Below are 68767 nucleotides of genomic sequence, written 5' to 3' on the forward strand. Positions count from 1 at the left end.
CAGAGCTTAAGAGTACCCAATCCCATTCCTTCCAGCCCAGGTGCCCAGGGCTGCCAAGCTCCTGCCCACCCAGGAGAGGACCTGCAGAGCCTGCACACTCACCTACCTGCTTGATGTCTTGCTCACAGCCAGCACCAGCTCCTGGCTCAGGTCAGCTCTTCTAGAAAGAAGACTCAATCACCAGTTTCCCAGAAACAAAATCTGACCAATGAGAAAGCATCCTGGAAACCTTGAAAGGGGATAGGAGCGTGGGTAGAAGGAAACCAAACCCTTAGAAAATGGTTGACTATGGCCAATCAATGTGTTTCTTTGTTATTACTGCTTTTCCTTTTTCTGCATTTTGCTTCTAACTTTTAGAAAGGAAGGGAACTAGCTCATAAACTACTCAGTTTCTCTATGATATCCAACTGGTAATTTTCTCTCCTCCCAACCTGCCAGGCTTTTTCTCTGCTCATCCTCCTGCCACCTCTCAGCATTCCAATTGCCCCAGTTTACTTCTTTGGATGACTGTGGGAGAGAGGAGGCTGGCTGTTTCCTGGGTTGCTAACGAAGGGCTTATTTTGTCTGTCAAAAACACACATGTTTCAAAATGTAATCATATAATAAAAAAAGACTTCTTCAGCAGAGCATGGTGGCGCACCCCTTTAATCCCAGCACTCAGGAGGCAGAGGCAGGTGGATATCTCTGTAAATTCAGGGCTAGCCAGGTCTATAGAGCAAGCTCCAGGACAGACAGAGCTACTTGCATAATAGAGAGACACTATTTCAAAATCCAAGCCAAAACAAAGCAAAAAAAAATCCTTAACAATTTACCCATTTTGCTCAGCTTTTGTTAAGCTCAACTAAAGAAAACTGAAACTATCACACAGTCCTTTTCTTGCCTCTGAGGGTAGAGACACTCACAGAGAAGATCTCAGAGCCCTGTACTGGTTCTAGCTGGGGTTTGGTAACATCAAATGGGGCTCCCAGAAATCTGTTGTTAAAAATTCAGCTTATTGCCCTTTGGGTAGTGATAAAAATCACTTCGTTGAATCTTTATAAGACTGAGGGGGAAAGGTAAACCTGGGCTGAGACAAGGAGTAGCCGTGGGATGCTGAAGGCTGGCTACTGTGGGAGCTTGGTTAGGACTTGGTAGTAGAGTAAGATCTGTAGACAACACAAGAAGCCTGAGATTTTGAGACAAAGGGTGAAGAAATCTTGGTTTGTCTGCTGTTTTTAATGGTTTCTGTTGAAGGATAGCTGGATCTTTGAGGAACCTACTGGGTTAGAATTGTGCTTACAACTTTCTAGTTTCTGGTAGAGCATTCCTGGCACAGAACATTCGTGCTGATGGAAGCAGTGGAGAAAAGTAGCCACCTACGTAAGCGTAGATGTTTCCTCGCCTCAAAAACACCGCACATGTATGAGAAAGCAATCAGTATTTATCACTTACTCTGTGACACTCGAGAAAACATTGTGGGACTGGAGAGATGTCTCAGTAGCTAAGCGGCCCACCAACTGCTCTTCCAGAGGGCAAGGATTCAATTTCCAGCACCTCCATGGTGGCTCACAGCTGTCTGTAACTCCAGTACATGGGGACCCCATGTCCTCCTCTGACCTCTCCAAGTACTGTGTGCATGCAGTGCACAAATGCACATTCAGGCAAATGTGTACATACGAAAGAAAATAATAAATCTCAAGAATTATATTTTTAAAAGCTTTGTAATATTTGCTGTACACAATTTTCTGATGGAGATCTCACTAGGAATTTTCATGAAGTAGCCAGAAGGGTTTACAGAAATCTCTTTCCAAAAATCTAGAATGGATCTCCCTTGAGCAGTGCTGCAGAAATCCATACAGTGGTTCACTTTGGCTCTCCTGTCCTCTCCTGTCCTCTCCTGTCCTCTCCCCTCCCCTCCCCTTCCCTCCCCTTCCCTCCCCTCCAGTCCTTTCCTCTCCTCTCCCCTCCCCTCCAGTCCTCTCCTCTCCTCTCCTCTCCTCTCCTCTCCTCTCCTCTCCTCTCCTCTCCTCTCCTCTCCTCTCCTCTCAAGTCCTCTTCTGTCCTCTCCCCTCTTCTTCCCTCCCCTCCTCTCCCCTCCCCCTCCCTTCTCCCTTCCTCTCCTCTTCTCTGTACCGCAGACAGCACTCTAGTGGGACTGTACTCCTCACTCAGGAACTACAGCCCAGGGCTGTACAAGTCAGCCCCACGTGGTCTCCACCACCCGAGGCTTTCCTTCATCCTTCTATTGCCAGTAATCTCTCTGCCCCAGAACCAAAGGCATAACACAGAAGAGTGTTACAGGTCCAGGCTCCAACGGCAACTACCTCGTGCTACCTCTAGTCCCTAAACAGCCGTTTCTTGCCCACCTCAGCGTCTGCCCTAACATCAAGGTACTAAAAGGTACAGCACTTGGGGATGGATTAATACAACCCTAGTTATTACCACGTGAAAGATCAGGAGCATCGGGCAGCATGTGGGGCCTATAGCTAAGGTTTTCCTGCTTCACTGCCATGCATCTACTCAATGTTTCCACCAATGTATTTGAAAAGTACCCAGATTTCTGACTTTCTCTGTGCTGTTACTATCAATACTTCATCAGTCTGTTACCACCTTAGAACATGGAATCTGAGGTACCCTAAAGCTGTGTCCCAGAACACAGCCACGCATATTTGGCTTCACAATAAATGATACTTTATCCCCTTTGAGGTAGGATTCGTGGTTTTGCATCCACACTAACTTCAGAGCACAACTGTGAGTAATTTTCTTGATTAACTGAGGTGGGACAGTCTGCCCTAAATGTGGGTGCACCATCCCCTGGACTGGGGTCCTGACCTAATGAAAAGAAGCAGTAACCAGCTGCTTTCTGGCTGCAGATGCATGAAGTGTGACAAGCTGCCTCACACTTACTCCTGAGGCCTGCGGTCTCCACCATGAGGGACTGTGGCCTCAAGCTGTGAGTCAAACGAACCCTTTCTTTCTGATGTTGTGTTAGCCAGGTATTTGTCGGAGCAATGAGGCAGGTAACTAATATGCAGACATATGTGAGAAAAATAGTACTTGATTTTTTACATTTTTCTTCAAACTAAATGAGATCTTCCGTGATCTGTCCTCTTACAGCTTGTGGTGACTTAGAGATGAAACAGATGTTTCAGCTGAAACACAAACTTCAAATTGGCTTAAGTTATGACAGTTTCTTCACAGGGGTCACAGATTGTACAGAGAAGATGAACTGGTATCCCGTCACCCCCTTCCCCTTTCAGCTCCAACCTTGCTTGTGATTGGATGTTCTGAGTAAGCAGACATTTTTTTTTGCTCCCAACGTACCCAACAATAAAAGCTGAGCATTGTGAGATAGACACCTATACATATAACTTACAGAAATTATCTTTAACCCCCAGGATACTGAGAAAAACAGATTGCAGCCAGGTTTTGCTTCTAGGGAAAGGACATCTTGGACAGACCTGGGACGTGATGTCCTCAAGCCCAGAGATGGAAGCAGAGAGAGAGAGAGTTCAAAGGCAGTTGTCAATATCTCACAAAAGAATTTGCATTTGGGGACTCAAAACTGTGTCCTTCTTACATTGATGTTAAATTTGTGTCTTCCTTTAAGGTGGAGATAGGAAGAGGTGGTAAAGTTACATGGAAAATTGTAGGAAAATCAGTGGGTAGTAGCTTGAAAAACAAAGGAATTTGTGAAGAGAGATCCAAAGGAAATATGGAAAGATTAGCCAACATGAGATATCTCTCCAGACATGTATGCTTCCTTTCAGACATCCCCCTCCCTGCCCCCAATCTTGCCTAATATGAGCTGATGTAGGCAAACTTTGATTGGCCAGTTCCCTGTGTCTCGAGGGGACTGCTGGTGCTTCCTTCTGTAATAACACTCCTGGTCCAGGGGAGCCTGTGGGCTGTGTAAATAGGTAGACAGGGTAGGTATTGGCTCAGAGGCACTGGATCCTCTGGGGCTGGAAGAGGATGAATTGGAGACTCTGCATATCTGAGCTAGATATTCCACAAGTCTGAAGGACCCACAGACCACAGATATGTTTTGAGTGGATTTTTGTTCCACTCTGTGCTGGAGGGTACCGGGTGGTGCTCTATTTCACAGTCAATGAATCCTACCCAGACTTCACATCCTCCCCAGAACTGAGGGAGGAAATTCATCTAAAAGGAGGAGTCTTTCAAATGGAGGCTGTTCTGTTTGCTCACCAGGCCGCAGTTCTTTATACTCTGCTCTGGGTGTAATATGAGCAAACGAAGCAAAATGAAACAACCCTGAAACAGGCTGTAGTATGAACCAGGGAGGGGGCAGGGACACCTTTGACTTCACGTCTCTTATGTAGAGCAGAACTTGGTGTCAAAACCTGCTTTGGAAAACAGACAGGAGTGTGACTTGTGCCACCCAAATCGGTTTAACAACCTTCAATTTGGTATTTCTGAGACCAACACCCCACACGTGGAATCTCCCTGGGTCGTGAGTGCTCCTTCTCTTGTCCACTGAAGCTACTCTGGTGACCCATAGCAGGACCCTGAATCACATGGAGGATTTCACCCCTGAGAAGATGCAGGACTAAACTGGCCAGATTTCCTCTTTTAGAAAGCTCTTGATTGCTCCACAGTAGAGCTTGAGGCCAGGGGCAGATTACACAGGGCAGGGCTTGAGAAGTCCCAAAGGAGGAGCCAGCACTCTGGAGGAGGACTCCTGTCACAGTTCTTGCAGGGAGCGCTGTACACTTGCTCAAAGGAAATCCTAAACTATTGGCTGGAGAAAACATGGGACACCAGGTTCTGCAGCTTGTGGAGGGGACGCAAGCAGACCCTGAGCATATGGAGGAAACCTGTGGGGCTCCTGGCTTCCTATGGACCAACCTCTGCATGTGCCAGATGTAAGTACATGAACGTCATGCCTTCTACAACTTGCGTGGACAAATGTAATTTTTTCATCATTTTTAAATTTATTTTACATACCAACAACAGTTTTCCCTGCCTCCTCTCCTCCAATTCCCTCCCCCATCTCCCTTCTTACCCCACCTCCCCCCAATTCCTCATTTTCCATCCAGATAGGGTGAGGTCCCCCTTGGGAATCAGCAAAGCCTGGCATATCAAGTTGAGGCAGGACCTAGCTTCTCCCTGCATCAAGGCTTAACAAGTAGTCAGGACTTGTTGCCCTGAGATTCAGTTATTGGTGTTTCAGACCTTCTTCATAGCTGCCTGAGGAGGGTTAGTGACCGCTGAGCCAGAGCAAAGTGCAGACACCCTGCCGAATATTTCATTCCATCTTGCATGCCACAGGTGGAAAGGAGAGAGATTCTGATTGCCAAAGATTTTGAAAACTTGTTAGCAATCATGCATCAATGCCAGTTATGAAGAGAGAGTATCCTACCGATTCAGAATAGAAAAGGTCAAAGTTTCTGTAAAAGTGTGTATGAGCCATTAAGTGAGACTAAAGACGGCTTCAACGTTTTAAAAAGCCAGCGAGAACAACAATTTTGGAAGTTGATTTGAATGCTATAATATTCATTTTTCACTGGGGACTAATCTCAGAACCTGATGCATGCTAGGCAAGTGCTCAACCAGCAACCAGCGAGCCACATTTCCAGCCATCTCTTCACGTTAAGATGAACACTTTAAAGGTCAGAAAAACACAGTATTGCCTTTAAAAACCCAATTCTCTTAAAGAGAGAAAACGGGAACAAATACTCCCCCACCTTCAAAACTCTTCACATTTCTACATCCTGTTCAAATACATTTGTATAGGCTTCACCGCACATGTTTACATCCTGCTGATTTATAAACTCTTCACTGTGCATTTCAACATCCTCTTGATCTATAGAGTCTTCACTGGACATATTTATATCCTGTTGCTTTACACAAACTTCATCATACCATATTTTATGTTTTTGCTTAATATCAGCAAGGATGGATTCCATCTTTATGCCAACTTCAATAACATTATAAACTCCTCTTTCGTGCTCACAAATGAAGCCAACAGTATGCATGGCTACGAGAGAACCTTTACAATCAAATAGTGGAGATCCAGAAGAGCCATTATAAAGAATATCATAGGTAAAGTCATTAGGGTTGACATTCATTTCTTGGAAACTTCTTTTTGTACACATATGGAGGAACTTAGAAGAATGGTTATGACCTGCTGCTTCTTTTCCATGAACAAATTGCTGATTCTTCTCTTTTAGTTTACCTTGAGTGATCACTGCACAACGATCAAACACCTTGTCTCCATTTTCATGGCCAATCATATATATCAACTCACTGGGAAGTACAACAGCTATTCCATTATTATACAGTCCGGCAGGCACTTGTTGAACATTTCCCTTCAGTTGCAGGACAGCATAGTCCAGGGTTTTATCAGATATGTCAAGCCAAGGTTCAATGTGAAAGCAACTGTTGAAGTTTGAGGTTGGCTCTTCACCGTATTCGTCATCAAATGTTACCCTACGCATTGGCTAATTAGGTCTAGACACTCACTTGGCTCTCTTCCTTCTCCCACAATATCATTTAATACATGTCGACAAGTGAAAATGTACAATCCTCTGAAAACAAAGCAAGTGGCTCTACCCCTGTTTCCATTATTGTTCCAAACTATGAGCCCAGTGGAATCCATGAAGCGTGAAAGAAGTTTGACCATTTTATCTGGAGTAGAGCTTCTTGCCACTTCACTGAACTTCCTCTTCTGGGCTTCAAAAAGCGACTCTTCTTTACTATTCTCACTTTTTTTCTTGATATATGCTCTCACTTTCTCACGTTCTCCTGTCAGTGTGGGGTACAAATTCACAATATATCCTTCCAACTCACTGATGTTTCTGTCCTCTAACTCAGATTTCTGAGTTCTCGCTGCTGCCCAAGGGCTCTCCTTTCTCTCAACATCAATCTGAAAGAGCTTGCCCTCTAACACATCAACTGACTGGCTGTTTGCTATGATGGTGTCATTATTAATGAGTTTCCAATGGTCACTCTCTACAAAGGAGAGAAACCTGCCATCCTTCCTCAGAGTGGTCTTGATGGTCTCTCCCTTGAAGCCATAGACACAGAGTTTGGTTCCTTCTTTGTGAAGTTCCCTACACCTCAGAATCCTTTGCTCCCTATTCCCGACTGCATGAATGTAAAATACAACACACTCAGCAGATGACTGGTCAAAGCGCCCACACAATTCATTATTTTCTTTCTCCTCAATTTCAGTTTTGGAAAATGTAATGATCACATGGCTGCCTTGTGGAAAACAACGGAGGGGCATACCGAGGTTTATGTGCCCTTCTATTCCTTCTTTGCCACACACCAGCATTTCTTTGCCTGGATGTTTTTCTATCTCTTTTTTGACAAAGTCAAGGATTTTCAGTGCCTCATATAAGCTACCTGTCTCTCTATGGATGGAAATCCAGAAATATTTTTTGGAGTTTTTCCCCAAGGTGATCTTGATTGTTTTATCTGGGAGAATATTCCGATCTTGTTGAGCTTTCTTAGGAGAATCGAGTCTTTGCTCTTGGCTGTTAGATATCTCATGTGATCTTTTTCCAGATCCCATTTGCATTTGCAAAATCTTGGGATCCTTCTGCTTTTCTTGAAGAACCTAGAAAGAAATGATACTTTAAAATTTGGATTCCAACTCTAATTCTTAGTTTACCTCATTAATAGACAATTCAAAGGTTCAATGAATATGTTTAAATCTGAATTTAACTCAAGATCCAAAATACAAGCCCAGCCACTCTAACTTATCTTTCAGATAATCTCTTCCTATTGCTCATGGCTTCTTTCCCAAACCATGGGCAGTAAGAAACACAATTGTTTCCCAGACGGTTAACTGCCTATCAGCTTCCATAAAACCTTTCCAAGTATTTTATTTCCTTTTATTTTCAGTAATGCAGTTTTTATCTTTGCCAAACCTAGCAAATGATGGTATCTAAATTTGAATTTGTTTATATTTGTTGTTGTTTTTATAAGACATTTTATTTGCATTTTTAATTATATGTCTTTACAAGGGCTTGTGCATGTTAATGCCATGCCTGCAGAGACCAGAAGAGGGCATCATATCCCATGGAGCTAGAGTTCCAACCAGTCCTAGCCTCACGATGTCAGGGTTGTGATGGAGGACTCTCACTGGTTAATAAAGAAACTGCCTTGGCTTTTTGATAGGGCAGGATTTAGATAGGTGGAGTAGACAGAACAGAATGCTGGGAAGTTACTCAGACACCATGCCTCTCCTCTCCAAGATGGATACAGGCTAAAATCCTTCCTGGTAAGCTACCCCTCGTGGTGCTACACAGATTACTAAATATGAGTTAAAGCAAGATGTGAGAATTGGCTAATAAGAGGCTGAAACTAAGGGGCCAGGCAGTGTTTAAATGAATACAGTTTGTGTGTTGTTATTTCCGGGGCTAAGCTAGCTATGCGGGAGCCAGGCGGGATAAAAACAGATTTAAACAATACGTAGCCACAAATCCAGCCTTGCAGAAAGTAATAGAAGGAAAATCACTAACCAAGGAGTCCAACAATGCCCATAATAACTCAGACATCTAGCGACCTTTCATCAGCACAACTCAAAGAAGGAACCCTCATCTGGCAATGGATGGAGCTAGAGACAGAGCCCCACATTGGAGCACCGGACTGAGTTCCCAAGATCCTGACGAGGAGCAGAAGGAGGGAGAACATGAGCAAAGAAGTCTGGACTGCGAGGAGTACTCCTACCCACTGAGATGGTGGGGCTGATCTATTTGGAGCTTACCAAGCCCAGCTGGACTGGGACTGAAAAAGCATGAGATAAAGCCAGTCTCCCTGAACATGGCAGACAATGAGGACTGCTGAGAAGCCAAGGACAATGACACGGGATTTGGACCCTACTACACATACTGGCTTTGTGGAGGGGGCTGGCCTGTTTGGATGCTCACCTTCCTAGACCTGGATGGAGGGGGGAGGAACTTGGACTTCCCATAGGGCAGGGAACCCTTACTGCTCTCTGGACAGGAGAGGGAGGAGAGTGGAGGAGGGAGGGGGTAAATGGGAGGCAGGGAGGAGGCAGAAAATTTTACTAAATAAAAAAAATAAAATAAATAAAAAATTATAGAAAAAAGAAGAAAACAGGCCTGCCCACAGCTCCTTCTACAAATGGCACCCAGACATGGATAACTGAATCTACAGAAAGCTTGAAAAAGCTTGGGAAAGAATAGAGTAAAGCATGTTTTCTTGGTAGCAGCAATTTCTCAGGTCTGCTCTGCTTGCTAGAAGCAAGCAAACACTCTCATCTAAGAGAGGCTTCCTGACTCAACTTTAGCTGCAAAATCCTGCAGCTCTTTTAAGAGGTCCTGCCATGAAACACTTACATATTGTTGATGAAAATCCGACCGCATGCTTTTTGGTTTTCAGCCATAGCAGGAAAAAAGCTGTGCCGTTTTAAAATGCTGGCTTTCTGGGCCATCCTGCCAGGACAAACTCTGACCTTTCAGGCAGGCTGTCTGACTGAGTGTGGTCTGTGAGCAGAATGCTGCAGCTTGCTTGCTGGCAGGGACCTTGAAATGCCATACAGTTGTGGCAATAAAAACGGCTACAGCAGGTACCTCTGCCATGAGGCTGGAAAGCTAAGGAATGGGCTGGATCTAGCAGGCAAAGCTGCGGCTTGAATCCTACCCATATTGCTTAGTAATTTAAAGGCTCATGTGGTCAGAAAAAGAGAGAGATACAGTAAAGAGAGATTCAAAAACAAAAAAAAATCTCTAAATGGTTTACAGTGTGTTAAAAATATATGCAGGCTAAAGGTTAAAGTTCTTTAAAGAAAAAAAAGAAAGAAAGAGAGTAGTTGGGTGTGGTATACACACCTTTAATCTCAATGCCTAGGAAGCAGAGACAGACGGATCTCTGAGAGTTCAAGGACAGCCTGGTCTACAGAGTTATTCCAGGACAAAGATATAAAGAAAACCTGTCTCAAAAAGCAAAAGTAAAAGAAATAAAGGTTAAAGTAAAGCCGCACAAAGATGGAAAATATACAGAGAATCTTGATACTGTATACTATTATGCTCTCTTTGAATTGTTTGAATGCTGAGGAAGGAGCAACAGCTGCTAAAAGATATTTGTTTATAAATGCTGCTGAACTAATCCAACATAGATATTTTGAAAATACCTTGACTTCAGAATTTGGATCTAAGGATATGATACTTTGGAAAAGAGATTCTTCTTTTGTTTTCACAGAGGATGAGACCCTGTGGATTGCATCTATCCCAATATTGTATGATAGACCATGCCCTCCTGAAAAGTTGCTGTGAACACCCTCAAAAAATTACTTTGCTCAACTGCCGACTGAGAGGAACCTAGCACACAGGTTACACCATGAAAGATCTGATTAACAGCGCCTCCATACAGCAGGAAGCAGTTTGGAGAGAAAAAACTGTGCCCATATTCCCAAATATTGCTTATGAATGTTCTTTTACATTTAAAAAAGGGATATGATATAGATATGAATAATTTACATTGATATAAATTTTGCTTCGTTGATATAAATTTAAGGTTTTGTTATATGTATATGTATTTATGATCTTGACTAAGGTATTGTGATTGTGTAGTTCATTTTAAAAATGTAATGTATAATTAGGAAATATAGGTTGTTAATGAATAATCATTGATAATAGTCAAGCTTATAGTCATGTTAGATTTTTCTAGATATATGGAGATATATTTCAGTTAGATAGGCATTTCTAATATCTTTCAAAGACTACAGAATATAGTATTTAAATGTTTTAATAACTTAGGGCTTTTCATGACAATGAGATACATCTGCACCTGGCAGCACCAATCTACTTCAAGAGGATGATGGGCATTGAAGAGGCTCCTTATGAAGTTTGACAGCCATTTGGGCAAGAAACTGCTCTTGCATGGACTGTTGCATAAACTGGACACAAAGAACCCACAGAGAGAGGACTGCTGTACTTGCCTAAAGGTGAGATGATCTTTCAGGGTTCCTGATTCATGAAAGAGTCTACAAGACATTCTGCAGGACACAGCAGATACTGACTGAACTGCCTTTGAAATTTTCTGCTTCATGGAAATGTCTGCTGGAAACTATGGGCCTGTAGGCCGAAGATGGATGCCCCAATAGTACAGAGAAACTTTGGGTGACTGTCCAGGCAGCGAGTTGTCTCTGTGATTTCTAGAGTTTTGTAAGTTGCTTACTTCTCATTTACTTAGGTAATATTATATCCTTCTGTAGTCTTTGATGGAGTTAAAGAATAAATAGATAGTTATGGTTTTCCTTAGATATGATAAAAGATAAAATAGATATAAATATTGTAACTGTAATTCTTGCTTGATAACTGTTTTGTTACATGAAATTTTACTATGTTAAAGTTAAAGCCTTTCTTTTTTGTTTAAACAGAAAAAGAGGAAATAATGGAGGACTTTCATTGGTTAATAAAGAAACTGCCTTGGCTTTTTGATAGGGCAGGATTTAGATAGGTGGAGTAGACAGAACAGAATGCTGGGAAGTTACTCAGACACCATGCCTCTCCTCTCCAAGGTGGACGCAGGCTAAAATCCTTCCTGGTAAGCCACCCCTCGTGGTGCTACACAGATTACTAAATATGGGTTAAAGCAAGATGTGAGAATTAGCTAATAAGAGGCTGAAACTAATGGGCCAGGCAGTGTTTAAATGAATACAGTTTGTGTGTTGTTATTTCCGGGGCTAAGCTAGCTATGCGAGAGCCGGGAGGGATGAAAAGCAGGCCTTCCTGCAGCTCCTTTTACAGGGTTGGTCAATGAGTTCTAGTTCTCCTTAAGAGTAGTCCATTCATTTAAAAAGCAAGCCATCTTTCGAGCCACCTGTTGCAGTTTCTCTGCAGTTGAGCCCACTCTGGAATATAATATCTAGCCCAGGCTGGCTTCAAACTCATTATTTTCATTCCTTCTTCTCTCTGTGCTCAGAATACAGGAATGCAGTACCATGCTCACCTTTAATGAATTCATTAAAGGAGTTTAGCGGGGATATGTTAGTGTTTTTCTATTTGTTATTTTCTATTTTATTTTATTCGTGTATGCATCTGCTTGTGGAGTTTGGGGGTGTGTGTTTGTAGGTAGTCCTATGTGTGTGGGCACATGTTTTCACAGTATGTGGAGATAAGAAGCTAAAGTCGCGTGTCTTCTTTGATCATTCTACTCTTTATATATTGAGTCTAAGTAATTTTCTGATTAAGCCAATCTAGCTAGCCAACATGCTCCAGGGCTCCCCTACGTTTCCTCTCATATGCTGGACTTACAGCTGGGCTATCATTCCCACACAATATTTATATGGATCCTGGGGATTCTAACTCTGCCCCCCACACTTCTGTTGCCAACGCTTTACATACTGAGCCATCTCTCCATGTGCTATTTAATGGATTATTTATTAAGCTAACTACTTACTCCTGAAAAATTAATACATTGATTCACCCACCACTACCACTCTGCAAAAAAAAAAAAAAAAAAAAAAAAAAAAAAAAAAAAAAAAAAAAAACCTCAATGTATTTCCTTTATTACATAAATTCACAAATACTATGCATGGCCTCTCTTTCTTTTTGATGAAGAAATTGAGGATCAGAAATTTATCTTCTAAGTGCATTTCCTAATGTCATATAATAACCGACCTAAATTGTAAATACTCTGTCTCTTTCTATTAGACTACTCATGATATTTGCAAACTTTGCACCCATATCTCCTATTCTTATAGACCACTATCTCAAGATTCAAGGAAGAAGAAGGAAGGGAGAACCAAGGTTAATAATCAAATTATTAATCAAATAATAGCAAAAGTGAACAAAAATAAAAGCCTTTTACCCCAATGGTCTTACATCACATTTATCTTGGCAAGGGTTCACTTGCCAGCAGTATACTCACTGGTAATAGAAGGAACACTAGTGGAGTATAGTAAAGATTAAGCCTGTCATCATCTGTCATAACTGTCATTCTGCTTTAAACATGTATAAGAATGGTCCTGTAGGCATGTATAGAAAACCTCGGAAACCAGTTCTTCAGTCTAAATGCTGTCAGAAATATCTGTGTACTACCTCGTGGAGATGCTGTAGCAGACTTCCTTCTACACAGGTTTCTTGGACACTTTGTCAAGTTTTTGGGTGTGTGTTGTACACTTGAGACACTGTAACCCAGGCTGACCTGGAACTCGCAATCCTCTGCCTCTGATTTCAGAGTGCTGGGATTACAGGTGTGAGGCATTTTGCCCGTTTGGCATTTTTGAAAGGAAAAGAAAGGTACTATGTGTGGTTACTATGTGTGGTTCCTGACTTGCTGTGCCATAGAGTACGATAGAGAAAAAACAGACCTAGAAACAAAAGCCTCATTTTCTGAATCATCAACCTTTCTAGAACTTGAACAAGAGGAAACAAGCTGAAGGACTGGCATTCTCAGCCTTTTATTATCGATTCAAGAAGTGTTCTCGACTCAGAAGAGACACAAAATCTGCCATGTCAGCAGAACCTGCAGAGCAGGAAGGGCTCTAACTTCAGAGAAGCAACCTTGTCCAAGTCTGCACTTGGCCTCAGGCAACCCCTTCTTTCCTTTCTTGACATACACAAATTGGAGGTGGAATCCCCTTCACCCACTTAATAAAGCTAGAGTAAGAACAGATGTATCGAAAAGCATGTTTATAAACTGCAAAGCACTATGTAAATGCAAGTTGCTAGGGTTCAGAAAATTAGCCACACTCAGGGTAAGATTTTCATGTTCTTAAGTACTATTAGTTTGGTTATTTCTACAGTTTAATCTAACATGTTGACTATGACCTTGCAAAAATTTTTGTTTCAACAATGTGAAGAGACAGCTCATGGTTAAGAGCTCACAGTGCTCTTTTAGAGGACCCAGGTTTGGTTGCCAGCACCCACATAGCAGCTCACAACTGTCTGTAACTCTAGCTTTAGGGGATTAGATGCCATCTTCCAGCTTCTGCAACCATACACAATTTAATGTATGCAATACTTCCAATACTAATGGTCCTTGTCTTAGCAGGATGATTATGTGGCCTAGGATCTAGGGTGCTACTCTGAAGTCATCCCACAAATCCACAAATGTTTACACACACACCTGAGGCGAATGGTACTTGATTGCCATGTTGTTCCTTAAATCGGGAAGGACCTTCTGCGACCCTTGCTTGCTATAGCTCATGGTGGCTTGGAAATGAAACAGATGCTTCAACTGAAACAGAAATTTCAAAAACATTCATATTACAGTAGTATCTTCACAGAATACCCAGGAAATAAAATGACCAAAGTCCCAAATCGTATCTTTCCTCTTCAGGTTTCATGCCCCAGGATGGTGTTAGCAAGCAGATAGTTTATCTACCAAGCATAATGAGCCAAGTAGTAAAAACAAATCACTATATATCAGGCATTATAAGAAAATATCAGAATCTTAACAGAAATTGTCTCTAATGGCTGACCAACAGAACTACCATGGAAAACAAGATCCATCTGGATATTTGTTGTTTGTTTGTTTGTTTCAGAGTATCTTGGGGAAAAATGTGAAGTGCCCAAGGCCACATCCTGAAACAGGGAACAGTAATGTTGGTAACAATACCCCACGAAGAAATTTCCATTTGGGAAAATAAATAGTGTGTTCTACTAACAGAGATGCTAAAGCTAACCTTTGAATGTATATGAGCGTATATTGTTAGTTGTGTGTATGTTTTCAGGGCTGACCATTTGCTTTCAAATAACCAGCTGCTATGCTCTTTCATGGGAAAGACCTTCTTCCATTCTCAGTATTCCAAGAATTTGAGAGCAACCTGAAGTGTGTGTGTGTGTGTGTGTGTGTGTGTGTGCGTGTGTGTGTGAGAGAGAGAGAGAGAGAGAGAAACAGAGACAGAGACAGAGACAGAGAGAAGAGGATTGAAAGGAAGAAAACGAAGGGAAATGATGTATTTATATTATAATCTAAAATGTAATAATTATTTTTTGGTATTTTTTCAAGACAGGGTTTCTCTGTAGCTTTGGTGCCTGTTCTGGAACTAGCTCTTGTAGACCAGGCTGGCCTCGAACTCAGAGATCCGCCTGCCTCTGCCTCCCGAGTGCTGGGATTAAAGGCGTGCGCCACCACCGCCCAGCTAAAATGTAATAATTATGTAAGGAAGTCTGAACTTCACTGAAGATAGAGATGGAAAGTGATAGCAGATTCTAGGGACATAGGAAAGGGAAAACTGGATAGTACCCTGAACATAAACGAAATTTAGCAAGAGTTATAAAAATTCTGAAAAGATGCAAGCAAAATGATATTTAGAAAGTGTACTGCTTTCTTTTTCTTTTTGTTTGTTTGTTAATTCAGAGACAGGGTTTCTCTATGTAGCCTTGGCTGTTCTGGAACTCACTCTATAGACAGGCTAATCTTGAATTTAGAAATCTACCTGCCTCTACCTCCCAAGTGCTGGAATTAAAGACATGTGCCATTTGCTTTAAATAGGTTTTATCCCCAAGTATTTTCCTTTGCTGTGGCCTCCCGAAATAAAGAACAATTTAAATAAAACTTTGGCTATTTTCTTTCCCTTGCCAACATGGAAGGCCTTTCTTAACACACCTACCCACCCCAGCGCACTCCCCAATTATTCATGAAGAATGATGTCCTAGGCTCTCTGGGAGAGATGCTCTCAGAAGGGTGCATCACTCTCTATGGTCAGCTTTACAGCACACACAGTCAGCCTGAGTATCCGATTCCCAAGACCCCAGGTATGTTCTCTATAGACTTGTCTGACACAAGGACAAAACCAAACAAACAAGAATAAAAAGGACAGACACAAACTACAATGTTTCTGCTTACATGTAGATTATATAATTGCAAAGGTTCCTTAAATGTTATCTTTACCAGTAGAAACAAAAATATCCACAAACCATAGCAGAAGCAAAATGACTAATATAACATCTGCTTTCTCACCTCTGGGACTGAGAGTGGCCACAAAGGTTGAAGTGAGGTCTCTACAGCACACACAGGTACTGTGGATGTTGACTTCTTTCCTAGGTCCTTGCGGATGGATAAAACAACCTGGTGATAAAACAAACCTCGGATTACTGCTCTTGGTGTAATGAGAGCAATCACTTCACACAACTGTAACAGTACTGAGAGAAAAGAACATGGTTAGGCTGAGACTTTGAGGTTTTGTTTAACTCAGGCTTTAATCGAGGGATTGATTAGAATTGGGCAACAGATCCGGATTGGTGGCTATATCAAACCTAGGATTAGGAGGTCAGGATTAAAAACTTGTGATGCAAATTGTTTTTTGATATCGTCTATGAAGAGTGACTGCTAGTAGAATTAATAACAATTACATTATCAACTTTGTAGTCCCCTAGCAGAACAGTCCTCAGCATTAATGATGATTTAAAGAGCAGGAGAATAAGTCAGGTGACTGGAGTAGACTGCTATGCAAGAACCGATAGCTTCACTCTACAAACTGAGCATGCTTAAGAACGAGATCGGCTTTTGTCACTTACGTCTTGTATCCTTATTCAAGAAAGAGGCCCACTCAAGAAAATATATTTGTGAATATTTACTACATACATATTTAGATCCTGAGAAATTTATTTTAGGTTTCTAAAAGTGAGCCACCAGGTTTGCAGAGGCCAGGTTTTACACCACAGTGTGCTCTCCCTTGAGCCCGGAGTTCTTTTACTCCCGCCAATAGCTGCAGACAGTGCACAAGTGGGGCCTAGCTCTCTGCTCTCTTCTGGAACCGAGGCACGAAGGTGCACTTCTCTGTCTCCCTGACGCCCATCTGAATGAGGCTTTTCTGCATTATTCCACCGCAAATAAATCCTCCAAGTCAGCCCCCAAACTAAGAGTAACTCACCTAAGAACGCTTTCTCTCCAAGCAGCACATTTACTGTGCTTCCGTCTAGAACAGCGAAGATGTCTGCCCCAGTGGATCAGGTCGGGCAAAGCGCGCGAAAATATAGCAGGCTGAGAGGGTGTTTACCCAGCTCTCATTGGCTGTGCGTGCGCCATCTGCTGATGGAGGGAAAGGGGTGACGCTATCGCTATTGGCGACACAGCACCCCTGGCCCCTGAGCGGGCTACTTCCTGTTGGAGGATTGAGAGTTGCAGCCAGGCTGCAGCTGAGGAGAACTGCCCTTTCCTCTGTAGGATTCTTCTTTATTCGTGAGTATTTGCACATCCCCCGCTGTGGGTAGAGGGCCTGATGCTGATCTGACAGGCGAGATAAGGGGAGAAGCCAGGGTGCCAGGGTTCCTGCCCCAGCTCAACCTAGGTAGGCAAGGTGCCCCGGGCAGGAACTTGGTCCGCGGTTGTCCTATGGAACTGGGTACAAGGACTTCTGCTGCGGAGAAGCTAATCACTGTTGCCAGGGATGTGAGTTCCAGAAAAGGGAGAGCCACAGCCCCTGCGGGTGGCAGGCGAAGGCTTTGAGAATCAGGAAGCAGAGCAAATTCACTTTTCATGAATCTGTTTCCCAAAGGAACCCGAGTGCCTGCTGATGTTGTCAGTCCTGATGAGGAGCATGGTGTCCACTTCAGAAGCACAGAACGCAAACATGCTTCTAAGTATTTGCCATGTGCTAGTATCAACTGAGAAATGATATAAATACAAAAAAACACCACTGTATAGAAAGGAACTTGGTATGAAAACATGGGATATCCAAACACATGTAGTTACTATGTGTTGAAATCATAACGTTTTGCAATTGAGTTAAATAAATGATAGCACAAAAAGACTAAGAAGAACAAAAGGACAGGGAGGAGGAAGCTTCTCCTCTGCTCCTACACTGCTGTGCTGACTTCCTTTCTTACTTTAATTCTTTTTAGTTTTCGAGAATTACGTAATTACACCATTTCTCTTTCTCTTCTGTCCTTCTAACATCTCCCATGCACCCCATTATGACCACTGTGTTTTCTTTCATACCACAGTGTGTGTGTGTGTGTGTGTGTGTGTGTGTGTGTGTGTGTGTGTGTACAATTTGTTCAGTTCAAATCATGGTATGTCTGTTTTTAAGGCTGATCATTTGGTATTGGTGTCTCTTTCATAAAGAACCATGCGCATACTGAGACAGTCCAACTAGCTATTAACTGTCAAGTCCAGGTCGATAAAACACAAAATGAAGAATCCGGTGCAGGAAGGATTTAGGATGCACAGAGCAGTGGGTTCAGGGGGCAGCAGTGGCATCATTAAGTTCAAGAACACACGCTCGGTGGTGACCTGGGAGTCATTAGGAAACAGGTTCTATCAAAGTAGCCTCCTTCAGCATCAAACAAATGCCAGATCCTCCAACCGCTGCTGCCAGAGCTCTGGTTGTAGATGAGGCTGGCTGCTACACATGGGCACTGAGGTAATTTATGCAGTGATTTCTGCACACTCACCTTACTCTGACTTAGCTTGCCTGGAAGTGGAGCAGAAGCGAGATGTCCCGCACTTTGTTTCTGCCTTTCAGAGTCGTGAGTACAGAAGAACCCGATTTCTATTACTTGCAAACTAATTGCTTGAGAGTCAGCCTTTGCTTTTCAAAGCTCTGATGTGATGGGAAGAATATGGAAGACAGTGGGTGACTTTCTTACCTGCCAATTATGGGCTAGTAGATGCTGAGCTGAAGGAAATGAGCAGAAAACCTGGAACATTCTCCTGGCAGTAGAAGCTGGTGCCATAGATGATATGAAAGGAAGAAAATTCAGATTACCAAAGGACTTTGAAACCTTGTCAGACAGTAAGAATCTTTCAGCCAGTTATGAAGATGCAGCATCCCAAGCATTTAGAATTGGAAATTCAAGGGGTTTTGTAAGGTACGCTGTTCATTAGCTGAGCATTTTAAGTAAGGATTAAGATGTTTCTCATTTTAAAAGCCCATGAGGAAAAATGTTAACTATTGACTTGAATTCTAATATGTACTTTTCACTGGGGATTAATCTCAAGACCTTGTGTATGCTAGGTAAATGGTTTACGGCTGAATCACATTCCCGCCCCACTTTTAATTTCTGATTTGGGGATAGAATTTCACGGTTGACCTTTGGCATACTCTGGAGTCCAGGCTGTCATGGCACTTGTGATTCTCGCTCATTAGCCTCTGCAGTAGCTGATCACCAACTTGTGGTAACAGGTCCACTTGTCAACATCCTTTCCTTTTTAACACTCCCTAGATCAGTTTGAAATATCTGAAATGAAGTCTACTTGTTAGTTTTCTAATTACGGTGCCTATCTTTTGTGTCTTCATTCAACAAGCTAACTAATCTCTCATTTTTTTCTATTTAATATTGGAAAGAATAGAATACATAGACTATCCAAAGTCAGTAAAGGTATGAAGTCTATATTGGCATTTATAAAAGTATCCAATCATATGTCAGAAGGAAGCTTTCCAGATTCCTTCATTGGAGGACATGAATACCCACTGTATTAAGAAGTTTTATATAGAAGTGTGCACACTGCAAACCAGCCATTTCAGAGGCAGCCTCAGGTTTATATACCCTTCAGTTGTTGTATCTATAAACAACATTGATCATATGAAAATGATTCTTTACATCTTCTGAAAGTGTTACTTCACCTAATTGGCTTTAACACATTCTGCAAGTACAGTGTTCTCTAATTAGATGGAGCTTTCACTTAAGGGAAACATGTATCGATGTTGTTCATTATTGTTCAGATTTGAATTCCAAACTTCAAGGGCCACTTCATGCTTGTTGACATCATTTCTGCTGGCTATCTGGAGAAAAAAAAAGGGAATTGTGAGAAAGTGTTGTTAGTTTGTTCTCTACTGTCAACTGTACAGAAATTTCCAGCATGTAACTCAGCTCTGGTGGAGTGAAGAATCGATGCAATTGCTGGTGAGTAGTGTCTGCTCTCAACCTTCCCACACCACCGCTTTCAGTCCTGACTTCTGTAGGTTCTCAGACACATCATAGCTGCCCTCAGCAAAGCATTCTCTCTGACCCATTGACATGGTTGTCAGATTGCTTCCTGATCACACATCCATCTTTTTTAAGATTTATTTATTTATTATATATACAACATCTGCCTTGATGTATGCCCACATACCAGAGGAGGGCGCCAGATGTCAGTACAGATGGTTGTGAGCCACCATCTGGTTGCTGGGAATTGAACTCAGGACATCTGGAAGAGCAGCCAGTGCCCTTAACCTCTGAGCCATCTCTCCAGCCCCACACATCCATCTTTTTTCAAAGAAAGGATTGGACTCTGAGTTTCACATATATGAGGACTAAATAATCCCATTTTAAGTATCTATGACAGTGCACATCCTATCACCAATATATTATATTCTTTTTTAAGTCATAATTAAGATTTTTTGAGTCATGCTATGTACAGATTGGTAATTTTCAAAATCTGAATTCAAAATTTCTGTTATTCTTTAACACTTAGAGAAGAACTTATGACAAACACCATGGGAAATAGAATGAATATTTTGGAAAGAATGATTGCAGAAATGAGAACTGAGCAAAAGCCCACATTGAAAGTATTTGGATGTGAGTTTGGGTGGAAGTGAACATGGTTCGAGGCAGGAACTAGAAAGGGGCCCTTGAGAAGAGGGACAGAGAAGATCTGCAAAAGCTTTGAGGAGATGGTCAAAGAGATCATCGGAAAGCATGGCATCAAAGAAGAAGGAGGAATTCTGGGAGTAGGACAGGGATGAAGTAAGATGGGTGGAGAGATGAATGGATGGTAGGCTGAATAAACCAAAACTTCATGACATGCAAATGTCATGAAGAAATTTGGTTTTCATAAAATAAATGAATAAATACAGCCTTTAGAGAGCTGAGTATAAAGTCCATTTGGTAGAATGCTTACCTAGCATGCTTTGAATTTGGTTCCTGGCCCCTTATTGACCTGATGGAATGGCATATTCCTGTAATCCCTGCACTTGCCAGAGGGAGGCAGATGGGTCAGAACTTCAAGAACTTGAGAGAGGAGCAGGAGTTCCATGATGGGAGAAATGTCTCAGTCCATAAAGTGTTCGCTGCATGAGCATTCACACCAGAATTGGATAATTAGTAAGCAGAAAAACCCAGTTGATCCCTATGTTGCCTGTAATTCTACTACAGAGGAGGCCAAAGAGGACAATCCTAGGGCTTGCTGGACAGTCAGCCTGGCCAAATCAGTAATCTGCAGGTCCTAGGAGAGAAACTGTCTCAAAAACTAAGGCAAAGAATGGATGTATGAGAGACCTGATGTTGGTTTATGGCTTTTGCACACTCACAACACATCTTGTTTACCCACAAAGACATATATGATCAATTATGTACCTAGGCACAAACCAAAGATATATACACATGCCACACAGACACAGGTACTCTTGCACAAATGCAAAGACAAAAGACAATTCAAAGTTAACCATGGCAATATATATATATATATATGTATATATATATATATATATTAGATAGATAGATAGATACAGATAGATAGATAGATTGATTGAAGTTAGCCTGAAATACCTGAAATCCAGTCTCAAAATATAGACTCATTAATAAAATGAATCAAGAGATTGTACAAATTTCTTCAGGTAACTTGGAATTTCTAGATAGAATACAAGCATCAGTGGAAACATGGGAGTTTATTGCAGAAAAAAATGAAAATTTCATACCTGTGCCCAATTTTAATATGAAACTCTTAGGCAGGCTTTTCTATGATGACATCATCATATTAAAGAGGGCACTTGAAAGTCACCCATTTCAGATTGACAGAAACACTGACAGTTGGATCTTTTTTAGAGCATTACTTGTGGGATAAAGAATTCACAAATGGTTTGGCATGAGTGGTTAGTGAAGTTGGAAGATACATTATAATCTCTATCACCAGCATGTTGAAATCAATAACTTGTGATTATGTATATGTGTGTATGTAACACATGGGGGCTCCTTATCTACAAGCAGTAGTATTGCTACTGCCTGACAGGGCCAAGAACTTTTCCCCCCACACTCCTATATTTTCTGGGCTAACATTTGCCAATGAAAACATGTATGGGCATCTTGGAAGGTGGAAACCTGATGGTGGACATTCTTATTCTGAAGGTCATGGACATTAGACAGGGCATTACAATATCTTACTTATAAGTAATGTAGTTGTGATCTCTCTGTAAGTGGCCAGTGTCATGGTAGGAAGCCACAGAAACTCCTTAGACTTCTCCACTTCTCTCAGGGACTTTTCTCCCTCTTCTGCAGGTTTAGGCTGATACTCTCTAGCTGAAGTTTACAAATATCTTCTATCACTCTCCTCCTCAAAGAGCCCCTAGTTCCTACACTATATATAGCAGCTCTATTACATTCCAAATCGCCCCAAACATCCTCGATTTCTTTAAAAACATAACCTGGTAATCAATGAAGAATTCTGGACATCCCAGTTAATATACCTCAAGTCCAAATCAATAACACAAACCACAACCTGGAAGTTAATATGAGATTTAGGGAGGGGTTTGGAATAGTATGTCTCTTGTTTAGAATAAGTAATGCAAAATTGTAGGTACTTTGAAAGGAATTTTGGAAGATTTTTGCAAATCTAAGTATTGTTTTAGAATTGAATCCATCGATCACTTCTGTTAATTGGTATTTACTCAATAGTATTGATATATTTCATCAAAACAACAAAACACAGACGTCTTTAGCGTTTTTATTAATCATCACCTGAAAAGATAGCATTGTCAACAAATACTGCTAGTCATACAGGATATCTCTATGTAGAAGAATGCAAAGAGATCCATATTTATCACTCTGAAAAAAAATTCAACTTCAAATGGATCAACCATTTCAACATAAAGTCAAAGACCCTGAGACTAATAGAAAAGGAAGTGGGGAATACCCTTGTTCATTAGCATAAGGAAAGATTTCCTGAACAGGACAGTGATAGCAAAGGCATTAAGAAAAATAATTAATAAATTGAAACTTATTAAATGTGAAAGCTTCTATATGGCAAAGAACACCATCATTTGGACAAAGTGGTTGTAAGAGAACTCTTGTTTGTTCCCAGCTGCTAAGCCCCGAAATAACCACACAGAAGCTCTATTAATTAAATCATTGCTTGGCCCATTAGCTCTAGCTTTCTATTGGCTAACTCTTACATCTTAATTTAACCTATTTCTATTAATCTGTGTATCGCCATGTGGCTGTAGCTTACAGGCAAGTTTCCTATGCATGTCAGTTCCCAGCAGCAAGTACATAGTATCTCATTGACTCCACCTTCTTTCTCCCAGCATTCATTTTAGTTTACCCTGCCTACCTCTATTCTGCCCTGCCAGGCCCAAGACAGATTCTTTATTAACCGATCATATTCACAGCATACAGAGGGGAATCCCACATCACAAAGTGGTGGACTACAGAATGGGAAATGATTTTACCAACCATATCCAATAGAGGGATAAATACACACACACACACACACACACACACACACACACACACACACACACATAAATTAAAAACTAAAAAAGCATGTTTATCAAGAAAGCAGATAACCCATTTAAATGGAGTACAGATCTAAATGGAGCATTCTCAAAAGATGACATACAATTGGCCAACAGTCATCAAGGAAATGCAAATCAAAATTCTTTGAGATATCATCTTACACCAGTCAGAATGGCTAAGATCAATAAAATAAGAACTAGCTCATACTGAAGGTGTGATGTAAGGGAAGCACTCATACATTGCTAGTGAGAGTGCAAACTTGTACAGGCACTAAGGAAAAACAGTGTGAAGGATCCCCAGGAAGCTGGGAATAGGTCTACCTCAGGATCTGGCTACACCACTCCTGGGAATATACCGAAAGGATTCTGCATCCGACTACAGAGACACTTGATCAACAGCATTCAGGTGGAAACAGCCTAGGTGTCCATCAGCAGTTAAGTGGAGGAAGAAAGTGGAATATTACTGAGCAGTGAAAAAGACCCTCAAATGGGAGAGAGATGACACTGTTCTGTGCGATCAGGAATCAGAGTATCATATCTACACTTTGTCCAATTTTCTGTAGCTGTGCTCTTTCAGAATAAAAAATTTTAAGCTATCTATCATAACATTAAAACAAGAATAAAACTGCTATCATGCTTGATGTTGACAAAAAGAAAAAAGAAAACGACCATCAAATGATAATATTTGCAGGGAAGTGAACAGAGCTAGAACAAAATCATCCTCAGTTAGTTAAATCTCACCCAGACTGACAAATATGGTATGTTATTTGCTTATAGGTTGGTGTTAGCAGTTGTATATTTTCTACATTATTTCTTTGTGTGTGAATATATGTGTTTCTGTGTCTCTGTGTGTTTCTTTTCCTTTTACTTTGGCTTTCTTTTCTGTCTCTTTGTTCCAATTCTGGGTTTTTTTGTTTTGTTTCATTTATCTTTTTAGATGCCTGCTTGTTTTCTTATAGGAGAAAGAAAAAATATATGGTGTGGATTTGGGTGGGTGGGAAGATGGGGATTATCCTGGAGGGGTTGAGGGAGGTGAAACCGTGATCAGAATACACTGAAAAATTGTTTACAATCAAAAATGCATGGTATATATAGGACATAGACTAAAACATCAATTGTTTATGAAAGGAAAATCACCATCTAAAAGCCCCCAAAAATATATTATCATTGCCTACAGAAAAACAATGCAGAGGTAACTGCTTTAACAATAGGTAAAGAAGGATGATTTAAAAAAAATCCCACACTAGCTCAGAATTCAGAAATAGATGGTTATCTATTTAGGGGTAGACTCACAAATCAGAATCCTCTGCTTGAAAGGAGAACAGAAACTGAATCCCACAGCCAGAAAAAGGGAGCAGAGGCATGCTCTACATTGGCTTATATAGTACAGGAGGCAATGCCCCAGTGGGCAGGTAACCACTGGCTGTAGGACTTCCTTCAGCAAATAGGAAACTGCGTGAATTCTCAGTCCTGAGTCTTCTGGACTACATCCTGTTGAATACACAAATTTCATTGTACCATTTTTCATGTTTTTGCTTAATATCATCAAGGATGTGTTTCATTGAAGATCCCAACTCGATGATACTGGAAACCCCACTTTCATACTCACAACTGAAGCCAGCAGTGTGCATGGCTATTAGTGACCCTTTAGAATCGAATACAGGAGATCCCGAAGACCCACAATAAAAAGTGTTATCCAAGGAAACCACACCAGGTTCATGGACTTTTTCCTGAAAACTTCTTTGGGTGTACATATAGATATACTGCATAGGATCCCTGCTACCCACTGCTTCTCTTCCACGATTATCCTCACATTTCCTTCTTCGCTTGCTTTCAGGCATCACAGTACAACCATCAACAACCTTATATTTTCCATCTGGATGACCGATCATAAATAGAAATCCACTAAGTGATTCAGAAGGTGTTCCATTACCGAGTCCTGTAGGGATGTGCTGTCCTCTTTCCTTCAGTTTCAGGACAGCATAGTCAAGAGTGACATCAGACACCTCAAACCAAGGTTCAACAAAATGATAGCTGTCTTCTTTGACAGGGAACACTTGAAAATCAAACGTCACTCTCATACACTGCCCAATTATATCTGCCCACTTGCTCGGCTCTATGCCTTCTCCTACTATGTCATCTATTACATGTCGACAAGTGAAAATGTACAGCCCTTTAAAAAGGAAGCAAGTAGCACTACCCCTGTTTCCATTGTTGTTCCAAACTATGAACCCAACTGAGTCACTGAGCTGGGATAGAAGTTTGAGGACTTTACCTGGGATGGAGCTTTGGGTCAGCTTCCTGAAGTTTTCTCTATGTGCTTTGAGTAAGGAAGTATTCTCTCTTTTCTCACTCACTTCCTTGATGTATGTTCTCAGTACTTCCCGTTCTCTTCTCAATGTGGGGTACAAATTCACAATGTATTCTTTTAATATAGTGAAGTTTCTGTCCTCTAACTCAGATTTCTGAGTTGCCACTGCCACCCAAGGGCTCTCCTTTCTCTCAACATCAATCTGAAAGAGTTTGCCTTCTAACACATCAACTGGCTGGCTGTTTGCTACGATGGTGTCATTGTTAATAAGTTTCCAATGGTCACTCTCTACAAAGGAGAGAAACCTGCCATCCTTCCTCAGAGTGGTCTTGATGGTCTCTCCCTTGAAGCCATAGACACAGAGTTTGGTGCCCTCCTCGTGAAGTTCCCTGCACCTCAGAATCCTTTGCTCCCCATTCCCGACTGCATGAATGTAAAATACAACACACTCAGCAGATGACTGGTCAAAGCGCCCACACAATTCATTGTCTTCTTTCTCCTCACTTTCAGTTTTGGAAAATGTAATGATCACATGGCTGCCTTGTGGAAAACAACGGAGGGGCATACCGAGGTTTATGTGCCCTTCTATTCCTTCTTTGCCACACACCAGCATTTCTTTGCCTGGCTGTTTTTCTATCTCTCTTTTGACAAGGTCAAGGATTTTCAGTGCCTCATATAAGTTACCTGTCCCCTTATCTGAGACCTCACAGATTGCATGGTTTATACCAAAGGTGATGGTAATTGTATTTTGGAAAGAGTTCTGAACTTGTGGGGGTTTTTGTTCCCAGTGTGATCTTTGGTCCTGATTTTTGATCACCTCCTTTGGTCTTTTTCTACATTCCATTTTCCTTTGAGAAATGATGGGCTCATTCTGCTCCTTGGGGACCTGAAGAGAAATGATAAACACTTTAGAAAACTGTGACTACAATGGTATTCCTGTGATATTTTTGTACAGTTTGTGCCATATGTTCTTAATAAGCAAGCAGAATGAGCAGAACTCATCTAGATGTCTCAAAATCTACCAGGTTCAATAGAAAGCATTTTATTTATAATTTGTTTATTATTTTAAACAATAGATTAAAATTTTTAAACATAAAAAAGTGTTTAGAACTCTTTTGTAATTTCTTTGCACATGCTTGCACAGAACTGAAACAAAAGTCTTATTGAATAACCAAGGCTACTGTGGACTTAGATCTGTAGCCCAGGTTGGTCTCAAATTCACAATAGAAAGAACTGAGATACACTTTTGACAATTCACCAGAGACTCCTAAAAGCACCATGAGTGTTTGTCAGTGAGAGTGCAGGCCTGAAGCATACCGGGCCACTCATGTGGAGGGCAAAGGACGGTGGTGTGGAGCCAGTTCTCTTTACACATTCCAGGCACCTCAATCAGGTGCTTAGGTCTGTACTTCAGGTGCTCTCATTCCCTCAGCCATGGCAGAGACCGTAGATACTTTATCCAAGAGTTCTGTTTTGAGTGTTGAGACACTGTAGCCCAGACTGCCCTAAACTTAAGATCCCCTTCCTTCTCTATTCAGAGTCCTGAGATTACAGGCATGTGCCATCATGCCTAGCCTGATACTTAAGAAAGAGAACAGGGGATTGTGCATGTGGTTATGGTTATTAGCTTGTTTATAACCACAGAGCTAGGGGTGGGGGCGGCAGAAACAGATTTAACCTTTTCGTGGACATCTAGGTGTTTGGATCTTCTAGTTTTTGAGAACCTGGAATAATGAAAATGAGTTGATGCCTTTGAAGGAGCATCTCAAATGTCTGACAATTCTCACCCTTCTTAGTCAGTTCAGGGAGCCCTGTACAGCCAAGGTACTCAGTCTGGAGAGCACCTCAGGGAGCCTACACATGAAGCAGAGATTCTGTAAGAAAATACTTCTCACATGCCTAACAGGGTTATAGTAACGATGAATGACACAGTCATTTCATAAACTACAAAGTACTATCCAGGTAAACATTCGTAGGATTAAGTCACACTCAGAAAGAAGCTTCCACGCCAGGGAACTACACCCATTTGGCTTTTTCCCAGTTTAATCTTACATAATTTATTTTATCTTTTCCTCCCTCATTGCACCAGGCAGTATTTTTTTCAATGAAGGGTACTTTGATATGGATTCCATTTGTTTTATAATTCCTTCCCCAGTCCCATCTGCCAAGCTAGAAAGAAGCAAATGGATACGAAGTAGAGTATGTAATACTCCCAATTCACAGTCAGATAGTTTCCTGGCAGGGAGAACCTTGTGACTGAGGATCAAGGATTGCTACGTCTGCTATGGATGTGCAGTATTTATAGACATACCTGAGAAAAGTAGCGCAGGATTTCCATGCTTTTTCTTTGCATGAACTAGGATGTTCTGTGAGGTATGCCTCTAACACCAGATGGACTAGACCTGAAACAGATAACTCAGATGAATTGCTAATTTCAAAATGGTTTCAAGCCATATCACTATATTCATAGGTGATGTATAGAGGGGAATATTTTCTGAGGTCCCACATCACACCTTCCCCCTCTGTTCAGTCTTGCTTCTCACAGGGTGATCACTTCATAGCCAAGAGTTTATCCATCCAGCAGAGTCCCCCCAGAAATCAAATCAAGGTGCCACGTGTCAGGAACCAGAGCAGACACAGCATCAACTATGTCTAACTGCTAACCCCCATCGCTGCTATGGACAGCAGGTTCTAGCGAGAATTTGAGGGAGTTGGTATGTCTTTGACAAGGACGGTAATGTGCTCACTGCTTGAAGCAGATAGACAAACCAAGAGTTGATATTAATTCCAACAAGGATTGCAACTGGGGAACTTAAAAGAGTGTTTTAATTCACCCTGATGTTAAAATCTGGTCTTCACTTAGAGTGGACATGGGAGGATGGTTAAAATACATGGTACAGGTGGGAAGAAAATGGGTAGTGCCCTGAGAGCAAAAGAAATTTAGAAGAACAGATGGAAAAGAAATCTTGAAAGTTATCCAAGATGATACTCAGGACACATAATTTCTACTTTAGAGTTTGCTTGTTTGCTTTAATGGCGGAGGTGTTGTTTGTTTGTTATTTTGTTTTTTGGAGTATGTGTATAGGTGCGTGTGTGTGTGCATGCGTGTGCATGTGTGTACATGTGTGTGTGTGTGTGTGAGAGTGAAGAAGTATGTTTTTACATCTACCTTTCCCTGTGCTGTCTCTAAAAGAAAAGGAATCTTTGAAACAAACTAACTCTTTCAAGCACGAGGAATTGGTGTTGTCGGCCTTATTTCACCCAGGAAGAACATGAAATTCCAAAGGAGTTAAACTTTCTCTCAGGACAGAAACTCCAAAGAATACACTTTGGAGAGCTTTACTGTGAATGTTTTCTAACAAAAACAGAAAGAGCAGAAAGAACAAGAGACAGAGGAAAGAACCAGTCAAGTGAATTTCCAAGTATCACACCCATCGTTAATAATTGTTCTTTTTTTTCCTCCTCAGAAAATGTCTCCTGTAGCTAAGACTGGCCTTGAAAACTGAACATCTCATTTTTTTTTTTTTTTGCCTGAGTGCTAGCATCTCAATTATGTGCTGCCATGTCAGGTTTGTGTGATCCTTAGAATCCAACCCAAGGCTTCACGCATTCCACCAGTGGAACGACCTCCGAGCCCCACACTGCCTTTTAATTTTATTAGATGACACTTAGAGGCACTGTGACATTTTCACCCTGTGTCACTTTCCATCTCTAAAAGTTCAGGAATATTTCCTCATAATAACAATGCCAGTTTATTCACATTAAATATTAACACAGTTGTGGTACTCATACCACCTTTACAATTTTTTTGTTTTGTTTTTTATTTGTTTTGTTTTGTTTTTCGAGACAGGGTTTCTCTGGCCTCAAATTTTGTAAGACAAGGGTTCCTGTGCTGTCTGGGATGGCCTCGGATAATTTTTTAAAAAACAAACATCCATGAAAATTTGTAAAAATTTTATAACTTAATAAAAAATAATAAAAAATAAAAAAGCATCCAAACGTTTCAAAATCTGATAATATAAGAATTTATTAAAAGGTACCATTACCTATAAAATAAATTAAGAATTTGTGACATGCAATAAAACACACTGAAAATCTAACATAATAATGCCTTTCTCACCTTTGCAGTCAGACAGTACCTGTACAGAAGGCTGAAGAAACAGAGAAACACACAGGTTCTAGCTGGAGATTGATAATGTCCAACGTGGCCTCCAGAAACCTGTTGATAAAACCAAGCTAAACTTATCGCTACTGAGGCAATAGTTACTTAACAAATGTTTGTTCATGCTGAAGGAGAAGAGCAAGGTTGAGGAAAGGCAAATAGATCTGGTATTCTAAACTCTGGTCTAACTCAGGCTGTAATGTGGAGGTAAGGGTATTTGTAACAGATCAGGATTGGTTGAGTATACCAAACCCAGATATTTGGGACCAGGACTACAAATAAATACCTTTGATATTTTCCTTGAGAAAGCTACTGAAATAAAAGAACATTCCTACCTTGGTGAATTTATGGTGATGGAAACGGGTAACATAGCTAACTCAGAGTCAGGTTAACTGGGGCACACTAAGTCAGCACATGTGGCTCCACCACCTGAGCACGCTGAACAAGCCTGAGAGAGGAAGTCAGTGTCTGTCTGTTACTCCCTACATTTTTATGCTGGAGAGAAGCACAGACAGGAAACCACATTCTTGCCTGTTTGCAGCACACAATCAGACACGGGTTAGTTCATTTAAGGAGGCATTTTCAGAAAAAGAACAGTGGCTACTACAGACACCAGTTTTTTAAACTAGAGGTATTCTTCCTTGAGCATTGAAAACCAAAAAACAGAAACATTAAAATCTTTTGTTGTTGTTGTTGTTGTTGTTGTTCTTTTCCTCTCCCAACAACTGCAGACACCACCCAAATGGAACCGAGTTCACTCTTCTCCCAACCCTTTCTCATCTAAAAATGCTTGCGGTTTTTCTGCATCAATCCACTGCCCGCAAGTCCTACCAGGCTTCAGGTCGACCCGGAAGTGAGGGGTAAGCCCTCACAAGAGCTGATCTCCCTACAAACTCACCTAGCACTCGCTCTTCTGTCGCGGCAGAATGTTTTTTGCCAGTCACAGAAATGGCTCTCTGCCAGAACAAAAGTGCGCCTAAATAACAGACAGCTCTTACCCAAGAGACTGAAAGAAAAGTCTTGGATTGGTCTTTTACAGAGTTAGCAGCTTGTGACGTAAACACAGCCTCCCCGGAGCCAATCACAAGCCAGTTTGAAAGGATTTCTACTTCTCGGGTTTCTCTTTCGGGAGGGGGTTAGAATTGTCTCAAAAAGATCTGACTGGCGGGGCTTGAAAACGCGGGAAAAGCTGGGCCCTTGGGAAACACCTACATCCGGGTGGAGGTTGGAAGCTGAGCCCTGACTAACCACCAGGGCAAGGCCAGAGAAGCACAGACTCCGGGTTCTGCAGCGCCATCTGCTGCCCGCTGCGGCAGGGGCTCCACGGAGGCTCACCAAAGGCGTGGGAAGATTGAGAGTTAGGACAAACTCAGGTGCCAACAACTCCAACAAGGGCAAGGTGACAGACCCAATGCCCTTGGCACGAATCGATTTTCAGAACGTACATCGGTTTATGTAGCTCTTTCTTGTAATTGTTCCAAAGAGTATAGTAATTTTAAAATTAAATGCTTCTTTAATATAGATGAAATTGTTTAACAGCTGCATTTCCCATATCCATCTACCAAAAACAGGAAGAATAAAAGTGTTCGAGAATGTTTCAGCGTATCTAATATTCCCATAATGCAAGAAGGCAGTGTCTGAGCAAGAAGAACTATGTGACTCAGAACACAGGAGGACCGAGCCTTCTGTGGTTATAACATCAAAAGTATTTATAGACACACCTCAAGAAAATATTGTGTCAAATTCTTACCAGAGATTATCTCTGATTGCTAACTTCCACAGCTGCCTTGGGAAGCGGGTCTTAAGTAGATTTTGCCTTAAGTGAAAGGATCTCTGGCTAAGGAGCTGATGTGCCCAAGCCCTCAGCTCGGAACAGAGATAGAATTCAGATGCAAACATGAGTTCCTTGTGAAGGAACTTGCAGTTGAGGAATTCCAAACATATTCTACTCAATTTGATGCAAAGATCTGGACCTCCTTTCAGATGGAGGAGAAGGATGGTAAAGTCCAGGGAAAGAAGTAGAAAAGCAGTTAGGTAAAATGTGCAAGAAGATTTATAAAAAGATATCAGAAAGAACTCCAGAAACTTGATCTAAAATAATAGTTAGGAACCTGCGTTACTAACTGAGTTTTGTTTGAAGAAATATTTTCTCTGTATCTTTCAAACAAATGAACAATTTAAACAAAATATTCAAAGCTTTAACAGTGCTGAAAACCGCTAGAAAAGCAAAGACCACTGAGAGAGGAGGAGCACCTGTGTTCAATACCTCACCCTCTCAACAATGCCTGGGATAGGACATCAGTTACAGAATTGTCATGGAACTAATAATAAATCTTTTTTAAGATTTATTTATTTATAACCTATACAACATTCTGCGTTGATATATGCCCGCACGCCAGAGGAGGGCACCAGATCTCAGTACAGATGGTTGTGAGCCACCATGTCTTTGCTGGGAATTGAACGCAAGACCTCTGGAAGAGCAGCCAGCGCTCTTAACCTCTGAGCCATCTCTCCAGCCCAATAATAAATCTTTTAACGAATACATAATCCACAAATGAATAGAGTAGGTATATGCTATGCTACATCATGTTTTAAGTGCTTTTCATACAAATATCCTCACATAGTTTGTTCAGTCCTAAAAGATGGCATCCATAATCCTCCTTTACCCATTAAGAGCTGGGAATTCTAAAGAGGTTAAACTCTTACTCACGGCCACGCAAAACCAGAGAGTGCACTTGGGAGAGCTTCCATTAAGAACACTTTCTGGTAGAGATGAAAATAGGGGAGGGGAGAGGAAATGGGGAGGAAGAGGCAAAGCGGCCTTGGTCTTTAAAATTCTGGTCCTCTTACCTGTCATTCCACCTGGCTGGATTGAGGCACGTACCACTACATGTGTGTTTCACAAGTATAGGAGATCAAGCCCTGGGCTTCGTGAAGAAGGGTGAGCACTGTACCCGCTGAGCCACATCTCCGGTCCTCTGCTATCTGTTTATTTTGCTATATTACATATACAGACATCATGACCTTTAACCTTAAGACTTTCCATCTCCAAAAGAAGGGACTTTTGTCATACTAACAAAATGCCAATCGAGTCACATCAAAATGTTAGTACTGATACAGAAACAACCTGCCTTCCCAGTGAGAAACCACACCATGTAGTTAGGGATTAATGAAGGCAAAGCTCTTGAATGGTGCTGATCTGGCTCTGGCTACTGCTCAAAGAGGAGCAGGCCTGGAATAGAAGATTCTATTAACTATGTACACCTGAGGCTTATACATCCTACATACACTGTCATCCTTAAATCTCTCAGGTCCCCATCTCAAGTCAGACCTTAACAATTTAAACAGAGAGCCGGGTGGTGGTGGCGCACGCCTTTAATCCCAGCACTCGGGAGGCAGAGGCAGGCGGATCTCTGAGTTCGAGGCCAGCCTGGTCTACAAGAGCTAGTTCCAGGTCAGGCTCTAGAAACTACAGGGAAACCCTGTCTCGAAAAACCAAAAACATAAAATTTAAACAGAGTCAGGAGACTGCAAGTCTGGCACTTAGGCAGTTCAGAGATTTATACTGCAAAGACATTGCCACAGTAATTTCTTAAGCACACCAGTTCTGATATTTTTGTTCTGCTTCTTTGATTTTTATTTATTTCTTTATTGTTTGTTTGTTTTAATAATTTTTTCCCTAGGTTCATCTTCCTCACAAGGCAGAATTACACACCTTCTGATGAGAGCACAGGGGGCTTAAAGGCAGCCAGGACTAGAAGATTGTTGTGACCCCTTGAGCTGCCCCTTAGAGTCAAGTCCTTTGATATGGGGATGGGCCTAATGGCCTGTGGGAAGTCAGGATTGCCTCCTTTTGTTATGGGAATGGAGCCTAATTGGAGGTCAATCTTGGTGAATAAACATTAGCAGAAACTTTCTCAGCAAACACAATTTCAACTGTGCTACAGAATTTCCTTTCTCACAGTTTCTGTCATTGTGGCGAGCACACTACTTACCTTTCAGTTATTTATATTGGAGGCAGTGCTCCTGTAGCTGAACTCTACTTTGTGTAACTTACTATTTCTAACCAAGTTTACTAATAAGTTTTTTCTTTTTATTTATGTCTTTATTTTTATTTATTTAGTTAGTTTTTATATCCTGACCGCAATGTCCTCTCTTTCCTCTCCTTTCAACCCTTCCCTAAAACTGAACCTATGTCCATCCTCCTCTTTCTCTTTAGCAAAGGGCAGGCTTTTCTGGAATATCAGCCAGCCAAGTTATGCCAAGTTGACTGAGATAGGCACAGCCTCTTCTAGTAAGAACGGATAAGGCAAACTTCTAGTTGGAAAGGGTCCCAATGCAGGCAACAGAGTCAGAGATAGCCCCTGTGTCCACTGTTAGGAGGCCCACAAGTAGACCAAGCTACACAATTGAATCATATATGCAGAGGGTCTAGGTCAGTCCCATGCAGGCTCCCTGCTTGGCAGTTCAGGCTCTGTGAGGCCCCTATGAGCCCAGGTGAGTTGATTCTGTGGGTTTTCTTGTTGTTTTCTTGATCCCTCTGACTCCTACAATCCTTTCCCCACCCCCTCTTCTTCAGAATTCTCTAAGCTCTGCCTAATGTTTGGCTGTGGGTCTCTGCATCTATTTCCAACTGTTGCTGGGTGCGGCCTCTGGTACGAGACGGGCTAGGCACAAGTCTTTGAGTATAGCAGAATATCATTAGGAATCATTTAATTGAATTTATTTTTTGCCAGTCATGTTTGATTCTTTTTGTTAAAATTGTTTATTACTTTAAAAAAAAAACAATCCAAATTCCCACTTCTTCCCCTCTTTCCAGTCTTCTTCCACTCCCACCATACACCCTTCCCTCCACCCCCTTCCAGTCTTAAGAGAGGGCAAGACACCCTGCCCTGTGGAAAGTCCAAGGCCCTCCCCACTACATCTAGGTTGAGCAAGGTATATATCCAATGAGAATAGAATCCCAAGAAGCCAGTACGTGCAGTAGAGACTGCACTCTTTGAGATTCCTGTTGAGAATTCTCTGTTTAGATCTGTATCCCATCTTTTAATTGTTTTGCTTGGAATTTTGATGACTCCTTTCTTTTGTTCTTTATATATTTTGGAGATCAGACCTCTGTCAGATGTACAATCGGTAAAGATCTTTTCCCTTTCTGTAGGTCTCCATCTCATCATTTTGACCATGTCCTTTGCCTTACAGAAACTTTTCAGTTTCATGAGGTCCCATTTATTAATTGTTGATCTTGGTGCCTGTGCTATCAATGTTCTGTTCAGGAAGCTGTCGTCTGTGCCAATTCATTCAAGTTTATTCCTCATTTTCTCTCCTCTCAGGTTCATTGTATCCTGTTTTATGTTGAAGTCTTTGATTCACTTGGACTTGGGTTTTGCGTAGGGTGATAGATATGGATCTAGGTGTATTCTTCTACTTGCCAACTTCCAGTTAAACCAGCACAAGTCGTTGAACATACTTTTTAAAAAAACTATTTAATTTTAGCTTCTTTGTAAAAAATCAAGTGTCTATAGGTGCGTGAGTTTACTTCTTGGTCTTCAACCCATTTGATCATCCTGTGTTGGGTTTTGTCAAAGGCTTTTTTAGCATCTAAGAAGATAATAATGTGGGTTTTTTTTTTAGTTTGTTTGTATGGTGGATTACATTTACTGATTTCTGTTTAACGGTTTATTTATTTTTATAAGAAAAACAAACTACATCTTTTAATTATACATACCAATCTCAGTTCCCATGCCCTCTCCTCATCCCATTTCATCTACAACCCCCTCCCAACCCATCACTATATTCCCTCCCAGACAGAGTAAGGCACATCACTTTGGGGAAGGTCCAAGGCCCTCCCTACTCTATCTAGGCTGAGCAAGGTATCCCTCCAAAGATTTAACATTTTATTTGATGATGCAGCCATTTTTATTGTATCTTTCACACTTGAGATTTTCTCTTTCGTCTCTTGTATTCTGTAGGTGATGTTTGCCTCTGTAGTTCTTGTTGGCTTCCCTAGATTTTCCATCCCCAGGATTCCATACGTTTGTGGGGGTTTTTTTCTTGATTCTATTTCTATTTTCAGGTCTTGAACAGGTTTATTTATTTCCCTCACTTGTTTGTATTTTCCTGAATTTCTTTAAGAGATTTAATCATTTCATTTTAAGTGTCTCTATCATCTCCATAAGCTTGTATTTAAGGTCCCTTTCTTGTGCTTCAGCTGTGTTGGATTATCCAGGACTTGCTGTAGTAGTATTGCTGGGCTTTGGTGGTGTTATGTTGCTTTAGCTGTTGTTGATTGTGTCCTTGTGCTGGCCTCTAGTCATCTGGGTTTGGGGTTATTATAGACTTAGGTGCTGATTTCTGAGTTTATCTTTTTATATAGATATTTTCCCCTTGGTTTCTGTTTCCTCTCTGGTCTTCTGGACTAAGTGTTCAGGGGTTCTGGTGACCAGTGAGTCATCAGGTCCAGTAAAGTGTCTCCACTGAAGTTTTTGGGTCCTATATGATCTCTGATGTTTTGGGTGCCAATGTTGCTTCTGGGGTTCCAGTTACCTATGTGACCCCTGAGGTTCTGAGTGCCTGCTTGTTCTCTGGAGTTCCTAGTATGGTGTGGCCTCCAGGAGAGCAGAAGCCTCTGCCAAAGTTGTGGGACAGGATATGGAGCCCAGGAGAGAGGGTGCAGCTGGGGTCTGTTAAGAAGACTTTAGGGGTTGTTATTAGGCAGTGAATGGTGTCTTACTTGGTGTCTCTAGATCACAGTTAATTATTCATGGCATCAATTTTACTACTCCAAGTTTCTTCCTGCATTAATATATCTGAAGCACACACCTCACCTTTACTTTTTAAAAAGACATCTTCTTATGTAGCCCAAAGTGGTTTTGAGCAGTGTATTTGGGGTGTGGCATTGGCTAAGTGGGTAAAGAATCTGCCACACATTCCTAAAGACCTGAATTCAAACTCTAGAGCTCACATAAGCAGACCTAGTGCTTTCTTGTATAACCACAGTGTTCTTAAAGTGAGGTGAGAGGTGAAGACAGACAGAAGCTCCTCTGGCAGCTAGCCTAGTGTACAAAGAAGTGAACCTCAAGTAATTGTTTCAAACAAAGTAGAACACTAGGCTGTCTTGTTACCTCTATACACTCACCATGGTACATACCTGTCCTTGCTCCCACATATCCTTTAAATGTACAAGAACAAATAAATATGCATCTGTCTAAGAAGAAGAAAAAATAATGCAATCTTTTTGCCTAGCCCTCCTGATCACTCGGCTTATAAATTTGTACCATTACACATGAATTTATTATGCTTTCTAAACATGTTTTATTCTACAGAAATCATTGACTGCTGAAAAGAACAGAGAATTCATCTGCAGAATATTTACTTCTTGATAATTTCTTCAGACTCTCATAGAACTAATACAAAGGCATTGTAATGCTCTTTCTCTTTAAGAGACAAGCCACGCCTACTCCCTTCCTGCTTGCAGCCTTAGCCTCTTCTCTTTCCACCTTCCTCTTGGAGAGGCAGCTTCTGTCTCTCTGGTCTTTCTCTCTCTCCCCATCTTGGTCCTTCTTCCTTCCCTTGCATAACCGCTAAATAAATATCTAACCTCACTCTGCATGATGTGCCTATCATTTTGTCTCTTGCCAGCTGCTGCCACATGCCTCGCCAAAGGGGAAACCACCAGGGACCGGCCACCTTTGGAGACCTGCTGCATGGTCTCCTCTGCAGTCCCTGCCTAGGACTGGCTGCTCCAGCGACCCACTGTCTGCTGCTGCCAGAATCAAGCTGCCAGGAATTGCGGCATGTGTTGCCTGCTGCTGCTAGTCTCCCTGCCACTCAATGAAAGTCACAGTAAGAATCTTTTATTTCCTGCAGGTGGCAGCAGGCTCATGCCAGAAAGGACTCTTCACCATGAAAAGTTAGGGTTTATAGAGCCAGTCCCTAAAATTGCATCCTACCAGGGGTGGCCAGATAACAGAAGTTTCAACTGATTGAAACAATTTCTTTGTACTGTAAAACATGAAGCTGAAATTGTGACTGTCTGAAAGAGTTCTGATCAGCAGGATGGGGTTGGTCAGGGCAGGGGAGCAGTTGGGTGAAGCACAAAATGGAGTCACTAAGGAAGTCCTGGTGGCAGTTCTGCCTCCAGCTTCAAGGGTCTCCAATCCCTTCTAGCAGCTAAGGCTAGTCCCCTAAGCTCAGGAACACCTTACTGAGCACCCACTAGTCCCATGTGATCGCCACTTATCTCTAATGCTCACAGCTCACACCAGCCACCTTGAGTCCAGCGCAGGCCTCCACTCAGGTCTGTTTGTTTTTTCTTTTATATAAAAGTACCTTCAGCAGTCTCACGGAAATAAACTCAGTCTAGCCAATGAGAGTGTGCCCACCTCACTAGAAAGGCTTGAATCCGTCTAGCCAATGAGATGCCTCCACCTCAGTAGAAATGCTTGGAAGGGGCATCAGCCCTTAGGAAGCCCCCTCTTAGGAAACCTCTTTAGAGAAGGGGTGTGTTAGGTTTTTTCCTTCATTTTATTCCTTTCATTGTTGCTGTCAGCAAAGAAAAATTTAAAAACATGTGCTTTGTCAAGATGTTTAATTGGTTATTTACTTTTCACTTTTAAAAAACGTCAGTCCTTTTCTCTCCTAGTTCTCTCACCAACCTCTTCTTATCTTAGATTTTCTGCATTCTTAGAGCTAACCTCATGGTACCCATGCTGGTTAATAATAACATAAAAATTGTAGAGAAGTTCAGCCACATAAAAATACCTTGTAAGCTAAATTGTTGCAATACTTTGTGTAGAAGCTCATTATGTGTGTGTGTGTGTGTGTGTGTGTGTGTGTGTGTGTGTGTGTGTGTGAGGAATATGTATATCTTAGACAGGGAAGGGATTGAGAACATGGTTAAAAATCACTTAAAAATATTTTCTGTTAAGAGTAGCTGGTTTTCGAGGAAATTACAACCTTCTATTCCCTGATGGAATTTCCTGGGGAAGTACATTTATGGTGAGGGTTAATGCACGAATCAGCTCTCCCAGTAGATGGCTCAGCTCTCCCAAATGCTGGGCAAGTCTGCGAAGGAAACCAGTAAAGAGGTGTATTTTCATTATGAAATGAAGCGCAGTCAAGAAAACACATTTATGAATATTTGCTGCACACAACATTCAAACACAGGGGAATGAGTTTGAGGCGTTTTTCATAAAGTGAGTGATAGGATTTACAGACACCGGTTTTAAAAAATGAGAACACGTTCTCTCTTGAGCCCCATAAAATGAAACAAAATTAAAAGCTTGACTTTGGTTTCTGTTTGTTTTACAAGAACTGCATACCGCACCCCAGCTCCCTGTTCAGAAACAACAGCACTCGGGTGCACGGGCCTTTCTCACCCACTCTCCACCAAGTCACTGTCTTTTTGCACATTTCACCGCCAATTAATTCCCCCCAAACTCCAGGTCTGTTCCAGAACTAAAGCGGTAAGTCGCCTAAAAGGAACATCTGTTGTAAACAGCGGTTTACACTTGGCTCCTGCTTGCCATAGGTAGGGTGGTCTTTCACTCCTGCTGAAGGAATCCCGCCTAGAGATGCTTGGCAAGGTGCAGAGACCTTAAGTCGGGCTTTTCTTTTAGGCAACTCACTCTGAAGATCAAAGGAATTACTGGAGCTACCAGAGAAAGAGGAGGGAAGGAGAGGACTTCGGATCCAAATCTCAGTGGCGCTCATTCCCTCCCCCCTCCGGCCCCCTCGCCTCTTCTCCCCCACCTCTGTGCTTTGTCATCATGAATAGCACCCTTATTTTTCTTTTTTATTACTTTATAAATATTACCATTCAAAATTTCCACTTCTTCCCCTCCTCCCATTTCCCTCCCTCTCCACCACTCCCCCTCTCCCTCCCCCTACAGTCCTAAGAGAGGGCAGGGTACCCTGCCCTGTGGGAAGTCCAAGGCCCTCCCCCTCCTCCATCCAGGCTTAGGAAGGTATGCATCCAAATAGACTAGGATCCCAAAGAGCCAGTATGTGCAGTAGAGACAAATCCCAGTGCCGTTATCATTGGCTTCTAAGTCAGCCCCAATTGTCAGCCACATTCAGAGGGTGAATTGGACCCTTTTTCCAAACTAGGCAGCTCACTGGGTCAATGTGTAGCTTTCTACTCTCCAGGTTTCTCTCTTCCGGTTTTTGTTTTTGTTTTGTTTTGTCTTTGTTTTTGTTTTAAAATCAAGTGGGAATGGGGGTGGGAATAAAGGGCGGCGAGACGTACATAGGACCCGCCAAGCTTGAGAAGAACACAGCCCTGGAAGCCGAAGAGCTCAGGCCACAGAGCCTGAAGGCTCCTTGGAAGAATTAGCTTTACATTCAGTAGGGAAAGTGAGCTCTTATCTTACAGTCTTTACTAAGAATGAGAAGCCTTAGGTCCTGAAGCTCTGCCTGCTGCAGCAGTGGGGAGCCACTGTGGCTTGGTATTTCCTGGAAGTGGGGAACTTGGGTGACTACAGGACAAAACTCCCCCCGCCCAGGGGTGGGATGGAGTGGGGGTGGGAGAGCAATCTTCAGGTCCTCACCAAACAGGGAGAAACCATATTTGCCTGCAGCAGATAAACCCTTGTCATGACCCGATTTTCCAATAGTGCACAGTGAGTACAGAGATTTCAGTCTGATGAAGAGGGTTCCATTCTAGAAATATATTAATACATTTTATTTTTATTTTTTTAAAATATTTTTTATGGTTTATTTAGCTTTATTTTATGTGCATTGGTGTGAAGATGTCAGATCCCTGGAACTGTAGTTACAAGACAGTTGTAAACTGCCATGTGGGTGCTGGGAATTGAACCCCCGGGTCCTTTGGAAGAGCAGTCAGTACTTTTAACCACTGAGCCATCTCTCCAGCCCCTATTAATACATTTTAAATAAGCCATTAAACACATGCCATTTAGTGTGAATGATATGATGGAAATGTAAACATATACCACCTTATTTAAAAAAGAAGGTTGTGTGAAAAGCGTGGATAATAAAATACTTAGATTTATCACATTTCTATTGTACCTCAGGGTGGACCACATTGTGTCAGTTAGAAGTTCAGACATCGTTTTAGTGCATGGTGAGGTCTGCGTGTATTATGATTGAATACACATTTATCAGACAGGATGTAGTTTCTATGACACAGAAGTTTGCATGCTTGTCTAAAAGAAATGATATTCTCTCATGTTTGAATTTCATATTTTGAAAAATCAGAATTGCTCATTGATCATCTGGAGTAGACAGAAAGTTCTGGAGTTTCCAGAAAAGACGTCAGAGCCATATTTCTAGTTCTTGCCCGAGGGAAAGATCAGTGCATATAGACGGCCCAACTAGAGGCTAACTGTCAAGAAGAGTTAAAGTTCAGTGCAGAGAATCAGAGACACAGCCTTCAAGCACTGCAAATGTTATGGACATCAGACTGGTGGGCCCAGAATACATCCAGTGCATCCCTTGAATCTTACAATGAAACATATTTCTACATGCGGATGTGACATATAACATGTCATATATTTTATGTAACGATAATAAACATGTATGTCTGCCACCAGGCTTAAGCACTAACATAAAACAAATCATGAGAAGTCTCTATCATGCCCATCCTTCACAAGAACAATCATTTATGACCCCCCAAGCATAAAACATTTTCTCAGGAAGTGTTAGTTGTATTTTTTTTGTCTTTGTGTATTTCAAGTAAATTTTTCATAAATGTACTGTTCAGCAGTTTCCTGGTTATCTTTACAGTCCTTTGGCTTTGCTAACTCATACACCATTATTTGCATATCAGATACTATGTGATCGCCTCAACTTCATTTTAAGCAACACAAGAAAATAGGGATACATTACCAGGGAATGCAATGTGCCTCTTGAGAGCTGGTGTCAGCCCCCTAGATAAAATAATTTAAACACAGACTCACAGACCCACACGGGACATGGCATGGGTTTTTTTTTTTTTTTTTTTTTTGGTGTTGTAAAAAAAAAAAAAAAAGCAGAACAATTAAACTGGGCATTGAGCTGCAGCCTGTCAGCGTTGATCAGGAGGAAGAGCGGAAGTCATGTTTTCTGAGTGAGAGGTCAAGAACATCCCTGGGGCAGCAATGGAAGCCCCTTGGCAGCTGCATTTGGGTGTGGTTCCTCCGGGAGTATGCTCTGCCTAGAGTTTCTGGCAAGCTGGCTCACAGGAAATGATGGTCTTGTGCCTCTAAAAGGGAAGTGGGGAGTGTTTCTGAGTCAGAACTAAGAAAAGTGGGCAGGCTTAAGAGCAAGCCATTGCTTCCACAGGAGAGCTTCTAGGGTCTCGAGGCATGTACCTCCTCAAAGAGTTGGTTATTCTTTTCATCCTTATAACATACACATCTTCAGCTGTATCATGACTCAGAAGTTACAACTTTTTGAGGGGCAGTTTTCTTTCCAGACGATTAGCATCAGTTGGGTTAATTCTTAAAAGAATCTTCCGTATTTATAACTTATAATTCTTTGGAGTATTTAGAATGTCCTGTTTGCTTGCCAGAGCAGACATGGGCTCAATTCTTTCCATCCTTCTGACCAAAAATCAGGTAACAGTGTAGTCCATAAGGAATTAGAGAAATTTTCACAAATATCAGTAAAATATAATTAAGTTCTAAGGCCAAGATGGAAATGATACAATGATTTACCTTTTTACCCCTAATAATCAAAGTTCAAACAGAGATAGGCAAGAGCCATGAAAAAACAGTTACCAAACACTGGACATCAGAGAGCACAAGAAAGTCACTGACGATTCCCAAGAAAGAAAAGGATCGTACACGATTGGATCGTACACGATCGCAGTGCGATCTCTGTCTAGCTCACTGCACAGATTCCTAGGCATGTCTTGGTGGGAAGCAAATAGACAGAGCCCACAACTTGCCTGCATCGGGAAGCTGCATTGCAGGTGAAAGGTCAGCAAAGCAGAGAGAGCTGCATCTGCCCAGAGAGCCTAGGTCTTCAGAAGATAGCTCTTGAAATGTTAACTAATTGCTAATCAGTGAGTGAGTGCAATAGAGCAGGAAAGAATTACCAGAAGGGTGAGAGGAAACAATTCCTTAGGTTCATAGAAAGCTGGGAATTGCCTTCCCAAAGATCAGTCTAGAACAGCCCAGAATTCACCGCTGAACCAAGCACAGCACTCAGGAAGCTACTGCCTTTGTAACACAGGCCTATGGCCGCTGGACTGCGCTCACTCTAGTGAAACACCAGGATGATGTATTTACAAGAACAGAAGGCTTACTTTAGCTCACAGGTTTTGAGTTTCCGGTGCACGATCCAGCAGCCCTGTTGACTGATGGGGTGCGGCCCCTCACTGCAGGAGTGGATGATGGAGCAAAATCTTTACATCAAAGCTCAGCATCCCACAGTCCTCCTCAAGGGACACCTGCGAAGTCCGAAGGATCACTCACAAAGTGTGACCTCTCAAAGGTACCATGTCACTACCCCCAGACAGTGCCATCCTTGGTACCAAGGTGTTGTCTCCCTGTGTCCACTGATGGGATGTCTGCATTCTTGGTCTCAAGCAAAGAACTGAACAAGACACAGGTGTGGAAATAGTAAAAGTATAAATTTATAATATTAATAATGAAAGTAAAAGTCAGGAATATACTCACAGGGTTGGAGAAGGCTCCGGCAAATAAGGAGCTCAAGAGTCCTAAGTTTTGTTTGTTTTCTTGAAAATTAAAAAAAGTCCTCTTACTTTTTGAGATTATAATTATACAATTTCCCTTGTAATGGTTCTTTTAAAAATGTTTTATTTGAAATAGAATTATATCACTCCTCCTTTTCACCCTCTGGCTCCTCCTGGCTGTCCTGCGTTTAACAGCATCCTCCCCACCCCCACACACATGCACACTAAAGGCTATCTGCTGAATTTTTATGAGTTTAAGTGGAGGGAGGAATCAAGACCCTGGGGGAGGGGAATAGGTGGGTCCTTAACCCTATTTGACAGATGGACTCTTATCTCATGATGGGCAATGTGGGCACAGGTGGGCAATACTTTCTACAGTTTTAACCTTCTGTGTGTGTATCCTGTCACTCATGCAGGTGAGATAGTAAATCGGTATTTTCCCCTGACCAGGAAGTGCTGACCACAAATCACTCACAAACAGAGGATCTGTTGATACAGGAGAAACCTGAAGCAGTAAGATTGATGCTGTAAACGATTTACTAGTGAACTTGCTCAGAAATATTAAGTTACACAAAGAAGAGTTCAGCTACAGGAGCACTGCCTACACACACACACACACACACACACACACACACACACACACACAGAGAGAGAGAGAGAGAGAGAGAGAGAGAGAGAGAGAGAGAGACAGAGAGAGACAGAGAGAGACACAGAGAGAGAGAGACAGAGAGAGAGAGAGAAGGAGGGAGGGAGGTTGGGAGGGAGGGAGGGAGGAAGGGAGGGAGGGAGGGAGGGAGGGAGGAAAAGAGGGAGGGAGAGCACACTCCTTGCTGAGATAATGCCCTTTTTATAAATAAATCATGTGAGAAACTTGCCAGGATGTGAAGATATTTGTATGCACATGTTACTGAAGCTTTGCCTGTAGTGTCAAAGAGCTGTGAACAGTTTGAGTGGTGAGTGGTAGCAGGGCTGATTTAATCACAGTGTCTCACTCCATCCTGATCTTCAAGGTTACCATTTCAACATATGATCAATGTGTGTTTTGATGAGGAAGCTTGTGCTTTCCCTTACAATAGGATATACATATATATTGTTTATACTATTTGTTTATTTTTGGTTTTTCGAGACAGAGGAATTTCTCTGTGTTGCCTTGATATAGAAGGAACTCGTTTTGTGAACCAGGCTGGCTTCGGACCCCCCCCCCCCCCTTTTTAACATCACATTCCAGATCAGACTAACAGATGTACATCTCTGGAGTGGACACAATCTTCTTTACCGGTGGAAAATATTTACTCTCAACGATGCACATCTAGAAGATAGGTTTATTAGGCTCAGCATCTACTGTCAAACGCGATAATCTGAGTTCGATCCATGAGACAGACCCACATAGTAGGGAAGAAGCAATTTCTGAAAGTTGTGACACATGGCAGGTGCACGAATTCACATAACAGACAAATAATAAACAAATGCTCTGTATGTCTAACAATTAAGATTTTTAAAAAGACCCATCTGTCTTTTCCAAGGATTTGCAGCTTCTTCCTGACTGTTTGAGTACTGAGTCTGGTCCCCTGTAGGGATGTTGCCCCCTAGAAAAACCCTAGGTTCTCCTTCTCCTCCTCCTTGCTCATCCACTTCCTGCCAGCAGCAACCGATTGCACTGCTACCCGGGATTTCCTGCCTTGTCCCGCTGGCGGGAAATCCCTGGTCACGCGCAGCTTCCTGAAGCCAGGCTGAGCCCTCCACCGAGTCCTGGCTCCTCGGCTTCCCGCCTAATCCAGTCGCACCGGTCATTCGATTGGACTCTTAGAGGGGATCCCTGGAGAGTAGAGGTCCACACCCACTGGAAGCGCGTTTGGCTGCTTTCGCAACTTGGCCATTAGGGACCAGGAAGGATCTTTCAGGTCAGAACCCGCGCTGAGCTTGGCCAATGGACTGATGCACAGCGGGTTGCTGGGCAGCGAAAAGACCAATCCACAATCTCTCCGCCCAGAGACCAATGATATATAATGACAGTCTGGTTTCATTTTTTCAAAAAGACGCGGGATTCTAGCTACTGAAGGAACGATCAAGCCCTGGGGGGAAAAGCTGGTGAGTAAAATGCTCCTTAAGATTAATTTCGGGCTCTTCAGTTAGAATCGATTGATCAATCTGTCTCTTTTGATAACAATACCATGCAGTTTTTATCAGAATATCTCTGTAGTACAGCTTGAAACCAGGGGTGGTGAAAGCTCTTGATATTCTTCTATTGTACGGGATTGTTTTAGCTATCCTGGGTCTTTCTTTTTCCATATGAAGTTAAGTATTGTCCTTTAAGTCTGTAAAGAATTAAGAATTTTGTTAAGCCATCGCTGGAAGGTTTTTTTTTTTTTTTTTTTTTTTTTTTTTTTTTTTTTTTTTTTTTTTTTTTTTGACGGCGCGTGGATTGGGGTTGGGGGGACAGAGGGTGACTGGATATGAAGGAGAGGAAAGGTGGGGAGAGGAAGAGGGGCCAGGAGGATTGAAGGGAGGGGAAGCAGCGGTTGGGAAGGATAGATAGATAGATAGATAGATAGATAATTTTTTCGTATCCAAATGTTGTGCGTAGCAAAAATTCACCAATACATTTCCTAAATCTGTTTCTTTTTAGAATAAAATTACACAGAGTAAGTGAAAAGTACTGACTTCTTCCTCTGGCATGCCTAGTGTGTAGTGTGGAAGCCGTCTATACATAAATAGCTGGCTACCACTTTAACCTGACTTGTTTGTCTGCTGTTTCCATCAACATAAATGTACTAACCCAGAATGTTCTGCGAAGGGCTAGACAGTAGCAGTTGTCTTTATTATTCATTAGAGTAGCGTCCTCAAAGCTCTAACTGGCAGGCTTGTTCATTGTCAGACCCTGTGTCCCTTCAGGGCATTGAGAGGGTTTCCCTCAGAAAGAACAGACTTAATACTGGGTGCTGGATTCAAGTATAACAGGTGCTGGCCATGAGCAAGAGTCTATGAACAAACTAGTAGTCTGCGGCGGTCGGGTGGGGGAGGGGAGTTCTGAACTCAGACACACTGAAACCTCAGGGAGCTTCCCACTGTAACTGCTTACGTATGTGCCAGTGAATGACAAGATTCACATTTCTTTCTGTGACAACCCTGGCTGTCCTAGAACTCACTCTGTAGACCTCGACTCAAAGATTCCCCTACCTCTGCCTCCCAAGTGGAGTGCTGGGATTAAAGGGAGCCACCATTGCCCATCTGTGCGCACCTTAATTTTTAAATAATCATAGTATGAGTCATCCGTCAACAGAGAAGCTGAGCTTGTTTTTCTGGTTGAACAAAATTTTTGGCCTGCAGAGATCATATAAGTCCAGTCCGGTTCTTCACGTACTCATCCACTTTCATCTTCTACAGTCCAACGAGTATACTTGTGATTGCATATTGGTATTGACAGCAGCACTAACAATAATGTTCACAGAACTATCTACTTCATATGGTCATTGCTTGAAGACTTTATCCACATTACATGTTTTTTAATCTTCACAACAGTGGAGGATGACTCTGTCACTCCTCTCAGGGTAAGGGAGAAGCAGAAAATAGCCAATGTGCCCAGGGTCACGCAGCAGGTGAATGGCAGTCTGAGCTGACCCTAGACTCATTGCCACAGACGCCGCTGTGCATGTCTTTATAGGATGTCCTTGTCTCATTTACAGTTGCCTTTTACCAACAGGAACCCAGGCCCAGACAGCTCATTAGCAGAAGCTACTGGCGAAAATCTAGGGCTCAGGCTCCACAATGAAGGGGTTAGGACCATAGACATCACGGTTAAGATCATGGCTAAGTCTTTAGATGGCTCCCACTTGACTCAGAGCTTCAGTTATACAACAGAGAGAAGGTAGCTAGGGGTGGCCATCTGCAGACACGTTTGTGTTTTCTTCTGATAGTTTTCTAAATGGAAAGAGTTAAAAAGCGTAATTAAGTTGGGGGTGGTGGTGCTCACTTAAATTCTAATACTGAAGAGGGTGAGGTTGTAGGATGGTCAGTTTGAGATCATCCTGGGCTAGAAAACAAAACTTGTTTTAAAGAAAAATACTTTAAAATATGATTTATGTATCTCAGTTGTATTTTGTTGTGAATAAATTGGCATTAGAAATATATAAGAAAATGTCCTTAACTTGTACAGATAGAAAGTAACTTAGTGTTAAAATCTTACCATGTCGCTATATGTAATCTACTAGTTAAAAAGACTTTGTAGGTGGCAGTTCTTAACCTTTGAGGGTCGCATATGAGATATTTACATTATGATTCATAACATTATGAAGTAGCAACAAAATAATTTAATGATTGGGAGTCAACACAACATGAGGAACTGTATTAAAGGATCGCAATATTAGGAAGGTTCAGAACACTACTCTAAGGTTACATATGTGGCCAGTTGGTAGAGTGCTTACCCTTCACATACGAAGCCCTGGGTTTGGTTCTCTGAATCACATATGCCAGATGTGATGGCACATACCAGACAGTAGAAAGGTGGAGGCAGGAGGATCAGGGGTTCAAAGTCCATGGCCAGCCTAAGTTTCGTGATGCTTTGTCTCAGAAAGAATCTCTAAGAACAAATTGTTTGCTGTGTGACAGATATTTGGAAGTTCATTATTTGATTCCACCTTCTTGTCTTTTCAGTTAGAAAATGATGTTGATACAAATTTGGCGAAGTATACTCACTGGAGTTTTGTGATTTTGAATGAAAATTTAACCTCTCTAGAAAAACATCAAGCTTTTTATGCGTAAAGTAGGAGTAATAATACCCATCTTAGCAAGTTTTCAGGAATTCTGAAAGGCAGCTTGTGGAAAGCACTTAGAACGGGGCCGTGCAGGCCACTGCTCTCCACTCATTCTTTGAATGTGTCTTTCTAACTCAAGTGTTAGGGTCGGCCACGTACTAGGCGATGTACAGAAGACAGATGAGCTTGCTGCCCTTTGTGGTGCATGTTCTTCAGGTGATATTTATAGCACTGCCGGAGAGCTCAGCATTGTCTTTAAACTGCTCTCTCCCTTTGCAGAGACAGCAGGAGAAAATACCACTTCAAACAAAGGCCTAAAGTAGTAATTAATGTTTCTAACTGTCATTTTGGCCAGCTTTTCAGACTTCTTTTTGATATTTCTTTTCTATTTCCTTTGTTTTCAGGTTACTGCTCAGTTCTCTTTCTGTATAGTTCCTTGCACTTGTCATCTCTTTATTAAACAAAGTGCTGATTTTTAACACCAATGTAAGTAGAACACTGTTTTGAGTTTCCCAGCTGAAAACTCTTTGTAGGGTATGTGTATTTGAATTCTCTGTTTACTTCAAGCTGTGGGCTTGGATACACCATCTCCTTTGTCAGACATATCCTTTCTCTCAACAAAATCTGTATAGAACCTGCTTTCCATGGTAGTGGCGGGGTTAGCTAACGCAGATGATTTCTGTTAAGTGTTTGGTAGAGGGCATGGCATGTGATGCTCTGCTTTTGTTATTTGGGTGACTATATTTGGTGGATACCATCCGGGGACAAGCAAGGCCAGAGCTGAAGGAGAAAGATAGGATATAGGACCCAGTTCATCTTTTAGTCTGTATGCAGCGATAATACCATAACTTGAAACTTGAAACACCTTTTTCTCTTTCTTTCTTTCTTTCTTTCTTTCTTTCTTTCTTTCTTTCTTTCTTTCTTTCTTTCTCTCTCTCTCTCTCTCTCTCTCTTTCTTTTTTCTTTCTTTCTCTCTTTCCTTCCCTCCCTCCCTCCATCCCTCCGTCCCTCCGTCCCTCTGTCCCTCCCTCCCTTCCTCCCTCCCTTCCTCCCTTCCTCTTTTCTTCCTCTTTCTCCTCCCCCCTCTTTCTTGTTTTTCTGAGCTGAGGACTGAACCAGGGCCTTGTATTTACTAGACAAGCATTCTGCCACTGAGCTAAATTCCCAACTCAATTTGAGCCATTTTGAAGTTTGTGTTTCAGCTGAGCCACCTGCCTCATCTCAAATTCACCATGAGCTCTAAGAAGCGCAGATCACAGATGATCCAATTCAATGCAAGGAAAAATAAGAAAATCCATGACTTTTTCCATCAGGTATGTCTATACATTTTGCTTGTAAGATATACTAGTAGCAGTCTTAGCTACCATGGGTCTTAGGTCACATAGGATCTACTGCCAAGCAAATGGCTTATTGTTGATTGGGACAATGACATACTCTAGGATCTTTCCCAACTACTTTATTTTGGTGAATGGCAGCAAAGATGAGGAATTGTAATACAGATTTTAGCTATATCAAAGCAGTGTTTAATAAAAAAAAGTTGCAATCATATCTGAAACCTTAATAAAATAGATCAAATGTAATATGTCATATCAACCTGTGGAACAGACAAAATTAATACTGTTTATGAGATCAAATTTAATATGTCACAACAATCTGTGAAACAAAATTAATACTATTTAATAGCACTGAAATATCTGAGTATGATTGGTCCCTTCAATTATACCAGCCTATATTTGCTTGGTACTTTATAGTTTACAAAGGATTTTGTATATTTATTCTTACTATAAATTTCTTTTTTATTTTCTTTTTTTTCTCTTTTTTTATTAAAAATTTCCATCTCCTCCCCTCCTCCTCCCCCTTCCCTCCCCTCCCTTCCACCCATACCCCCACTCCACCCCTCTCCAAGAAAAAGAGCCATCAGGGTTCCCTTCACTATGTTAAGTCCAAGGTCCTCCCAGCTCCCCCTAAGTCCAGGAAGGTGAGCAACCAAACTGACAAGGCTCACAGTGAGTCCGTCCATGCTGTAGAGTTCATGCTCATTGCCGTTGTTGTCCTTGGTTTCTCAGTCCTCCTCCACCGTCGGCCACATTCAGAGAGTCTGGTTTGGTCCCCTGTTCCATCAGTCCCATTCCAACTGGACTTGGTGGTCTCCCGTTAGATCTGTCCCACCGTCTCAATGGGTAAACACACTCCTCACGGACCTGACTTCCTTGCTCATGATCTCCCTCCTTTTGCTCCTCATCAGGACCTTGGGAGCTCAGTCCGGTGCTCCTATATGGGGCTCTGTCATTTTCTCCATCCAATGCCAGGTGAAGGTTCTATGGTGATATGCAAGATATTCATGAGTATGGCAATAGGATCTGGACATTTCTGGCACCCTCTCCTCAGCTGTCCAAGGACCTAGCTGGGGGCGTCTTCCTGGACACCTGGGAACCCCTCTAGAGTCAAGTCTCTGCCAACCCTAAAATGGCTCCCTTAACTAAGATATATAATTCCTTGTTCCCATATCCACCCTTCCTATATCCCAACCATCCTATTCCCCCAAGCTCTTCCCATCCTCCACTTCACACTTTTCTCTCCCCATCCCCCCATCCCCCATCCCACCCCAACCCCATGTTCCCATTTTTTGTCTGGCAATCTTGTCTACTTCCAGTATCCAGGAGGATAACTATATGTTTTTCTTTGGGTTCACCTTCTTATATAGCTTCTCTAGGATTTTTTACGAATTATAGGCTCGATGTCCTTTATTTATGGCTAGAAACCAATTATGAGTGAGTACATCCCATGTTCATCTTTTTGGGCCTGGGTTACCTCACTCAGGATGGTGTTTTCTATTTCCCTCCATTTGCATGCAAAATTCAAGATGTCATTGTTTTTTACCGCCGAGTAGTACTCTAATATGTATATATTCCACACTTTCTTCATCCATTCTTCCACTGAAGGGCATCTAGGTTGTTTTCAGGTTCTGGCTATTACAAATAATGCTGCTATAAACATAGTTGAACAGATGCTTTTGTAATATGATTGGGCATCTCTTGGGTAAATTCCCAAGAGTGGGATTGCTGGGTCCTGGGGTAGGTGGATCCCAAATTTCCTGAGAAACCTCCACACTGCTTTCCAAAGCGGTTGCACAAGTTTGCATTCCCACCAGCAATGGATGAGTGTACCCCTTACTCCACATCCTCTCCCAGCAAAGGCTATCATTGGTGTTTTTGATTTTAACCATTCTGACAGGTGTTAGATGGTATCTCAACGTTGTTTTGATTTGCATTTCCCTGATTGCTAAGGAGGTTGAGCATGACCTTAAGTGTCTTTTGGCCATTTGAACTTCTTCTGTTGAGAATTCTCTATTCAGTTCAGTGCCCCATTTTTTAATTGGGTTAATTAGCATTTTAAAGTCTAGTCTCTTGAGTTCCTTATATATTTTGGAGATCAGACCTTTGTCTGTTGCGGGGTTGGTGAAGAACTTTTCACAGTCAGTAGGCTGCCTTTTTGTCTTAGTGACAGTGTCCTTTGCTTTACAGAAGCTGCTCAGCTTCAGGAGGTCCCATTTATTCAATGTTGCCCTTAATGTCTGTGCTGCTGGGGCTATACGTAGGAAGCGGTCTCCTGTGCCCAAATGTTGTAGAGTACTTCCCACTTTCTCCTCTAACAGGTTCAGTGTGTTCAGATTGATATTGAGGTCTTTAATCCATTTGGACTTGAGTTTTGTGCATGGTGATAGACACGATCTACTTTCATTCTTTTACAGGTTGACATCCAGTTATGCCAGCACCATTTGTTGAAGATGCTTTCTTTCTTCCATTGTGTGCTTTTAGCTCCTTTATCAAAAATCAGGTGTTCATAGGTTTGTGGGTTAAGATCTGGGTCTTCTATTCGATTCCATTGGTCGACTTCTCTATTTTTATGCCAATACCAAGCTGTTTTCAATACTGTAGCTCTGTAATAGAGTTTGAAGTCAGGGATGGTAATGCCTCCAGAAGTTCCTTTATTGTATAAGATTGTTTTGGCTATCCTGGGTTTCTTGTTCTTCCATATAAAGTTGATTATTGTCCTCTCAAGATCTGTGAAGAATTTTGATGGGATCTTTAAGGGGATTGCATTAAATCTATAGATTGCTTTTGGTAGTATTGCCATTTTTACTATGTTGATCCTCCCAATCCAAGAGCAAGGGAGATGCTTCCATTTTCTGGTATCCTCTTCAATTTCTTTCTTCAAAGACTTAAAGTTCTTGTCAAATAGTTCTTTCGCTTCCTTGGTTAGAGTTACCCCAAGATATTTTATGCTATCTGTGGCTATCGTGAAAGGTGACGCTTCTCTGATTTCTTTCTCTGCTTCCTTATCCTTTGTATATAGGAGGGCAACTGATTTTTTGGAGTTGATCTTGTATCCTGCCACGATACTAAAGGAGTTTATCAGCTGTAGGAGTTCTTTGGTGGAGTTTTTCGGGTCGCTTATGTACACTATCATATCATCTGCAAATAATGAAAGTTTAACTTCTTCCTTTCCAATTCGAATCCCCTTGATCCCCGTGTTTTGTCTTATTGCTATTGCTAGAACTTCAAGTACTATATTGAAGAGATAAGGAGAGAGTGGACAGCCTTGTCGCGCTCCTGAATTTAGTGGGATGGCCTTGAGTTTCTCTCCATTTAATTTGATGTTAGCTGTCGGCTTGCTGTAAATAGCCTTTATTATATTTAGGAATGACCCCTGTATCCCTAGTCTCTCCAAGACCTTTATCATAAAGGGGTGCTGAATTTTGTCAAATGCTTTTTCTGCATCTAATGAGATGATCATATGGTTTTTATCCTTCAGTTTATTTATATGATGGATTACATTTATAGATTTTCATATGTTGAACCAGCCCTGCATCTCTGGGATGAAGCCTACTTGATCATAGTGGATACTTTTTCTAATGTGTTCTTGGATTCTGTTTGCCAGTATTTTATTGAGAATTTTTGCATCGATGTTCATGAGTGAGATTGGCCTGTAATTCTCTTTCTTGGTTGAGTCTTCGTGTGGTTTAGGTAACAGGGTAATTGTAGCTTCATAAAAGGAATTTGGCAATGACTGTTCTGTTTCTATATTATGAAATACCTTAAGGAGTATAGGTATTAGGTCTTCTTGGAAGTTCTGGTAGAATTCTGCATTGAACCCATCAGGTCCTGGGCTTTTTTTGGTAGGGAGGTTTCTGATAACAGTTTCTAATTCTTCGCGACTAACAGGACTATTTAGAGCATTTACCTGGTCCTGGTTTAACTTTGGTATATGGTACTTATCTAAAAAAGTGTCCATTTCTTTTACATTTTCCAATTTTGTGGCATACAGGCTTTTGTAGTAAGATCTAATGATTCTCTGAATTTCCTCTGTGTCTGTGGTTATGTCCCCTTTTTCATTTCTGATCTTATTAATTTGTGTGTTCTCTCTCTGCCGTTTGATTAGTTTGGCTAGGGGTTTTGTCAATCTTGTTGATTTTCTCCAAGAACCTGCTTTTTGTTTCATTGATTCTTTGGATTGTTTTCTGTGTTTCTATTTTGTTGATTTCTGCCCTCAGTTTGATAATTACCAGTCTTCTACTCCTCCTAGGTGAGTCTGCTTCTTTCTTTTCTAAAGCTTTTAGGTGTGCTGTTAAGTCTGCAATGTGTGCTTTCTCCGTTTTTTTTTTTTTTTAAAGTGGGCACTTAGTGCTATGAATTTTCCTCTTAGCACTGTTTTCATAGTGTCCCATAAGTTTGAGTATGTTGTGTCTTTATTTTCATTAAATTCAAGAAAGACTTTAATTTCTTTCTTTATTTCTTCCTTGACCCAGGTGTGGTTCAGTAGTTGACTGTTCAGTTTCCATGAGTTTGTAGGCTTTCTGGGGGTAGCATTGTTGTTGAATTCTAATTTTAATCCATGGCGATCCGATAAGATGCAGGTGGTTACTAATATGTTTTTGTAACTGTGGAAGTTTGCTTTGTTACCGAGTATGTGGTCAATTTTCGAAAAGGTTCCATGAGCCGCAGAGAAGAAGGTATATTCTTTCCTGTTTGGGTGGAATGTTCTATAGATGTCTGTTAAGTCCATTTGGTTCATTACCTCTATTAAGTCTCTTAATTCTCTGTTAGGTTTCTGTCGGATTGACCTGTCCTTTGGTGAGAGAGGAGTGTTGAAATCTCCCACTATCAGTGTGGTTGGTTTGATGGCTGCCTCGAGTTCTAGTAATGTTTCTTTTATATAAGTGGGTGCTTTTGTATTAGGGGCATAGATATTCAGGATTGAGACTTCATTCTGATAGATTTTTCCTGTAATGAGTATAAAGTGTCCCTTTCCATCTCTTCTGATTGATTTTAGTTTGAAGTCAACTTTGTTAGAAATTAGTATGGCCACACCTGCTTGTTTCTTAGGTCCATTTGCTTGATAAACCTTTTCCCCACCCTTTACTCTGAGTAGATGTCTGTCTTTGTGGTTGGGGTGTGTTTCTTGTAAACAGCAGAATGTTGGATCCTGTTTTCGTATCCAATCTTAGCCTGTGCCTTTTTATAGGTGAATCGAGTCCATTGATATTAAGTGATATTAATGACCAGTGGATGTTAACTCCGGTTGTCATTTTTTATTTGGTAGTAGAGATTGTGTGTTTCCTTTCTTTGCGATGTGCTGGTGAAGGGTCGCTAGATGTCTGAGTTATTTTGGGCAATGCTGGACTCCTTTGTTTGTGAATTTCCTTCTATTACTTTCTGTAAGGCTGGATTTGTGGCTATGTATTGTTTAAATTTGTTTTTATCCTGGAATATTTTGTTTTCTCCATTTATAGTGAATGAAAGCTTGGCTGGGTATAGTAATCTGGGCTTGCATCCATGGTCTCTTAGTTTCTGCAAAACATCTATCCAGGACCTTCTGGCTTTCATGGTTTCCATAGAGAAGTCAGGTGTTAGTCTGATAGGTTTACCTTTATATGTTACTTGACCTTTTTCCTTTGCAGCTCTTAATATTCTTTCTTTATTCTGTATGTTTTGTGTTTTGATTATAATATGATGAGGGGATGGTTATTTTTTTTTTTTTTGATCCAGTCTATTTGGTGTTCTGTAAGCTTCTTGAACCTTGATAGGAATATCTTTCTTTAGGTTTGGGAAGTTTTCTTCTATAATTTTATTAAATATATTTTCTGGACCATTGAGCTGTAATTCTTCTCCTTCTTCTATGCCTATTATTCTTAGGTTTGGTCTTTTTATTGTGTCCCAGATTTCCTGAATGTTTTGTGATGAGAATTTGTTGGATTTGCTGTTTTCTTTGATCAGTGCGTGTATTTTCTCTATGGTATCTTCAGAATCTGAGATTCTTTCTTCTATCTCTTGTATTCTGTTGGTTATGCTTGTTTCTGTAGTCTCTGTTCATTTACATAGATTTTCCATATCCAGCTGGCCCTCGGGTTGTGTTTTCTTCCTTGCCTCCATTTCAGTTTTCAAGTCTTGCACTGTTTCCATTATCTGTTTGATTGTTTTTTCTTGGTTTCCTAGGATATCATTTACAGATTTACTCAATTCTTCAAACTTTTTGTTATTCTTCTCGTCCATTTCCTTAAGGGAGTTTTTCACCTCCTGTTTAAGGGACTCTATTACTTTCATAAAGTCAATTTTTTCTACTTCTTCTTGATTAGTGTGTTCAAGTCCTCCTGTTATAAGTTCGCTGGGTTCTGGTGTTTTCATGTTGTTTTTCAAATTGTTGGAGGAATTCTTGCATTGGCGCCTGCCCATTTCTTCCTCTGAATAATCCCCTTTGGGTCTTCTTTTAGAAGTTCAATTCACCCCAATGAATTCAATTCATTCACCCCAATGAATGATGGATCTTCTGGTAGACTGTCAGGTCTCCTTGCAGGTCAAGCAGCTCGCTGACAAAGGGCCTACCTTGCTGCAGGCAGGCTAATGAAGGAGGGGACCTCCTACCAGCCTGGGTGGACTCAATTCCAGATCCCTGGTGCCCAAACAGGCTGAGCTGTGGGATTTTGTGGCCCCAAAGACGGGAGGATGAGAGGGGGGGGGGGTTCTGGGTGCAAGCTGGGAAGGGACAGGAGGAGAGAGGCAGTATCCGGGGAAAATAACCCCTGCAGGAAGAGCAGAAAGTGTGTGTGTTGGTGGGGGTGGGGGAGGTGGTTGGGGAATGTCGGTGGTCCCTCTCCAGGCAGCTGCTGTGGTTCAGGCACTCACTCACCCCAATGAATGATGGATCCTTTGGCAGACTGTCAGGTCTCCTTGCAGGTCAAGCAGCTCGCTGACAAAGGGCCTACCTTGCTGCAGGCAAGCTAATGAAGGAGGGGACCTCCCACCGGCCTGGGTGCACTCAATTCCAGGTCCCCGGCGCCCAAACAGGCTGAGCTGTGGGATTTTGTGGCCCCAAAGACGGGAGGATGGGGGGGTCTCTTACTATAAATTTCATAGACAAGTAAGGAAGTTTGGTTCCAATTTGTGTATGAAAACAAAAAAGAGTGGAGTGCTTGAGCCCACAATAAAGACTTGGGCAAGTTTGCTGAGATATTCAGATTCTCCTATTTTCAAGCTCTGTTATGACAAACAATTATGTCCTCCGAGACTAAAGTGTTCCTTTATTATATCAAGACAGTTGAGAAGTGTCAGGCACTTGATGTGCAAACTCAGTCTTTTTCTTGTTTATTTGTGTCTCGATTCTAGAAAGTGAGGCATCTAAATAACTAGAAAACTAATGTCTACCCAATATCTGTTTATTTCTGTCCTATTCTGTAACATCAAGCCCGAGAAACACATGTGATCTCTTTCCCTTTCAAGGAAAGGTGACACAATGCTGTGATCCCAACATTCCAAAGGCTGAGAATAGAGGACTGTGAATTTGATACCAGAGTGAACGATAGAAAGCTTCAGGAAGGAAAAGAAAAAAATTGACAAAAACGTCCATATCTATCTAGGAGTATTTGAATGTATAAAGGTATTCTAGTGCTCCTGTGGAAGTGGAAAGCATGTTTCTGATCAAATCTAGACTACAGAGATGTATTTAAAGAGACTCTATGCCCTCATAGAATTAGATTTATATCGCCTTGCAGTCTTTTTGTCTGTTTAACTGAGAATGTTAGTGTCACTAAATTGATAACAGGTATAATTTTTAACTAAGCTCCAACATCGCTGCTTCCATTACCAGTGAGTGACTTCGCTGGCGTGTGAACTGGTTGCCTATTGACATCTTTCTCATGATGAATATGACTTAAGGAAAATGACCCTTTCAGACATAGCTGTCAGCTACTGTCTTAGTTCCTTTTTCTGTTGCTGTGATAAAATAGCCCAACAAAAGCAACGTAGAATAGGAAGGGTTTGTTTGGTTCACAGTTTCTTACTGTGAACCAAGGAAGTCACAGAAGTAGGTCCCTGGGAGAGTTAGTTAGATATGTTGCATGCATTGTTGTGATGAGGCGAGCAGGCAGGTCTGCATCCCGCCTGGCTCCCGCATGGCTAGCTTACCACCCGAAATAACAACACACAAATTGTATTCATTTAAACACTGTCTGGCCCATTATCTCCAGTCCCTTATTGGCTAACTATCACATATTGATCTAACCCATTTCTAATATCTGTATTGCCACTTGACTGTGGCTTACGGGCATGAGTCTAACCAGTGTCTGTCTTGGAGAGGAGAGTCATGGCGTCTGCCCGACTCTGCTTTTTTCTCCCAGCATTCTGTTCCATCTACTCCACCTATCTAAATTCTGCCCTATCAAAATGGCAGTTTCTTTATTAACCAATGAAACAACAGATAGATAGAAGACCATCCTACATCAATGCATACTCAATAGTAGAGAGCAATGCATGCTCGGTTTCCCTTTATCATCTTAAATAGTCCAGGATTTAACCTAGGGAATGTTGCCAGCAAGGTTCACGCTGGTTCTCACTGGAATTGATGAAACCAAGACAACACCCCACAGATGTGTCCAGAGACCCATCTCCTAGGTGTTTTGAGGTCCTGTCAAGCACACAGTAAACAATAACTGCCATAGACCTTTTTAGTTTTCATTGAGACTTTTTTTGTTCACTGAACTTGATTTATGTCCTCCCATATTCCCCCTTCCTGGTTCTTAATGAAAGTCCTATAAAAAATGGAAGATGATGAAAATTTACAAAAAATATATAAGCTCATGCAAAAAGACAAAGGGAATAGCTTCTAGTCATTTCATGATAAATGCTGCCTGAATCACACTATTAAGGAAATATGATAATTATGAGTTTGAAGCAAACCTGGGTGGCACACTAAATTCCAGGGGAGTCTTAACTACATAGCAAGACTCTATCTCAATAAATCACTGATTACTGAACATTTGTTGTTGATGTAGAGGAACTGAGTTTGATTTGCAGCACCCACATGGTGGTTTACAAACCCTAGTGACTCCAGTTCAAGCGGATCTGATGCCTTCTTCTGGCCTCTGTGGACACCAGGCTTGCATATGGAGCACACAAATACATGTAGCAGAACATTCATATACATACAATAAATAAATCTTTAAAAACTGAATTAATGATAAATAAATAGCTTAATAAACTGCTATTGCAATACACCTTATGCTTAGATAAGATAAAATGTATATTTCTGAAAATGATAAAATAACTTGAAATACCATCCATGGATGCTGGTAGACCTTTAAGTGGCTGGATAACACTTGTGTCTGTTCTACTATTTGTTAGAAAATGCACCAAGTGTAACAAGAGGAGCTTTTCTGACTGATGTGATAGCAAGTATTTTAGATCCCAAGATAAATCTGCTTTAATTCTGCTTACTGGTCTTTTGAAATTGGTATTTAATTTCCCACAGAAATGAAGGGAGTTGACACTAAAAAGGGAAATATGACTGGAGTTTTCAGTAACAAAGAATTCACCATCTATTTTTAGGTCCCCAAAGAAGAACAGAATGATTCCAGTATTTCTAAAGTGAAAGGGGAGTCTAGAAAAATGCCAAGAGATATAACCAACACCCAGGACCAAAGACCACTTTCAGCTAAGAAAATTCAACAAGACCAGATTCCTCCCCTAAATAAGAAAATTCTAATCACTTTGGATGTTAACCGCAGGAAAAACAAAAATATGAAATATGAGCTGACACATAGTGAGAAAAGTAGCTTATATGCAGCACTCAACACTCTCAGTGCTGTCACAGATGAGATAAAAAATCAACAAGGCAAAAAGATGCTGGTGTGTGGCCACGAAGGAATCGAAGGGTACATAAACCTTGGCATGCCCCTCTGCTGTTTTCCAGAAGGCTGCCACTTGGTCATTACATTTTTGCCATGCGAAAGTGAGCCGGAAGATAATAAGCAATTGTTTGAACCACAGGACCATCCATCTACCAGTTATGTCCGATTTTATATTCATGCAATTGGGAGTAAGAGAAAAATAATTCAGAAATATGGAAAACTTCACCAAAGGGGGAACAAACTCTGTGTCTTCGGCCTCAAAGGAGAGACCATCAAGGACACTCTGAGGAAGGATGGCAGGTTTCTTTCTTTTGTGGAGAGAGACGACTGGAAGCTCATTAGTGAATTGGACACCATCATAGAAAACACCCAGCCGGTAGATGAGTTAGACGGCAAGCTCTTTCAGGTCGAGGCTGAGCAAACAAACAACCCGAGGATAACATCCGTCACTCAGAATTCCGAGTTAGAGAACAGAAGCTTTCATGAGATAGATGAACACATTGTAGATCAATACCCCATATTGAAAGAACAACGAGAAAAACTCAGAGCATACATCAAGAAAGGAAGTGGAAAAGGAAAGAAGAAAGCTTCCTTATTCAAAATGCACAAAGAAAACTTTGGGAAACTGACAAAAAATTCTACTTCTGTTAAAGTGCTCAAACATCTTTTACAGGCCAGTGACTCAGTTGGGTTCCTGTGGTGGAACAATAATGGAAACGGGGGCTGTGCCACCTGCTTTGTTTTTAAAGAGTCGTACATTTTCACTTGTCGGCATGTGATAACTAACATCGTGGGGGAAGGCGTAGAGCCAAGTAAGTGGGCAAGCACAATTAGTAGATGTGTAAAGGTGATCTTTGATTATGTAGAGTTCCCACCAAGAGAAGACAATGCTTTTAATGTTAAACCCTGGTTTGAGATATCTAATGCAAACCTTGACTACGCTGTCCTAGAACTAGAGGAAAATGGACGGCAGGTACCTGCTGGACTGTATAATGGGATAGGACCTGCGCCACTTAATGGGCTGATTTATATCATTGGCCACCCAGATGGAGAAAAGAAGTCTAAAGATGGTTGTACAGTGGTCCCTCAATATAATCGAGGAAGAAAATGTGAGGAAAATGTTCAGGCAAGAGAGGCAGCAGGGGACCCTGTCTCTAGGTCTTTTGTCCCCTTATACACCCAAAGAAGCTTCGGGGAACTGCTTCACAATTCTAATGTAATTACCTATGACACCACTTTTTTTGGTGGGTCTTCTGGATCCCCAGTGTTTGATTGTAATGGTTCATTGGTGGCCATGCACACTGCTGGCTTTACTTGTGAGTATCAAAGTGGAGTTTCTACTATTATTGAGTTTGGTTTTACTATGGAATCCATTATTGCTGATATTAAGAAAAATGAATATTGGTATAATAAAATCTTTGGAAATTGTCAGGATGAAGAAATGCCGAACCTATAGTCCTAAAAGAATTTAATCTATTTTCCACATTTAAGAGAATTGCCTATGGTGTTATTATTCTGCACACAATAATGTTTTATGAACTTAAATTGATGGATACTACCAAAAGATGGATGTTCTAGATTACTCTCTGTGTACTTGGCAATTTTTCAAAGTTCATGAACAACACCAAAACACACAAAAACAGTTTAGTTGAACTATTTAAGTAAAGTAACATGAAAAAGATTAAGCAAACATTAGGTCTCAGTGGACTTAGTGTCAGGAGATGCAAAGATATGAAAAAGTTCAGAGCCTGGAAACTGAAGTTGTGGGCCAAAGAGAATAAGGGAAAAGGATTTATTTCTTTCAACTGATTTCAAAGGCACTGCTTCATTTGGTTTTATCTGTATCTTCCTTCTCTGCTGACCAGAACTCAGCCAGATCACTGGGTCACAGGTTTCTTAGCTCCAAGAAGTTCCTGAAATCACTTGCTTTTCTTCTGCTCTGGCTTTCTGGCTTAAGACTGGAGTCTGGAATGCGTTTTCAAGGAATGGTGTGGAAGTCATTGAGCAGGCAAGGGAACTGGTCTCTGCTATACAATGTGGACACCTGGGAGCTCCTGGACTTGAGTTATGGGGAGTGAACACTGTAAGAGATGGTTTTCACTTCTTGGCATTCACCATGGAGTGGGCAAGGAGGACACTAGACATAGCCTAGAACATTTCTCAGCAATGTGACACTCAAGTCCTGTTCTCTTGAAGGAAACAAGCTCACCACCATCAAAATCAAGAGAACTATGTACTGAAGACAGCTGGTGGTCTTAGATTATCTGAGGGAAGGGGCAGGCATGGATAAGATTGTGTGGAATGATTGTTAAGAGGTCAGATTCACCAGCAATTGCATCGATTCTTCAGTTTCCCTTATTTTCCAGACATCTCCTAACACTATTGTGTAATGTTTTCTTTCTCCCACTCTGTCTTTCCCAAAGGAAATACAGAGGGACCAAAAATTTGAAAGTGTGTATTTGTAGTAAGTTAGAAGTAATAAGCATAAAGATGATTTGAATGGCATTCCCATTGGTTTGTTCCAAACATGCATTCTCATAGTATTAAAGTATTCTCAAAGCAATAAAGATGGTTTCCGCAGCTGTTTGTCTTTTAGTTATGCATTTCTTAATGCTTCACAGCCAAAAGATCCTCATTATTTTCAAGTTCTCTTCTGGGTGGGGTCACTGTAAGTATCACCACTGATAGGGAAAGTATCCTCGAAGATGAGAATGTGGTGCAGTTCCAGAGAGTCTGATCCCATGGTTCAATTTTCTTACACATTTAAACACAGTAGAATTTTGGGGGAAAAGTTCCCATGTGACAGTTCTTATAACAAAGATTCAGAGATGGCTACATAGAAATTTCTTTGCAACATACCCCATTTATAGTTTATTTTATAGTATCTTAGACCTTTATCATAAGAATGGGTTTTGTTGACTGAGGAACAGTGCTCAGGGCTAGGACCTGGAAAGGAAGAATGTTTAATAAGCTCAAGGATGGATTCTACTGATGGAGGAGGTGAAGTACACGGAGCCTCTTTCATAAGGATGATTTCCATTCACTGAGAGAGAGACAAAGCTCATTAAACAATTAAACATCCTAAACAATTCTCAGGATCTGGGGGAAATTCAGGTGGAGGCTGGCTTTTAATAGAACAGCAAAAGGATCACCAGGATGTCTGACCACTGCCCTGCATTCCAGGTGACCAGACATCATCCATTTTGTTGAGGAAAATAGGTGCATGTGGTTGACAATCCTGGTTTCTCCCATGCTTACTCTAAGCTGTGTTTCCTAAAAGGTTTCATATTTGCTCCCTACGATTAATTGGGAAACATCTCAGATCAAGTACTTCTAATGCTTCCTGTCATTTGCACAAAGGATTGAGTGAGTTGCCTGCTACACTGATTCCCATCTGAGATGAAACAAGGCCACGATCTAACTTCTCAGCTCTCAATTTATAAAACTTCTTAAGATTTATTTATGTGTATGGTATTTTGTCTTCATGTATGCCTGCACACTAGGTATTTGCCCGGTGCCTGAGGAGGCCAGAAAAGAGGTCATCAGACCCTCTGGAACTGGAGCTACACTTGGAGGATTGTGAGCTGCCATGGGGGTGCTGGGAACCAAACCCCTGATCCTCTGGAAGAAATGTCCATAACCCTGGAGCCAACTCCTCAGCCTGCCAACTTGTAATCTATAAACAACTGTCCTTTCCGTTACATACTCACCACTGTACATTCAAGAACCTGAGAGGATTTCCTGGAATCTTGAAGCAAAGTCTGTCAACCAAGAAATAAATGCAGTGGGGGAAGGAAGGGGATCAAAAGTCCCCACTGATCCCTGTGTTAGAGGTCTGACTACAGGAGGGAAGGGTGAAGGTAGTGACCCACGTGGTTCTTTGCTGTTACTCACGTTGTTCTCGGCCGAGTAGCAGGACAGGATGGGCAGTGACCATGGATGAGCAAGCCCCATGGCTCGGCAGTAAAGGGATGCAGCTACAGCTACTGAATACATAAATTACTTATGTGGAAATAAATCGTGTCAACAGTAATGTGGTACATAGCACTGGGTGAAGCAAGGCATTAGAAATAATTACAGTTAAAACCAGAGGTGATTTCTTTTTCTTATTGTGAACTCACTCTTCCCCCATCTTATCTTCAGTTGCTTTTGTGGGTAAAGAATAAGACATAGTTCTGAGAGCTTACTATCCCAAAGGGGTTCTGGAGGCCATGCATAATTGTATGCCCACGTTGGCAGGAACTCAAAGCAGGACTCAGCACTCTTGGTTTAACTCATTCAACTAAGCCACAATATCCTTCCCTTTCCAATGAAGACATGGTCAGAGTCAGATCAACCTGATAGAAACAGTGAGAGACAGCATGATGGGCAGGGAAGACGCTTGGACTCCATCTCCTGTAGCACTGAGTTACCGGGAGAGGAAAGGAAGCTGGCGTGAAAAGATGCTGACTGACAGTCCAGTGTCCTCTCTCTGTCTCCTCACTGTCGTTCCTTCCCTTCTCTAGCTATCCTTACCCGCATCTCTCATTTCCCTGGGCTTCTGAGCAGGAGTATATGGGATAAGCCTCTGATTTTTATTGTGATTCTGTTAGTGGGAGGGAAACAATAAGAGTCAAGTGATGGAGTTTAGGTTTCAATGGGCAAGTAAAAGAAAAAAGAATCCAAAAAAAAAAAAAAAAAAAAAAAAAAAAAGGAGCATTTAGGTGGATTCAGATGAGTGGTGCAGAAGGGAACCTCTTGTTTGACCTCTGCTCAGTTTGGACCTGTAGATTGTCCCCTGACCCTATGTGTAGGCTAGCAAAATCTGAGTCTGTAAAGGAGGGTGGGAAAGCCCCCCCCCCCACCCCACCCCCCCACCCCCCCCCCCCCCCCCCCCCGCTGTGGTGATTCAAGTCTAACCTGCTTAGAGGCCATTTCCTAGCACAACATCTCCCTCTGTCGGACGCATGCAGGAACTACAGTCCTTCCAAACAGGAAGCCAAGGCAAAACTGACGGCTGGACATGAGGAGACTTTTTCGGCATACTCTTTTGGTGGTGACTCAACTGATATTCATCATTGAGTCAATCCCAAAAGAGAATGCCAAGTGAAGAACGGAAGTACGTAAAATGCCTTGATATTTAAATTTAAATAGTTTAAGAGTTTAGCCCGCATGGTCTCAATTTTATTGGTTTTTAAAAAAATGAGAGCTAGCTGCCTTGCCAAAGGCAATTTTTCTCTTTATCACTTCAGTTTCACTGACAGAACACAAAAGAGGCCCTGTCCCACATGCATTTAAGAAGGAAAGAGATCAAATCCATGGGTAATAAGGAGAGACAAATACCAGGGACATTCCAGAACCTTTATCCAGAGGTGGTAGAGGGAGATCATCAAGTCTTCTACACCCCACCAGGAAGAAGGACACATGCCACCTGGTATATTTGTGTAGATGGAGTGGCAGGGCTGCGTCGTGCCACCCGGCTAGCTTTACACTCGAAATAATTACACAGAAACTGTATTCATTTAAACACTGCTTGGCTCATTAGTTTCAGCCTCTTATTGGCTAATTCTCACTTCTTGACTAACCCATATTTAGTAATCTGTGTAGCACCATGAGGTGGTGGCTTACCAGGAGAGATCTTAACCTGTGTCCAACTCAAAGAGGAGAGGCATGGCGACTGCCTATATGGCAACTGCCTGAAGCATCTGCCTTCTTTCTCCCAGAATTCTGTTCTGTCTACTCCGCCTACCTAATTTTCTGTCCTATTAAAGGGCCAAGGCAGTTTCTTTATTAACCAATGAAAGTAACACATAGACAGATGACTCTCCTCCATCAGATTTGGGGTCAGTGAGGAAGGAAGGAATGTGATTACCAATCTAGTGATGTATTTGAGCCTTTCCCATTACTCTTTGACCATATTTGATAGCTCATTGATGGTTACATCCACTTCAGCCTCAGGAAAGCATGACAGACAGGGTCTCAGAGGGCCAAGAAAGGGAGCTTTTGCTCATGACATCATGGGCAATGCCAGTACTGGGAGAAATGCTAGATAAGGCTGAGGAGAATGGAAAGGACAGCAGTAAAGGGACGTAACTGAGATTAAAAACAAGTGGCTATATCACTGGGTATAGAAACTGGGTATATTACTCAGGCTGATAAAGAACTTTAAAGACCCTACATCCGTGATGATTAATGGCAGAAACCAACATATGAGTTCTGGAGAGATTATACATTCAGCCCACAGTGGAAATTAAAGCAATTGTAGAATTAACAGGCAATAAAAATAATTCCTCTCGGGGGCTGGAGAGATGGCTCAGTGGTTAAGAGCATTGCCTGCTCTTCCAAAGGTCATGAGTTCAATTCCTGGCAACCACATGGTGGCTCATAACCATCTGTAATGAGGTCTGCTGCCCTCTTCTGGTCTGCAGACACACACAGACAGAATATTGTATACATAATAAATAAATAAATAAATAAATAAATAAATAAATAAATAATTCCTCTCTCATTTACCAGAAATGAATAATGGAAATAATAATGTTTAAAACATTATTATTTACTCTAAATTAGTCCTATTTACAATAATCCAATATGTCTTTTCAAAACAGTTTGTGTAACATCAGTAAAAACTGTGGCTAGATGGGCGAACACAAAGCTCATGGAAAGGAATAGAGAAATTGGAAATAGGGTCACAGGAATATGTCCAGTTGTCATTGACAGAGAAATTTGATAAAAGAAATTCAGAGGAAACTTTTCAATAAATTACACTGGAGCAATAAGTTCTCCAAGCCACAAATGAAGGAGAAGGGAGGGAGGGATCATTTTTTCATTTAATTAATTTAAAATATGCCATAAATCTACATAAGTCATAAGCCTTATAAAAGAAAAAGGAAAGGCATCAAATCTGAGAGACAGCTGAATAATGCTTAAATGTAATATGGAAAAATGAAAGCCAGAAAGTGGTGAAAAGACATGTACCCAAAGATTTTTTTTTTTTTTTTTTTTTTTTTTTTTTTTTTTTTTTGGTTTTTCGAGACAGGGTTTCCTGTAGTTTCTAGAGCCTGTCCTGGAACTAGCTCTTGTAGACCAGGCTGGCCTCGAACTCAGAGATCCGCCTGCCTCTGCCTCCTGAGTGCTGGGATTAAAGGCGTGCGCCACCACCGCCCGGCTGTACCCAAAGATTTTTATCAAGAAAAAATTTAAAGTTATAAAACTTCAATTTTAAAAGTAGCCAAACACATGAACAAACATTTCTCAAAGAAGATACAGAGGTAGAAATAGTCACCTACGGAAATTTCCAACACCACTGTCATCAATGCATGATGTGTGCATACACACACACGAAGAGCACAGAAATTATCACTACACTCCTATTAGGAACACTAAAATAAAGTAAATTGGCAACTGTGTGCTCACAAGACTGCTCAGTTGATGTGGGAGTCCCCTCTGTGTGCTGTGATTGCCATTAATGAATAAAGAAACTGCTTTGGACCTATAGCGGGGCAGAACTTAGGTAGGTGGGGAAGACGGAACTGAATGCTGGGAGAAAGAAGGGCAGAGGCAGGGAGCTGCCATGGAGCCGCCCCTGGAGATAGATGTGCTGAAACTTTGCTGGTAGGCCACGACCTTGTGGGGGGGTGAAATACAGATTAATATAAATGGGTTAAATTAATAGGTAAGAGTTAGCCAATAAGAGGCTAGAGCTAATGGGGGCAAGTAGTGATTTAATTAATACAGTTACTGTGTGATTATTTTCAGTCTAAGCTAGCCAGGCAGCCAGGAACCAAAAAAGCAGCTTCCTTGCAACACTCGGGGGCTAAAGGAGCTTGCCACACAAGCCAGATGATTTGAGTTCAACTCCCAGAACCCGTGTGGTGGATAAAGAGAACTGAATTTACAAAGTTGTTTTACACACACACACACACACACACACACACACACACACATTGTATGTGTACCTCTTCACAACGATGATAATGATAATGATATAATCTATGATATATTAGGTTTTACTCACATTGAGTACATCGCTAAGTGAAAGGACGGAATGGCATAAGCACTGGAAATCTGGCCCCAAATCAATGGCGGGGAGGTCCTGGGTCCTAAGATAGAAGCTGCCATTGCTATTTCCTAAACAGTCAAACTTCCTTCTAAGTATTTACGTCTATGTCCCTAGACACAGTGGATAGTAAGCAACGCAGAAGCACATACTGAGAATAAAACAGAGTTCTCAGTCCTAAGTGGGGTATCTTTATCAACAACTCCTATCAAGTTCTGGAGAGTAGCCTAGAGGTTTGGGAATAGCCTGTAATGTTTCGAAGGCTCTGTGGGACATCCCTAAAGGAGATGATAACCCATATCTGGCAATGAGCTTTTCATTTGATTGATAGTCAATAGCGTCTGGGGTAGCTCCTTTCCCTTTTATATATGTACGTATAATATACAAAATCCTGGCCGGCACAGAAAATAGGGTCTATTTCCTTGTTTCATATTCACTTTTCAAGCAGCCAGTACAACATCTCAGCCTCCTGTGATTTCTACAAAGACAGCATGAAATTTAGGTCATAAACGCATGCTTCCCTTGGCATTGACTCTGAATGGTCAAAAGTGTAGGACTTTTGGCCTGCACGTGAGGACTCAGACCAGCAGGGGGCGAAGAAGTTCTAGGGACAGCTAAAGAAGGCTGGCAGGCCAGGATGAGGCAATAGCAGGCGGACTGAAGAGGACTTGAGGCTGTGCGTGTGTGAGTGCGCGAGTGTGGGTGTGCCAGAGTGTGGGCAGGCCGGAGGAAGACGAGCTCGAAGCTAGGGCTGCGGACGAGGCCGGCGCAACGCTCAAAACAGACAGAAGGACGGACGGACAGGCAGACAGAGACTGCAAAATAGGGGCGCTGCCGGGAAGGGGCGACTCCTTCTGGAAGGCACTGAGCCGAGCCGCAGGCACTAGGAGCTGCGCCGCCGCGGTCGCAAAACTCCGCACGGAGAGAGGGCGGAGGGCGTGACCGTGCGGCGCGATCCACGCGGACGCCCGCGGAGCCCGAGGCGCAACTGGTGCGAGGCGGTGCAGCGTCGCTCGGGCCGCGCGCCCCCGGGTGGCTTTGCAAGGCGGGGCGGCGAGGGCGCAGGGCCGGGCCTTTGCATGAAGCCGCTGGACCCTTCGGAGCAGCGGCGGCGGCAGCGGCGGAGCCCGGCGGAGCGCGGTCGGCCCCGGCGTCCGCGTCCCGGTGCCTGCGCGGCTGCGGACTCCCCCATGAGCCGCAGCTGAGGCTGCCCGCGGCGGCGGGGCGCGGGGCGGGGGGCGCGGTCCAGGCCCGGAGGCGGCGGCGCCGGAGGAAGCGCAGGAGGCCGGGCCCGGGAGACGGGCAGCGGCGCGCCACAGCCCCGG

At 41.9% G+C, this 68767-nt stretch overlaps 3 protein-coding genes across 14 annotated transcripts; 1 reads left to right on the forward strand and 2 right to left on the reverse strand.

The window, feature by feature from the left end:
* Nucleotides 1-6421: 6421 nt before the first annotated feature.
* LOC119820409 (serine protease FAM111A-like) lies at nt 6422-19627 on the reverse strand. 5 transcript variants are annotated; one of them, XM_038338725.2, is made up of 6 exons: nt 18960-19627; nt 18516-18592; nt 16799-16956; nt 15886-15993; nt 14047-14157; nt 6422-7564 (listed from the first exon to the last, which is right to left on the reverse strand). In XM_038338725.2, the coding sequence occupies exons 5-6, from the start codon at nt 14125-14127 to the stop codon at nt 6428-6430; spliced, it is 1218 nt and encodes a 405-aa protein (XP_038194653.1). In that variant the 5' UTR covers nt 14128-14157; nt 15886-15993; nt 16799-16956; nt 18516-18592; nt 18960-19627; the 3' UTR covers nt 6422-6427. The 5 variants fall into 5 exon arrangements, with proteins under 5 accessions (XP_038194653.1, XP_038194644.1, XP_038194639.1 ...); XM_038338716.2 differs by having other exon boundaries at nt 18516-19627; XM_038338711.2 differs by lacking the exon at nt 18960-19627 and having other exon boundaries at nt 16799-16953; nt 18516-18603.
* Nucleotides 19628-20601: 974 nt separating this feature from the next.
* On the reverse strand, nt 20602-43217 carry LOC119820390 (serine protease FAM111A-like). Of its 6 annotated transcripts, XM_038338694.1 has the most exons (5): nt 30731-30980; nt 29810-29889; nt 27982-28072; nt 25635-26556; nt 20602-20920 (listed from the first exon to the last, which is right to left on the reverse strand). In XM_038338694.1, the coding sequence occupies exons 3-5, from the start codon at nt 28021-28023 to the stop codon at nt 20847-20849; spliced, it is 1038 nt and encodes a 345-aa protein (XP_038194622.1). In that variant the 5' UTR covers nt 28024-28072; nt 29810-29889; nt 30731-30980; the 3' UTR covers nt 20602-20846. The 6 variants fall into 6 exon arrangements, with proteins under 6 accessions (XP_038194622.1, XP_038194602.1, XP_038194593.1 ...); XM_038338674.1 differs by lacking the exons at nt 20602-20920; nt 30731-30980 and adding an exon at nt 43082-43217 and having other exon boundaries at nt 22554-26556; XM_038338665.1 differs by lacking the exon at nt 20602-20920 and having other exon boundaries at nt 22554-26556; nt 30831-30977.
* Nucleotides 43218-45443: 2226 nt separating this feature from the next.
* LOC119803367 (serine protease FAM111A-like) lies at nt 45444-61851 on the forward strand. Of its 3 annotated transcripts, XM_038314631.1 has the most exons (4): nt 45444-45559; nt 48627-48708; nt 49413-49535; nt 59103-61851. In XM_038314631.1, exons 3-4 carry the CDS (start codon nt 49455-49457, stop codon nt 60858-60860), a joined length of 1839 nt encoding a protein of 612 aa, XP_038170559.1. In that variant the 5' UTR covers nt 45444-45559; nt 48627-48708; nt 49413-49454; the 3' UTR covers nt 60861-61851. The 3 variants fall into 3 exon arrangements, with proteins under 3 accessions (XP_038170559.1, XP_038170568.1, XP_041910171.1); XM_038314640.1 differs by lacking the exon at nt 48627-48708 and having other exon boundaries at nt 45521-45559; XM_042054237.1 differs by lacking the exon at nt 45444-45559 and having other exon boundaries at nt 48463-48708.
* Nucleotides 61852-68767: the final 6916 nt, after the last annotated feature.

Source organism: Arvicola amphibius, chromosome 1 (genome assembly GCF_903992535.2).
Source record: "Arvicola amphibius chromosome 1, mArvAmp1.2, whole genome shotgun sequence".
NCBI classification, from domain to species: Eukaryota; Metazoa; Chordata; class Mammalia; order Rodentia; family Cricetidae; genus Arvicola; species Arvicola amphibius.

What these genes read in the sequence shown, in the direction of transcription:
- LOC119820409 (XM_038338705.2), bottom strand. Translation starts at nt 18,602, where the DNA reads ATGGCACCAGCTTCTACTGCCAGGAGAATGTTCCAGGTTTTCTGCTCA. An exon ending in TACTAGCCCATAATTGGCAG is followed by an intron (nt 15,994 to 18,515) that starts GTAAGAAAGTCA and finishes TTTTATCACCAG; the next exon opens with GTTGTTTTATCCATCCGCAA. An exon ending in TCAAGTACCATTCGCCTCAG is followed by an intron (nt 7,565 to 14,046) that starts GTGTGTGTGTAA and finishes ATTTCTTTCTAG; the next exon opens with GTTCTTCAAGAAAAGCAGAA.
- LOC119820390 (XM_038338674.1), bottom strand. Translation starts at nt 28,023, where the DNA reads ATGCAAAGAAAAAGCATGGAAATCCTGCGCTACTTTTCTCAG. An exon ending in TCCTGCGCTACTTTTCTCAG is followed by an intron (nt 26,557 to 27,981) that starts GTATGTCTATAA and finishes ATTTCTCTTCAG; the next exon opens with GTCCCCAAGGAGCAGAATGA.
- LOC119803367 (XM_038314631.1), top strand. Translation starts at nt 49,455, where the DNA reads ATGAGCTCTAAGAAGCGCAGATCACAGATGATCCAATTCAATGCAAGG. An exon ending in TCCATGACTTTTTCCATCAG is followed by an intron (nt 49,536 to 59,102) that starts GTATGTCTATAC and finishes ATCTATTTTTAG; the next exon opens with GTCCCCAAAGAAGAACAGAA.